The sequence below is a fragment of the Nuphar pumila genome, chromosome 8, assembly GCF_984573655.1.
Source record: "Nuphar pumila chromosome 8, dmNupPumi1.hap1.1, whole genome shotgun sequence".
NCBI classification, from domain to species: Eukaryota; Viridiplantae; Streptophyta; class Magnoliopsida; order Nymphaeales; family Nymphaeaceae; genus Nuphar; species Nuphar pumila.
Window position 1 is genome coordinate 33616657 of NC_143256.1, and position 72089 is coordinate 33688745.

Genomic DNA, 72089 nt, shown 5'->3' on the forward strand with positions numbered 1-72089 from the left:
TTCATGATTTTCCAAGATTTACATTTTCTAAATATTTCAATCATTCAAAGCAAACATCATGTTTTCAAATATGCATTTTCTGAAAATTCATAGCACATGCCTGATTCTATGTGCATTTAGAAATTAGAATATGATTTAGGCAAGTTGAATAGAGTAGAGCATAAGATTGATCATTGGTTCAATTACCCCTGTTAAAGGTGGCAGGAACGGTTGAACCTCGTACCGACAGGCGAGTCCCATTCTTCGGAATTTTCCCGCATTTTAAAAACGGAGGCGAGTTATTTTCAAAATCTTTTTCAAAGGTCAGTTTGATTTGCTAAAAGTAAAAATTTTGCGATGATAACAGGCCCTTCCCTGCAAGCTACTAAGGGGGAAGCAGGAGGTCTCACCTTGCCTTTCAAGAACGAACGGAGGCCCGCCTGATGCCAGGGAAAAGCGAGGCGAGGGGCTCGCCCCGGCCTGCCGAAAAACAACGAAGGCACCATGCCTAACGAGAAAAGAGGCACAGGGAGGGCCCGACCCCCTCCCCTACCGCAACAAGGAGCAGAGAGGGGCTCGACCCCCTTCCCTATCAAAACAAAGAGCAGGGAGGGGGCTCAGCCCCTCCCCTGTCAACACAAAGAGTAGGGAGGGGGCTCAGCCCCTCCCCTATCATAACACGAAGCAGGGAGAGGGATTAGCCCCTCCCCTGCCATAAGGGAATGCAGAGAGCAGGGAGGAGGAGCTCAGCCCCTCCCTTGCCGTGATAGAAGAACAGAGAGGAGGGGGGGGTGAGCCCCTCCTCTATCCTAGCAAGAGGCAGGGAGGAGGGTCTCAACCCCTCCCATGCCGTGGCAGGAGGAACAGAGAGGAGGGGGGGCGAGCCCCTCCTCTGCCGGAAGAACCATGAAAAGGCAGGAGCTCCGCCCCTACCAAGAAATCCACAAAAGGCAGGGGGGGCAGAAGCCTCTACCGAAAAGGTAGGCCGACACAGGGAGCTCCGCTCCCTGCCGGCGAAACAAGAGGGACAGAGGGAGCGGAGCCCCCTGTCGACACGACAAGTGACAAGGGGCGGAGCCCCCTTCCAACGTATGGCGACGACAGGGGGCTTTGCCCCCTGTCAGTCGACCCAACGAGAGAAACAGGGGGGGAGTCCCCATGTCGACGACAGGGGACTTAGCCCCCTGTCGGCAGATCATGAGAAAGGTAGGGGGTAACCCCCCTGCCGATGAGAGGCGACGGCAAGGGGCTCCGCCACCCTGTCAGTCAATCTCTCACGGAGAAGAAGAAGAGGAGGCGGAAGGAAGGGAAAAGAGGGGAAGCGTACCTGAAGAGTCGCCAGAGCAGAAGGCAGTGGCCGTGGGTCGCCGACACCTTCGCAGCAAAGAGGGAAGGAGATAGCCAGCACCTGAGGTTTTCGGCTCCCTGCAGCACGTGGGATGAGGGCGGTTGCCGACGGTGAGTCACCGGCGTCGGTGGCCGCAGGGACGAACGAGGGGGAAAGAGTCGGTCGGGGGAGAGAGACCTAGAGAGGAAGGAGGGTGGGGGTTATCTTTGAAACCCCTTCTCCTTGTGTTAAAAACACGGAAGGCGGTGCCTCCATTCGGGTCTGGGTTCGGATCCGACCCGAATCCAAACTTAAATTTTTTTCCCCAGTTTATTACAATGGGACTGGGAGAAATATCTCACCAGAATGAGGCAACTCTCTTTGAAAATGCACACAACAATAGGTCGCCTCAAAATAGATATTGAGCATTTATTTCATTTTTGGATAACAAAAAATTTTTGCCAATATGAGAAAATTGTAGTTGATTCAAATGCTTGAAAGATGTGCACGTATGTGCGAAAGATATTCCCTCTTTTTACCTAGAGTATTTCCTTCAAAATGAGGTTAACTTCTCGGATTCCATAGTCAGATTCAAATTTTTATGTTGTTGAGTTTCTTTAAGGAAGTTATCCATTTTCTTGGTATGAATAAAGAAGAAATTCTCTTAATTTCATAAAAGCAAGTAGTGAAAAGATATTGATGAAAGGATTTTGCATAAGAAAAGATGGTTTTTGGCAATTTTGGCAGTTTGATATTCTGGGCTTTTCCCATAATGATCTTTCTGGCACTCTTTTTGAGACATTGAGCTTTCTTGGGTTTTGGGAAGAGGTTTATTACATCATCCTTCATTTTGGAGGTGTCCTGACTTTTCTTTTTTTCTGGGAAGGGTACGTCACAAACTCATTCATCTTGGAGATGCTATGATCCTTCTTTATCTCTAGAATTATACTGATGATATTGGCTCATTGGTCAAAAATCTTTAAATGATAGCAGAAATCAAATATCTTTTAGGGTTTGTCGGGAGGTTCGTCGCATCCGCCTTCAACTTGGCGGTGATCTAAACTTTCCCTTGAAGGATCTGTCACAAACTTCTTCATCTCGGAGATGATCCAAATCTTCTTTGGTCTCGGGGGTCTATGTAAACACCCCAAATTTTCATTCACCTCCCTAATATCTCTACCAACCAGCTGAAGGGCAAAATGGTTATTTTCTGAGATTGAACCTTGTAGAAAGTCTAAAATTTCATTCCTGAGCCTTAAAATTTCTATATTTAGGTTCAGAAATATCTTCAAACTGCAAAATTTTAAAATCCTACTTCAGAAGGGCATTTCAGAAAACATGTCTTTGCATGGCATTGTATAAGCATTTCATATCACTGCACTGCACAACATGTCATTTCGAGATCCAGAACTCTCGGTTTCAAAATCTTCAATCCAGATTCGAATTTCAACTCTTTTCAAAATTAATTTCAAAACCCTAGGTCTTCAAAATTATCAATTCTTCCCATTTTACCCCCAGGACTCTGAATTTCAAAATATTTTCTCAGGAAAACAATCTGGATAATTTTCAATAAATTTCATCTCAGATTTTGCCCTTTTGTCAAACAATTTCAAATATCTTCCTTTTACAAAATCGCCCTACAAGGGCCAACTCTTTTCAAAAATTTTGTTTTGCCAATTAGTCCAGATTTTATGAAAATTCCAAAAAGAGGTTTTGTTGTCTTGTCTTTATTTCAATAAAGAAGCAATGTGGGGCCCACATTGAGGTGGTGTCACATAGGCTTTTCTTTTGAAAAACCTGAATTTTGAAAAAACCCAAAAATATAGGAGCCTTGTCCCTGGATTGAAGCCACTGGACCTTTTTCTCTCTCCTTCCATTGCTCTACCATGTGTCAGTGTGGGGTTCACCTAGGGGTGATGCCACATGTCATTTTCTATCCCTTTCTATTTCTTTGCCAAGTGTTAGTGTGGGGCCACCTTAAGATGCCGCCACATGTCATTAGACATCCTCTTCATTCCATGCCATGTGTCAGTGTCCACCATCTTCACCCTGTGCCATGTGTCATGTGCTGCATTGTAAAAAAAAAGTAGAGTTGTCTCCTTCTGAGGTGGCGCCATCTGAGGTATTTTCTTCTGCAGCAAACACGTGTCATTCTCTGTTCTTCTTAGAAAAAGCAAGTGACATGTGTCATTCCCTGCTTTTCTCAGAAAAAGCAAGTGACACATGTCACCCTCTACTCTTCTCAGAAAAAGCAAGGGACACGTGTCTCTCTCTGCTTTCTTCAGAAAAATCAAGTGACACATGTCACTTTCTGCCTCCTTCAGAAAAAGCAACAATTCAAATATTCAAACTCCAGGCTGAGGTGGCGCAAATCCTGAAGTCTCCTCCCTAAATTCATTTTTTGAGATGGTGCCACATGTCCCTTTCCCTCCTTTTCCTCCCTCTTGCCACATGTCATTGTAGGAGCCACCCTGAGGTGGCGCCACATGGCCAGATCTCCCTGCATCCAGAAAAAGTAGGAACAACTCCCCTCTGAGGTGGCATCTTCTGCTTCTTCAGCTCCTGCCTCCTGACACATGTCAATGTGGAGCCACCCTGAGGTGGCGCCACATGTCAGTCTCTCCTTTTCTCTAGAAAAAGCAGAAATTTAAATTTCAAACTCTCTTTGAGGTGGCACCATCTGAATCCTTTGCCTTTCCTTCTGACACATGTCAATGTGGATGCTCTGAGATGGCGCCACATGGCAGTCTCTCCTCCTTCCAGAATAAAGCAGAATTTGAATTTCAAACTCCAAGACAACACCCTCTGAGATGGCGCCACATGGAGGGCTCATATTAAGCCTCTTTGAGTTTCAAAATTTTCCAAAAATTTCTATAAATACAAGGCCCCACACCCAGCCTAAGAGCTCCTTTTGGATTTAGCATTTTCACTCTGAGTGCCCTACTACACGGTTTCAGAATTTTGGAATTCACGCCCCTTTTGGGCTCAGTTGAGAAGGTGCATTGAAGCCCTAACCTTGTTCGTATCAATTCCAACTCAACCTAGGTGTGTGGATCAAATTTTGTGACCCTTTGGAGGCTCGGATCGAAGGACGAAAGAAATCGTTGATAGTCGTTCATTTCAGGAGTTCCAAAGCTGCAGAAAAACACAAGGTGCACCTCTATTCTAATTGGTTTTGTCGAAATAATGACTTTGTCTTGATTTGCACTTTCGTTTTGAAGAAAGAGCTCATCTGAATGATGGATCGAGCTATTCTCATAAAGCGACATATATTAAAAGTAAAATTATGCTTTCTTGATGATTTTAACATTCATGCATTAATTAGATTTAGTTCATATTTCATTTCATTGATTTAGTATATTTTAGGAATTAATTAGATTTTTTTTAGCCTTTGTTTCAATTCTACTTCATTTCTGTAATTTTCTGTTTTTGTCAGTCAGTCCACTCGTCATTTCATGCATTTATTTTTCTTTAAAAATGCCAAAAAAATCACAGTATGCGTCCCTAGGTATCCCTAGTAATCTTCCAAAAACTCGGAATGATTTGAATTTATTTACTGCAGTAAATGTTCGAAATTATGTTTTTTTTTTGTTACCCGAGATACGTTTTGAAAATTTACTTCCGACTTGTAAAATCAAGATCTCTCTCATATGAGGTTTGATTTTCGATCTGAAAAATGTCTTGAACTTGGGATGATGGATAGTATTTAATATGATTTTTTAAAATTTTTGGGAATTTTATTGTTTTCTGACAAAAATCCGAGAATTCGGGACACGTGTTAGAGCCTGATTTGGGTCTTTGAGATTTTGGATTGAATTAAGTCGATGGGTTCTCTTAATGTATTGCTCAAAATCCAAATCTATCAAAAGTGAATGTCATGTTCGGGATGTCCTCTGTTTGCATCTGAAATTTTATGATTTTTAGAACAGTCTTACTATCAGTTTCGGATTTTGCTTGTCAGTCTCCTATTTTATGATATTTATTTGTTCTGTTGCTTTAGGCATGAAAAGTTGTATTTTTATCTATGTTTCTGTTGATCAAATGCCAAAGTCATAAACATAAAAGTTGTCCCTGTATGTGTAGTGAGTAGCTCAGTTAAATATCAGAAATTTCCATGGTTGTTTTCTATTTTTTTTAGCATTTTATATTAGATTAGGTCGATTTTACCTCCGTCAAAACCAAATGCCCATTACCGAACTCACCGTAGTTTAAATCCCGAGGCTGTAAAACCCAAAAGTGTTCAATTTCAAGTATTTTAGCAGTATGAAAAATATCAGAGGTTTTTATGGTGTAATTTTTGCATTATCATATTAAGCATTGTATTTGGTTCGTGTTCGTAGGCGAAATTCGTCCATTTTAGGATTTTCTTTAAATTTTAGTATCTAAATCATGTCATTTCGTGAGTTTTAGCATTCTAGGCTGTTTTTCAGGATAGGTAGATGCTCCATACCGAATTTGACAGCATTTGAGGCTCGGTTTAGCCATATCATCAAAACAGGGCCCCGCGGGACCCTGATCCAAGCGAAAATCAAGCGAAATTCGTTATTTTTGATGAATGATAGCTTGTCAAATTCTGATTTTACAGTCCTAATGTGTTTAGCAGCATGTTATCATACCTCATACTGCATTTCATCATCATTTGATTCAATTCGAATTTCAAAATCTCAATTTTACCAAAATTTCCTTCAAAAAACCCTGATTTTAAAGGTGTAACCTTAATATTAGGGGTATTTTGGTCATTTTGACCACAATTTCAAATTTCAAACTATTTCTTACTGAATTTCTTGCATTTACATCATTTTAAATATCAAGAAAGCATGAAAATAGGGTTTATATCCAATTAAGTCCAATAATTTCAGAATATTATTGGAAAATCTTGGAAAAACCCACATATTTGAACTAACTCCATTTCAAGCTTGGCAGGGACATTCAAAAGAAGGAACTGAAGTCTGCAATTTCCCTTTCTTTCATTTATTTAGTGATGTAATAATATAAATTTTGGAATAAGAGATTTAATTTTCTGCTTAGACTAGGATGCATATCATATAGTTTAAATTTCTGCAATATCCTATTTATGTGATTCATGCATTTTATTTCAAAAGCACTATGGATGTACACAAATGGCACGTGCACCAACTCTTAGGGAGTTAATGAACTCGGTGGAGTCCATATTTACGGCCCTAGTCGGAATATGGACGAGACCCAGATCCATCATCTCTCTACCAGTCACATTGAGCCTACACTCTTAGGCTATCTTAAAATGCACATCATATTTCCAATTTTGTAAAGTATTGTGCATTAAATCAATTAAGCTCTGAACATGTTCATGGCCACAGTCAGAATATGTGAAGGATTTATTTTGACTTAATACACATTTTTCCAACAAATTTCTCAAAAAATCTTTTCAAAGTGCATTCATTCACTCATATCATTTGCATCATGAAATCACTACTTTTCTCAGGATTTTCTCAAGAAAATTTCATTCTCAAGAAAGCAATTTCTCAAGAAACTTTGAAAATTTTCAAAGTTGGATTCTCCAAGTCAAGTTTTCCTGGGATTTTCCGTATAGAACATTCTTTCCTAAGATTTCAGAAGGAATTTCTCACCTTTCTCAAAATCAAAATCGATTTCCAGGTATTTCTAGGACAATATTCTCAGAATTTTAATTTCCTAAGTTTGGATTTTTCTTTTCCCTCAGAGTTTTCTAATGGATTTCAATCACTTCCCTGAGAAACTTTTCAAAGTTGGAATTTTCCCTGACAAGCATTTTTCTTTTCAAATCCTTTCCTAAGAATTACTTACATTTTCTCAGCATTTTCAAACTATTCATGATTTTCCCACATCTTTATGAACTTTCTAGAGATTTTCAATCCTTTCCATTTGAGTTTTCTTGAGAAATTGTTTTGCATCATTTGCCTTAGAACTATTTTCAACTTCAAAGCATTTTCCGAGCATACATCATGTTTTTTCAGCTTACATTTTCCAAAATCTCATAGCACATGCCTGAATTCTCTGTGCATTTAGGATATAACACAATTTCGATGATTTAACTATGTCAAGCACAATTTTGGTCCTTGGTTCGATTACCCCTGTTAAAGGTGGCAGGAATGGTCGAACCTCGTACCGACAGGTTGAGCCCCATCCCATGGATTTTCCCGCTATTTTCAAAAAAAAAAAATGGAGGCGAGAATTTCACAACAAATTTCCAAAATCCGGTCAAGTTTGACTCGCGAAAGCATTTCCCTCTCTCTTCCGCAAGGAAGGGAAGACGGGGAAAATTTTGTGACGATAACAGGTTTGGCGACCGAGATGGGAACTGTCCTTGTCTGGTCAAAATTATGCTTGACTTAGTTCAATTATCAAAATTATGTTCACAAAATGTCAGCTCTTTACTTTTTACTATCATGCGAACCTAGGAGCCTAGATTCTGACCTAGTTGACATTGACTGCATATAGACTAGGCATGGTTTGGTAGGACCAGATTGAGGAAATATTTTCATGCTCACATAGACTTAGGTCTAAATACAACTCTCCTCAATTTAGGATCTGAATGCAAACAATGTATGCTTCTTCAAAGTTTTCAAAATCTATCTCTCTAGGATTTAGATCCCTCTATTTCTTGCATGTGATCATTTTTCAAAATCTTCATTACCTATCATTACTCGGTCTTCACGTTGCTGGGCTCTCTTCCAGAACCCTAGTTCGGGACAGAGTCTCACAACTGGGCCAACTATTTGGGTTAACACCCCCCTATCACGTACCGCGGGCTACAGTCCGAAGTATATCGGTAGGCACTCAAGGATGTTGGAAAACCTTACCTTAGAACCGAAGTTGAAATTATATGCCACGTACCTCGGATTTCGATTCGGGTATATCGGCATAACTGGATTGGACAAAGATGATCTGAACCTAGAGTTAGGATTAGGGTCCTACAGTTGTTTTCAAAATGATGCATCTAGAGTCAGCCTTTTAGGGAGTGCTGAATGTGCATAAATGCTTGTGCAGGATGTGATTGTATGTGTGTTATTTCCTCAATTCTTTCGAACTTATCAGACCTTTTTCAAAATATCCTTATTTCCCACGAGATGTTTTTCTCAAACCCTGGATGATTTTCTCAAATATCCCATTTCTTTCAAAACTCCAGGTGGTTTTTCCATTCTACCTTTCTACTGGATCTCGAATTTCCAATCGCATTTTATATCCTGCCTGCAAAAATTTTCAAAATTTCTCACATTTTCCTAAGTCTCATTCTGAGTCTTTCTCTATTTTCAGTTTAATGGCATCCAGTCAAGTCGATCCTATCTTTCCCGAAGGTCACATCTCCTACGAGGTGCGACAAGGTCGTCCTAAACATCGATCCCTTAGCACCGGAACTTTCATTCCCCGGTGGTACTATTTTTGGCTCAAAAGCTTTTCCCGAATGTTCCTGGACCATTTGAGCGAGTGCGGATTAGAACTAGCGTCAGCAGTCAGAAAGCAAACCATCAACGACAACCTAATTCACGCAATGGCGGAGCGATGGAATCCACGGACGTGCACCTTCTGGTTCCCATGGGGAGAAATGACCGTTTTAATGGATGAATTTTCAAAAATCATGGGGTTACCAGAACCAGCCGGTCAACCAGGCGATCCATTAGAACATCAATTCCTTATCAATGTCAAGGGTTTGGACCCCCGAGATTAATTAGCTCGTATGACAGACCGCTAATCCTGGCCCCTGATCCAGTTGAAGGAAAATGAATATGTTGACCTACTCGAGTTGTACCGCCAGTACGGGACCTTCGTTGAAGTCACTTCGCTATCCAGGACAGCTAAAGAAAGGATTCAGAATGCAATGGTCCTGTTCACTGTAGGATTGACCCTCTTCCCAGACAGGCAAAACTACATGGACATCAGAATAATCCAACTTATGAGAAGATGGGGAAGTCGACAAACCAACCGTCTTTCCATAGCCATGGCAGCGCTTGCTTTCCTGTATCGGGGTCTGACCCGTTTCTCACTCGGAGAATCTATCTTAGTTGAAGGTTGCATCTACGCACTTCAATCATGGTTCTTCCAACATGTTCCAGCCCGAGCAAACTCTTTTAGATACAATGGTCAAGAACTCCTTCCAGTAGCGCAGTATCGGTCCATGATCAACAACATTCAAGAAGATGACATTGTCTAGGACTATTTCGATCGGCAACTATCTCCTCCCAGATATACATACGCTTATGGCAAGCAGTTCAAGTTGTTGGGACCATTCTTCTGCACTTACTACCAACCAGAGAGATGTGTTCGACAGTTCTCCCTGAGGCAGCAGTACATCGAAGCCCGATTGTTATCAGGAGCTATGGCAGAGTTTGATCTCACCTCCGCACAATGGTCTGGGGCATATCATTCTGCCTGCTACAGCTGGGATTCCTTTGTTTCTCTTAAAATCTTTCCAGGTCCTAGAGTGTCTACCGACTATCGTGAATGGTGGCAAATTGTTTGTCCTCCACCTCTTTGTCAAGATCAATAAAATCATATTTTTCTCATTTCAATAAAATTCTTTCTTTCTATTGTGGTTTGACGACCTCGCCTAGGTAACAAGGCATATTTTCGTTGTTTATTTCTCTTGCAAAAAGAATGACAACACAATTATCGTGATTCTCACAACGACTCGGTCCCTAGTAATGGGATATCTTTTTCAAATTGTCTACCATATTTTCAGCAAATATTTATTCCAAAAACCAATTCCTACAGAATCTAATCAGGTCTTTGCCCTGCAGAGAGCATCCATAACATTTGATGGTTCGGACAAGATCAGGCAAAAGAACAACAACATCTCAGTACTCGTCGGCTTCAGAAGAAGAGATGGGTTCCCCCCGGTCCGAGAGAAGTCAAGAGCAGCAACAAGAAGACGATGGCATAGACCCTCAAATGTATGCCATGTTTCGAAAAATGATGAATAAGATGATGAATGAGCAGTCCGGGGCCAACTCTGAAAGGAATCCCTTCAAAGAGAAGTTCCATGGTCATAGGGATAAGAAAGCTTCCAAAAAGCAAGTTCAGCCTGAAGAAATCTCAGACGGAACAGACTCAATTGAAGATACAGATGAAGAATATGAAGTGCCTCCGGTATTTCAGAAGCGGGGCCAAGAACAAAGAAAAGGGCGCAAATCAAAGAGTCAGGATACAGAAAAGCCCCTGCAAGCACAGTTCAAGGAAATGGTCCGAGTTGTTAAGGATCTCAAAGCCCGCGACAAGGGCAGGAAAGTCTTCACCAGCGAAGACTTCTATGACGGCTTAGAAGGGGATGATGATCTGGAGAATCTCCCCCGTAAATTCATCAAGTTCGATGGTTCAGGCGACCCAAAAGCTCATCTCGCCACATTCTTTGTTGAATGCTCGAGGTTCAAGAGGGACAATCAAGCACTATTTCTATGCTTCCCCCGCAGCTTGGAAGGAGTTGCAGCCAAGTGGTATGCTGAGCATATCAACCCTATCGAGCTCAAGGAGTTCGATAAAGTAGTAAACCTATTTATTGAATGCTTCTTGTTCAATACAGAGGCGCTCCCTACATTGAGCCATCTCTGCAATTTAAGGCAAAATGAGAATGAAAAGGCGCGAAACTTTATTCACAGATGGAGATCAGCCTGCAACAAAATGAGAGATCCTATCTCGGAAAGACACGCCCTGTCCCTAATCCTCAACAACTTTTCGCAGCCATTAAGAGGATTGATCTCCAAAGCACCATCCAGGACCTTCATTGAGCTGACTGAACGAGCCGAATGGCTCGAACTGAGTGTGGAAAATGGAGTCTACGAAGGCTTCACTTTTTCTAAGAACAACCCCCAAGGTGAGCAGAAGAAGAAAGCTCACTTCACCTATTCTGCCAACAACAACAACAACAGTCAGAATCAGTATAAAGGGCAGAAGAAAGATTACTGCTACGGCGCAGGCAGTTCAAACAATAAAGATCAGAAAGGGAAGCCTGCTCCCCAATACAACAAGCCTCCTCAGCAGGATCAAGGGTCGAAACTGCGTGAGAAGACCAAACATGAAGGATGGAGTTACGACAGAAAGTTTACTCCTTTAGACCAATCACTCGAAGATGTGCTCGAGTATGTGCTGTCAAGAGAGATGGTTAAGTTGCCCAGATTGGCTGATCCCCCTGTGCCTATGGGGAAGTGGAAGGATCAGTTTTGCAAGTTCCACAGGACAGTGGGACACAACACTGAGAACTGCTTTGTTCTCAAAAACATCGTGCAAGATCTTATTGATAAAAATCTATTGGTAGAAGGAGAAGAATGCAAAATTTGATCCGTCTCTTCAGGAGTTACCAGAGTTCGCCGCAATTCAGAAGCAGGACGAACCATCTCCTCTAGTACAAGATCCGACTGAAGATGTCAATATCGGTTTAGAAAAAGATCCCAAAATTCTCCAGATCAGAACCAGTCTGAGTCCGGAAGAAAAGAAAAGGCTTACAGATTTTCTCAAGCAACATGAAGAAGTGTTCGCATGGACATATGAAGATATGTCGGGCTTAGACCCAAAATTGGTCGAACACCGACTCGTTTTGAAGCCGGATGCTAAACCAGTTAAGCAGAAGCTGAGAAAAATGGATCTCAGAATAGAACAACAAGTCAAAAAAGGACTCGAAGATCTGCTCAAAGCAGGATTTATCCGAACTATTGACTACCCAGATTGGTTAGCCAATATCGTCGTTGTCCCAAAGAAAAGTGGCAAAGTAAGGATCTGCATAGACTTCCGAGACCTCAATAAGGCAACTCCGAAGGATGACTATCCACTTCCAAGAATCGATCTTCTAGTCGACAACACGACAGGACATGCCATGTTCTCGTTCATGGATGGATATTCCGGCTACAATTAGATTAAGTTGGCCACCCGCGACCAATCAAAAACTTCCTTCACTACGCCTTGGGGCAATTTCTGCTATACAGTTATGCCTTTTGGGCTCAAGAATGCCGGAACAACGTATCAATGGGCAATGACCGTTATCTTTCACGATCAGATGCGCAAAATCATGGATGCGTATGTCGATGATATCCTTGTAAAATCTAAAGAGGAAGAAGATCACCTCGAAGCTCTTGACCAAGTATTTAAGTGACTCATTCTTTACAAGTTAAGGCTTAACCCGCAAAAGTGTGTCTTTGGAGTCGAATCAGGCAAACTGTTGGGTTTTTTGGTCAGCAAAAGGGGAATTGAAGTTGACCCAGCCAAAGCAAAGGCTATCATTGACATGCCACCCCCGAAGAATCTCAAAGAATTGCGTAGCCTTCAAGGACGTATGCAATCAATCCAGCAATTTATTTCCAACTTGGCAATGAGATGCGAACCTTTCAACCACTTGCTCAGAAAAGGAGTGAAGTTCGAATGGGGACAGGAGTGTCAGCAATCGTTCGACCGAATCAAGAAATATCTTCTCAATCCTCCCATCCTGAACCGGCCAGAATTGGGAAAACCTCTCTTATTATACATCTCAGTCAATCAAGTCGCATGCGGCGGATTCTTGGCGCAGTACAAAGAAGGCAGTTTGATAGAGCACGCCATTTATTATGTGAGTAAGACTTTCATAGATTATGAAAAGAAATACTCTCAAATAGAGAAGACCTGCCTAGCTCTGGTATGGATGTGTCAGAAGCTAAGACAGTACTTGCTGGCATCTGAAGTCAAAATTTTGTTCAAACTCAATCCTCTCAAGTACATCTTAGAGCAACCTTTTCTCAGCGGACGAGTCGCAAAATGGCAAGTCTTATTGATGCAGTATGACCTAGAATATGTCTCGCAGCAATCAATCAAAGGCCAAGCAATCGCTGATCAATTGGCAGATTTTCCTCTGGCAGAAGAGGTGAAAGTCGAAGATGACTTCCCTGATGAACAAATTTGCAATATCCAACAATCTCCAGTCTGGAATTTATTTTTCGATGGTTCTAAGAACATGGCCGGAATAGGCATCGGAATTCTACTAATCACTCTAGAGAAAGAGATGATTCCATTTTCTCTCAAGTTAGACTTTCAATGCACTCAGAACATGGCTGAATATGAAGCCCTGATTCAAGGTCTAAAGATCCTACTAGACTTCAATGTTAAGAGAGTGCATGCTTATGGTGACTCATTACTCGTTGTCAATTAAGTTCGAGCCGAATGGCATGTCAAAGATCAAAAGTTATTTCCTTATCAGAAGATCGTTTCGGCTCTTGTTAGCAAGTTTGAAGAATTTCGGCTCTTCCATATCAAGAGAGATTTTAATCAAGTGGCCGATAGTCTAGCCAGTTTAGGCTCCATTATGGCATTTAGAAATGGAGAATCTTGTCGCTCTTTTGAAATTGGCAGACTTGACCAACCTGCTTTCCTTCCAACAGAACAAGTAAACCAAGCTGAGTAAAGGAAGAAGCCTTGGTATTACAATATCAAAACTTTTGTAGAAACTGGTGAATTTAGTCCAGAACTCTCAAAGAAAGAGCAGCGAGCAATCCAGCGTATATCCACTCGATATTTCATTTTGGCCAATGTCCTCTATCGCCGTGGATTCAGTTCAGAGTATTCCAGATGTTTAGATGAAGAAGAAGCCAAAGAAGTTGTGCGAGAAGCACACGAAGGCATTTGTGGCGGCCAAGTCGGCTACCAAACCCTTATCAAGCAAATCATCAGAGCAGGTTACTACTGAAAGACTATGCAGCAAGACTGTTATCATTATGTGAAGAAGTGTGTGTAATGTCAGATACACGCACCTTCTATCCATGCCCCGACAACTTATTTACAATATGTTGTCTCTCCATGGCCGTTCTCTATGTGGGCCTTCGATGTCGTAGGTCTCATCACTCCTTCTGCTTCAAATGGCCACAAATACTTCCTTGCCGCAATAGAATATTTCACCAAGTGGGTAGAAGCTATCACTCTTCGCACATTAGAAGGACGACACGTGGTCTCTTTTATTCACAAGAGCATCCTTTGTCGTTTCGGCATCCCACATGACATCGTGTCAGACAATGGCAGTCATTTCAAGAATGAAAAGATGAAGACATTCTGCTCAAAGTTTAAAATCTATCATCATTTTTCTGCTCCCTACTATCCTCAAGGGAATGGTCAGGCGGAGGCCACCAACAAAATTTTAATTCGTATCTTGGAGCGAACTGTAGAAACAGGTCGTGACTGGCATGAGAAAATCCACAATGCACTATGGGCCTATCGGACCACCATTCGCACTCCGACGAATGCTACCCCATCAGAACTGGTCTATGGAACGGAAGTAGTATTGCCGCTACATGTTCAGAAGCCCGCTTTGAAATTCGCATCGCTTCTAGAATTACCCCTTGATCGATACCAATAGCAGCGACTGGTACAATTAGACTTGCTCGACGAGAGAAGGCTAAAAGCAGCAGAGCATGCTCAATCCTATCGCCAGAGAGTAGTCAGGCAGTACGCAAAGTCTGTCATCGAAAGAAGATTCAAAGTCAATGATTTAGTGCTTCGATTCACAGCTTATCTCAAACATCATCCTGACGGTAAATGGTCGCCAAATTGGGAAGGCCCATATGTCGTCAAAGAAGCATTACTCCGCAACTTGTATCGGCTCATCAACGCCGATGGGGTAGAATTGTCATATCCCATTAATGCTCGACACTTGAAAAAGTTCTATACTTAAAGCATCTACTCTTCCTTTGTAATCTTCCTATTTTCTTTAAATAATGACCAAACTTTCTTTCCCAGTTACACTGGGGCATTTTTAAAATTTTGCTCTGTATGCAGGCAGGATAAACAGATTCCTCATTTCCCGCACTTGTGTATTCATGTGCATCAATTTGCATTCAACTGCATTAACAACAATCCGGTCTGTATTGGGATTTCAACAAACAGTCCCATCACAATTCTTAAATGATTCAAAATTGAAAGGTAATCACCAATACTGAACCAAAACCCAGCGCTCGAACTGATATTATTTCAAAATCCAGTGTTCAAACTGGAACATTTTCAAAATCCAACTGTTTGGAAAACCGAGTTCCGACTCGGGTTTTTATTCAAATTATCCTCCTTTGTTGATCCGGGTTCCGACTCGAGATCTCTTTATTCATTCGAGCTCCTATTCGAGCTCTTCATTTTCCTTTGTTGATCCGAGTTCCGACTCGTGATCTCTCAACCTCATTCGAGCTCTAATTCGAGCCCTTCATTTTTCTCTGTTGATCCGAGTTCTGACTCGAGATCTCTCTACCTTATTCGAGCTCCGATTCGAGCTCTTCATTTTTCTTTGTTGATCCGAGTTCCGACTCGAGATCCCTTTACCTTATCCAAGCTCCAATTCAAGCACTTCGTTTTCTTTTGTTGATCCAGGTTTCGACTCGAGATCTCTTTATTTACTCGAGTCCTGACTCGAGCTCTTCATTTTCTTTTTGTTGATCCGGGTTCCGACTCATGATCTCTGTATTTTATTCGAGCTCTAACTCAAACTCATTATTCTCCTTTGTTAATTCTAGTCATTTCGATCCTCAGGGTCTGTCAATTGCTCAAATTTGATATTTTGCCCTCCAAATTTCAATTTAAATCTTCAAATCAGGCAATTCTCCAATTCCGACTTCTGGGTCACCCAATTTCCCATTCTCAATTTCAATTACCAATTTTCGACCTTCGGGTCACTCAATTTCCAAATTTCAACCTTCGGGTCACTCAATTCTTAATTCCGACCTTTTGGTCAACCAATTCTCAATTTCGACCTTCAGGTCATTCAATTTCCAACACCCAATTGTCCAACTTCCAATTTCGACCTTTTGGGTCAATCAATCTCAATATCCAATTTCAATCATTTTATCTTGCGAGAGACCCTTTTTAGGGAGAGTTCGAGGGAGCTCGTTCTTTTCGCATGCTATCCAATTCGTTCACTTAGCCCCTTTTCAGGGAGAGTTTGAAGGGACTCGCGTCTTTGTGAACCGTTTGCAAAACAATTTCCAATTTCACACGAGGAAACCTTTTTAAGGGAGAGGCTCGACGGAGACTCGCTTTTCTTGTGACCCCCCAATTTCATACTAGGCCTTATTCGTCATGAAGGACCCTCTTTGCAGGGAGAGTGTGATGGACTCATTCCTGTCATGACCTAATTTTCAGACCTCACTATTATCGGCCCCCTTTCCATAAGAGAAGCCTAATATTAGAGAGCTTTGACAAAAGCTTAATTTCTCTTCGAAAGTTCGTTTTGCAAACACCTCTTCTTCAGGGAAGAGAGGAGTATTTCCCATTTCCCATTCAGGTAAGGGCTAAGCTTGAGTCTCTCTTTTTGGGGAAAAAAAGAGGAGAATTTTCGTCACGGATATGTTGAGCCGAACCTCAAGTGCTCTCTTTCACCAAGGATTTCAAGAAAATTTTATCAATTAATTGTTGATTTCAGAATCTTTATTATACAAATCCCTATCTCAATTTACCTTCAGCATTACTTCCAAAAGAGTGGAGCTTTTGCAAAAAGAGATTCAGAACTCAAATCCTTTCTATTGGCCAACCAAATGGATGAAGGATAAATCCTCGATATGGCCAGAAAAGAAGATTCAATGTTATTGAAAAGTCATAGATGATTGATATTGATTGCAGTCAATGGCAAATCTTTAAAGATTATTCTTGCAAAAATGAGGCAGTGGAAATCTCCTGAGCACTAGAAAAAGAGAGCATTCATCAAAGCCCTATCTCCTCAGAATCACCTAAGCTGCAATTAAATATTCGCAAAAGGGATCTCTCAATTGTTGCCAAGATGAAGGCGAATTAAGTGAGCAGACCCTCGGGGCCAAAGAAGATTTGGAAACATCTCCAAGATGACAGAGTTTGTAATGGATCCTTTCAGGGAAAGTCCAAAGCACTGTCGAGATGAAGGTAGATGCGATGAACCTCCCGACAATCCCCAAAAGATATTTAATTTCAGCTATCATCCAAAGATTTCTAACCCATGAGCCAATATCGTCAAAGAAGGATCGAAACATCTCCAAGTTGAAGGATTTTGTGACGTACCCTTCCCAAAAGAGAGAAAGAGAGGAAAAAGAAAGAGAGAAAAAGTCAGAACATCTCCAAAATGAAGGAGAATGTAGCCAAAACACCCGAGCGTCAAAAGAGTGCAGAAGGATTATCATGAGAGAAGCTCTCAGGATATCAAACGGCCACAAATCTATCAAGAATCCTCTTTAAATTTGTGAAATTCTATTATCAGTATTCTTTCATCAATTGCTTTCATAATATCAAATTCTCTTTCCTATTCATATCAAGGAAATTGATAACTTCCTTGAAGAAGGTCAATTGCAAGCGATTTGGGTTTCCAATTTCGATTCTACGAAGTGAACCTTATTTGGAGGTAATGCTTTGGGTAGAAAAGAAAGAATATCTTTGCAGACACGCCCAACATTTTCAAAAATTTTGAATCAACAACAAAATTTCCAACATTCTGATAATATTTTCTAGCTATCCTGACGTGAAGTGAAAGCTTGATGTTCATTTTCGATGCATCCTGACACCCATTTTAAATCCCTCTTAAGGACTTGATTTCTTCCCTTCTTTGAGAGCATGAACTCTCAGATTCGCACACTTTCCTGTGTCCCCACTGTCCCACCATAGACAGTGCCATTTCGGTTCGAGGTCGAACCACCAATTATTTCCCGCAAAAGGCAATTTCAAAAGCTATTTATTCTCAGCAATGAGACGCCCAAAATCAATCCCTTTTCAAGCTTTAGGGACCCCATTTTCCTTCCTTTTGCAAAAACCCTGTCAGATTTATCGTGCAAAATCCAAAGGTTCCATCATACTATTCCATTTTTCACCCGATCAGGATAAGGGTATAAACCTGAGCTTCATTCAAAGAGGTATTCCATTTTTCCGCTCGATCAGGATAAGGGTACAAAACTGAGCCTCATTCAAAGAGGTATTTCATTTTCCACCCGATCAGGATAAGGGTATAAACCTGAGCCTCATTCAAAAAGGTATTTCATTTTCCGCCCTATCAGGTTAAGGGTACAAACCTGAGTCTCATTTTATGAGATATTTCATTCCCCAATCAGGTTAAGGGTCAAAACCTGAGCTTTGTTCCATACGAAGCACTTGTTGTCCCATCTAGGTTAAGGGCATAAAACCTGAATTTCACTCTCACAGAGCGAAAGCATTTCCCTCTCTCTCCTGCAAGGAAGGGAAGACGGGAAAATTTTTGCGACGATAACAGTCTAGCTTGCATATTCGTCTTCAACTTGACGACAATTGAGAGATCCCTTTTGCAAATATTTGATTGCATCTTAAATCAATGAGGAGATATGAATTGAGTGAATTCTTTTTATCGCTCAGGATATTTCCGCTGCCTGATTGCCAGAAAATCGTCTTTAAACATGCGCCATAGCTATCATCTATATTGATTCGCCTATAGCTTTTCAACATCCTTGAATATCTCTTTCGTTAATCAAACCAAGGATATTTCTTACATCCTTTTGGTTGATCAACAGAGAAAAGATTTGAATTTTATCCTTTTTCGCAAAAAGCTTCACCCTTTTGAAAAGAATACTAGAGATAATTTGAGGTGATTCTTTTGTATAGTAAAATATTGGAATCAACACATATTTTTAGCACATTGGCAAAGTTTTCGAGAATCCTTTGTGAAATAATCACTCAATATAGATTTTGATAGGACCTTGGGTCGAAACTCGAAAGAAATAATGCAAGACTTTTAGACTTTAAAAAACTTGACTAGTAAAAACTGGATTTGGCAGAACCAACTAAATGGATTTGGGTAAAAAGGGTTTTGGTAAAGGATTTTGGGTAAAAGATTTTGGTAAAGAATTTTGGTAAAGCACCAGTGTTAAACTGGAGTTTCAAGAACCAATTTGAGCAATTGGAATTTTGAAGGACCAGTGTAAAACTGAAATTTGAAGGACCAATTTGAAAAATTGGAATTTTAAAGGACCAACGTAAAACTAGAATTTGAAGGACCAATTTGAGAAAATTAGAATTTTGAAGGACCAATGTAAACATTGGAATTTTGAAGGGCCAATTGGAATTTGAAGTACCAATTTTGAGAAAAATTGGAATTTGAAGGACCAGTGTACAACTGGAATTTGAAAGACCAATTTGAGAAAATTGGAATTTTGAAGGACCAATTTGTGAAAATTGGAATTTTGAAGGACCAATTTGTGAAAATTGGAATTTTGAAGGACCAATGTAAATGTTGGAATTTTGAAGGACCAGTGTAAAAACTGGAATTTGAAGGACTAGTGTAAAAATTGGAATTTTGAAGGACCAATTTGAGAAATTGGAATTTTGAAAGACCATTGTAAACACTGAATTTCGTAAAACCAACTAGAGATTGGATTTGAAAAGACCAATTTGAAAACTTGGATTTTGAAAGTCCAGTGTAAAAGTTGGATTTGGTAAGACCAATTCGAGAATTAGATTTGGAAAGACCAATTTGAAAAATTGGATTTTGAAAGACAAGTGTAAAAACTAGATTTGATAAGACCAAATCGAGATTTGGATTTGGAAAGACCAATTTAAAAAAAAAATGGATTTTGAAAGATGTGAACACCCCAAATTTTTCAAAGTTTTGTAAAAATGACCCTTTTGCCCCCGGTTCCATTTTTCTGAGAAAACCAAAGCTAAATTTCAGTAAATTCTTCAGATTTTCTGAATTAAATTCCATATGGCTATATTCAAAATTAATTCTGGATCCGAATCCAGTGTTTTAAATCTATATTTCTTCAAAATCTCGATCCAAACGCATTTTCTGAAGAAATTTCCCCAAAAATAGCCTTAAAATTCTCAGAAAAAATTTTCTTTGTAGATATTTTGCAAAAACACAAAAAAATTAGTTTTAATCTTTGTTTTCTCGCAAATCTTAGGATTTTTACCTGAAAATGCAAAAAATGGAAAAATAACACCAAAAACCAAAAAATTTGGAAAGATTTTGAGAAAAACAAAATGATTTCGAGCCTTTTTGAAAAATAATTTTCGCTAAAGACCTCCGAAGCCCTCTTTTGTAAAAATTTGAAAGTTGAAAAGGGGGGGGGGGTCTTTGGAAAACACTTTTAGGGTTTTTCTTTTACCCTTCGTAAGGAAGAAGAGGGGGAAGGAGGCGCACGCCTCTCGTCTCCCTCCATGGCCGGCCGTTCCCCCCCCCCCCCCCCCCCCCATGTGCGATCTCCACGTTCATCCTCCATCCACCCTCCATCACGAAACCGCATACCTTCATCTCCAACGAGTTTTCCACTCGAACCTTCCACTGCTCCTTTAAAAGAAGGCATCCATCGCTTCTCAAAAGGGGGCATCAATCATCTCCTGATCTTCGGAGGCATACATTTCTTCCCTGCAAGTCCAGTAAAGCCACCAGACTTCTCTCTGGTTTCCCCAGAAGGAGAATCAACTTATTCTTCCCTCCGATCGAACGAAGAAACTCCAGCTTCGCCCCACCAGAAGCAGGCCTTCTGAAGAACGAAAGGAAAAGCATCCTTTCTCTTCTTCCTCCAAAATCCTCTGCAAAAAGAAAATAAGCCTCCCCTTCGCATTGTTATTTTGCTTTGTTTCGTTTCTTCTCCACATACTTTTCTTTTAATGCACCTGTGGTAGACTCGACCTGCATATAGCAGGATCGGTCCATCAAGTGCTACAGCAACGGAGTTTCCTGATTCCTACATTTATTTTATTGCTGCATAATTTACTTTGTTCAAATTCTTCAGTTTACATAAGGATGGATGTTTGCTTATGTTATTTCAAGATAAATACTCCATTAGTAGTTTCTCACACCCGTGTTATGTTTGGTGTACCTCATAATTCAGCCATCGTTCCTTGTTATGTTCCTCACATCTTTGCAATTTACGACTCAATTCATTCTAACGATTCATGTTTCCTGAGATTGATTGCCTGAAAACTGCGATTCAAAGTTGTTAGTTTATCTCCAGCAATGTATCTTTCCTAAAGTCATAATTCCTTTTACAATGGGTGGTCTAGAGAAATATCCATACGATCTTCTAGAGGTATGTCTCTGTAATGGTGATTTACAGACGTTATACATTTTTTTTTTTTGTGTATCTTGATCATCCATTAATCGTCAAGTGCCATGCTCGTTTTGATCACCCACGGATCTAAATTCCTCGCGTTAATGATCTCCAATATCATATACAGCATTTGTGCATCATCTTCCCCTGCATGACCTGTTTCGATCCCACCAGGGATTGAGTCCAACTCATAATCAGGTCTAAAGACGGCTTTCTCCCATTTTCATTTTGCCCAGAAATTGGGTAAAACTAAGGTAGCATCTACTGAAGATCTATGTATTCTTTTCCTGAGAATCGTTTGTTGCATCACTAAGAATCAGATGGCCCACAACAGACTTGGTTGACGGTTTAAAACATCTGAGAAGGCTAAGCTGTGGATACATTGAATGGATATCATCTCCTGTCACGAATGTAATTTGGCTCATTACAGGAAGTTTTCTCAACAATCCATCATGCTTAATTCTCTCAAAAACTGAGCAGTCATGAAGATGGTGGCAAGCAGGTATACTACAATTAGGGGAATATTCACATAAGGACATGGCGGATAGGGCCAATTTGGGCATGGTTTCTCAGTTTCAGATGTAATGAACTGTGTGGTGAAATATCTAAAGGACAAAAAGGTTGTTGCAGAGTTTTTCAATAAAAGAAACGTGCAAATGGGCTAAGAGGTAATAGAGGGGTTTGCGCTTGGAGTAGCCGCCTGGCAATTCCGAGATGTATATCAATTTCGGAAAGTGTAGAGAAGAAGGGCCATCAAGCATCTCATCTGGACAATATTGAACTACAACTGTGGAAAACATTGGAAATGCCTACACAGGTTTTGAGATAGAGCTCCCATAATCCTTTGTTGGCAAGAGCATTAAGTATATCATATCAATCTTTTGCTGATAAAACACACTCATTGTTTATCCCTGCAATATCTTCTTCATGTTTCAGAATTAATGTTGTTGAAACATCTGCTGATAAAGCAATGGAAAAATTTGGTTTTGACTCATGGTATATTGCATATCTTTAAATGTTCTCTGTGTATATTCAGTACAATCATCATGGTCCACATTGTAACATTCCAGTTAATTTTCCTGTATGTACCATATTGTTTCTATATCTCACATGTTAACTTCCATTGTATCTTTTTTTTTTTTTACCAGTTATTTGTGGACTGATCTCCAAATCACAAAATGGAATTAAATTTTGATCATAATGAGGAGTTCGTTTGCTATGAACTGGGTAATAGGATAGTTAGTATACTGAAGGAAACAGTGGAACACCTAGTTCGGCCTCACCCAGTCATTCTTGTTTACTATGTGATATGTTGATCAGCTAACCCAAAAACCAGATTCTTGGTTTGTCGTGAAAAGCATCAAGATATCAATCTAGAATCAGGTTCTAATTCATTGAAAGACCTATGTTTTGCTGATATAAAATTTGGTTTTGGCTCATGGCCTGTTGCATATCTTTAAATATTCTCTGTGTATATTCAATACAATCATCATGGTCCACATTGTAACATTCCAGTTAATTTTCCTATATGTACCATATTGTTTCTATATCTCACATGTTAACCTCCATTGTATTTTTATTACCTGCATACTCAACTGGAGGTGATAATACTGGCACAGTCATAGCAGGAGGTTGGGTCAAAAATCAGGATATCAGTTCCCTGAGAGAATTTGATATGATCATAATCTAGGCCTACCAAGGCCAAATTGTCAGTTTATCCTGTATGCAATCCATATTTGTTTTATCTGTATTATATAATATGCGTAAATTCGTTTGTGTTATTATCTATCAGATCTCATCAGCATTGGTAGCTTCATGTTTTAGATTTGTAAAACATCATTCTCTGTTTTGGATAATTCCAGAAGTTTGTCAACACATTGATCTCGAGTTTTTGAGCAAACATATGGGGTCAGAGGTGGTGCAGCTATTAATATCCCAACACTCACCTGCATGTAACATCATCATCCCTTTGTAGCAGTAGTCACCGATTCAATGGGTCATAACATCTGCATAATACCTGGAAATTGCATTTTACTGCTGAAACAAAGTGATCCACTGCAGAAGGCTTTTTGATTCACTGATTCACATTGGGCCACTGTGACCTTTGCCTCCTACAGCAGCCGTGAATTGCTGCAATCCCTATACCAGTTACACTGTCATTTATATTGGCTGCATCTATATTATTTTCACCTACCATTTCATAACATTTCCCATCTATTTCCTTATTACATTTTTGTGGTGGCTTCATTGATATCACACCTCCCTATTGTATATACCCTCATATATATATGTACGTATATACCTATACACACTCATATACATGCGAATACACCCACATGTATATAAATATATATATATATATATGTCATCATTTTGTCCTACATATCTTTTCACTATTTGATTTTCACATGACATATGTGATTTTCCTTCTCTTTTTATTACTAATCTGTTTACCTTGCAGGAAATATGTGGATAAAATTGTCATTTGGAGTTGTAAAATTAAATTCACATATTGTAATAGCTAGATTTGAATAAGAATTTACATTTCTTGCTTTAGGTAGAATGAATGAGCATCCTAGAATACTATGAATTGTTTATTCCATGCATTTTTCCTTTATTTCTAAAAATCCCCACAATTGTGAAACACGAATGGCACGTACACCATTTCGTAAGAGGTAAGTTAATTCTAAGTTGACGATTTACATCAACGGCCATAGTCGGGGTGTGAACAAAACTTAGAATTCTTACCTTTTACGAAATAACATTGGATCCACTTTCAAAATCATCATATTTTCTTTAAATATTTTTCTTCTTCTTTTATTAGAATTTAACCTGAAATTAATTCAACATATATACCAATGGCCATAGTCAGGGTATATTGAGAACTAATTTCATTTTAAATTCTATAAAAGCACCAAAATGTATTACATTCTTCACTTGAATTTAAATGTGGTTATTATATAATATATCCAATGACCATAGTCAGGGATATATTATATCTTCAATCTCATTCTTAATTCATTTAAAGAATGAAATAGCTTTTCAAAAGCCAATTTCAAAGGTTTAAATTCATTCATCATATAGGATAGAATTGCATCATATTTTCAAAACTTCCTTTTTAAAATTCCAAGTGATTCTTCTTCTAAAATCAAATATTATCCAAATCCAATTCTATCTCATTTCAATATTCAAAAAAAAAAAAAAAAAATCAATTTCAAAGTCCAATTTAACTTTGAAATTTCCAAAATCATTTTATATTCAAACTTCAAATTTCCAACTCAAATCAAAATCCAAAGTTCAATTTAACTTTTATCTTTTGATTTCAAAATCAAGTTCATCCCCTTATCTTCAATCAAGGTTTAGATTTGAATCTCAAGTTTTTCCTATTTGGACTTTTCAAAACCCAAATCCAAAGTTCAATCCTAGTCTCAACTTGGATCCAGATTTCCAAGTATAAAACTCCATTCCACTTTGGATCTCCAATTACAGATCCAAATTCCATTTAGGATCCAAATCCTTATTCCATTTTTTTGGATCTCCAGTCACAGATCCAAATTCCATTTAGGATCTAGATCCTCATTCCATTTTTGGATCTCCAAATCCAAAATCCATTTAGGATCCAGATCTCATTCTACCATTAGATCTCAGGTTCAGATCCAAATTCCAACTCTTAGGGTCCAGAACCCAACTCTACTTTGGATCTCAGATTCAGATCCAACTCTTAGGGTCCAGAATCTAACTCTACTTTGGATCTCAGACTTTAGATCCAAATCCATCTTAGGGTCCAAAATTCCAATTTCACTCTGGATCTCGAATTACAGATCCAAATTCCCTTTAGGATCTAGAACCCAATACTACTTTGAATCTTAGACTTCAGATCTGAAATCCATTTCTTAGGATCCAGAATCCCATTCTATTTCAGATCTCAGATTTCAGATCCGGACACCATCTTAGATTCCAAATCTTGGATCCAATCCCAATTCCATCTCAGATCTCAAAATTCCAAAAAAACCAATTCCACTTTCATTTTCAGATTTCAGATCCGACCCCTATTCTCCAGGTTCTAAAATCCAGAATTCAATCTCCAACTCTATTTAGAATCCAGATTTTGGATTTAAATCCCATCTTGAATTCCACCTTTCAAATCACTTTTATTCTTCCCACATTTTTGACTTCAAATTTCAAAGATAGAATTCAATTTCATTCCAAAGACTTAAAATCCAAATTTCTAATTCAAAATCCATTTATGACTTTAAAATTTCCTTTCTTCTCCTTTCCTCTCAATTCCAAGATCATTTTTCCAAATCCAGACTCATATTCCAAGCTCTTGAATATTCTAAAACTTAGAACTTTAATCTTAAGTTCTAAGTTAGAAATCATTTCTTCGCTTTATCAGATTCATCTCAGAAACACTTGGAATTCTTCAAAATATTTTCAAAAAGAGCGTACATCTTTGCATTTGCACAAGCATGATTCATTGTGCATTTAGACTTAGGATAAATATTTAGATAATTTCTTTGCAAAGCAAAAGGCATGAAATTCGACCCTTGGTTCGATTACTCCTGGTAAAGGCGTCAGGAACGGTCAAACCTCGTACCGACGAGCGGATCCCGTCTCCCAATTTTCCCGCAAATATTTCAAAAACAAAGGCGAGTCATTTCAAAATTCTTCAAAATTAAGGTCAAGTGAGACCCGCAAAAGAGTTCCTCTTCTCTTCCCTTCTTTCTTTTCTCTTTCTTTCCGTTCTTTTATCTTTTCTTCCTTCAAAAAAGGAGGAAAATAAGAGGTTGGAAAGGATAAGAGAAGGAAGAGAGAGAGAATATTATGAGAGGAAAAATTTTGCGATGATCACAGGTTTGGCGACCGAGATGGGACCCGTCTCCGTCCGGTCGAATTATGCCTTTTCTTTTGCTTTGATATTATCTAAATCTTTATTCTACATATGTGAGCTACATTTTCATGCAAACCTTAGGAGCCTAGACTCTGTCCTAAAGCTGACATCATTGCATATAAGATTTAAGCATGGTTTGGTAGGACCATATTGAGGAGATTATTCCATGCTCACATTAGACTTAGGTCTGAAATACAACTCTCCTCAATTTTAGGGATTGAATGCAAAACAATGTATGCAAGTGTATGCTTCTCTTCATTTTAATCTATCTCTTTAGGACTTGCATTAGAGCCATCTGATTTCTTGCATGTTGCACATATTTTGAAAACCTCCTTACCTATGTTGTCCCGGTCTTCACGTTGCTGGGTTGTCTCACTGAACCATAGTTCGGGAGAGAGCCTCACAACTGGACCACTTATTTGGGTTCGCGCCCCCCTACCACGTACCTAAGGGCCATAGTCCGAGGTATATCGGTAGGTGCTCAAGGATGTTGGGAAGCCATTACCTTAGAACCGGAAGAATATTTCTATGCTACGTACTTCGAGCGTCAGCTTGAGTATATCGGCGTATCTTGATTGGAATCAGATGATCTGAACCCTAGAGTTAGGATTAAGGTCCTACAAAGCCATTTCAAATATTGCATTTAGAGTCAGCCTTTAGGGAGTGCTGTGTGCGCATCCTTGTTTATGCAGCTTTAGTTGTATGATAAATTCTCTTATTCTCTCATATATGTATCAAAACCTTTTTCAAAAACCCTGGGTGTATTATCCAAAACTTACCTTTATTTTCAAAAACCCCAGGTGTATATTTCTATCTACCTACATTTCTTTTCCTCGTTTAGATCAAATTTTCTTCAAAACCCTGGAAAATTCCTTTAAAATTTTATCAACCTTTTTCAAATTTTCCAGGTTTGATTCTTTAAAGAGTCTATCCGTAAGTCCTGCATTCTATCTGACTCTCTTCCTCTTTTTGCCTCAGTATCACTCCGATGGCATCCGAATCTCCCGATGCTATCTTTCCTTGGGATCATGTCTTCTATCAAATAAGGGATGGAACCCCAGATCATCGAGTCATTCAGTCTCGTACGTTCTTCCCTCGGTGGTACTATTCTTGGTTCACCGCCTTCTCGCGTATGTTTCCAGACCACTTGGATGACTGCGGGTTGGAGATGGCATCAGCGGTAGGCAAGCGAATCATCAACGGAGCTCTGATTCAGGCCATGGCAGAACGATGGAATCCACATACCTGCACATTCTGGTTTCCATGGGGAGAGATGACTCTGCTAATGGACGAGTTCAACGACATTATGGGATTGCCCGAACCAGCTGGTCAGCCAGATGATCCTGTCGAGCAGCAGTTTTTGATCAACATCAAAGGGGTGGATGTTCGAGAAGCCTTAGCAAGAGCAACATGGAGCAGATCTTGGCCTCTCACTGAGATTAGTGGGAATCAGTTCATCGACCTGTTCGAACTATATCAAAAGTACGGAGCCTACAAAGAGGTTGACACTTTGTCCCGAGCAGCGAAGGACAGAATTCAGCACGCCATGATCCTGTGTACAGTGGGGTTAGCCTTCTTTCAAGATGGTCAGAATTTTATAGACATCAGAGTTGCTCAGCTCTTTCGGAGATGGGGAAGCAAGCAGACCCGTCAACTTTCAGTCTCCATGGCCGCATTAGCCTTTCTTTTCAGAGGCTTGGCTCGATTTGCCCTCGGAGAGACCATTCTGGTAGAAGGATGCACTTACGCTCTGCAGTCGTGGTTTCTGCGACACGTTCCCTCGAAGGCCAGTTCTTTCAAGTTCAACAGTAAGCAGCCAAAAACAGTCATCCAATGCCGAGCTCTGATCGAGAAGCTGCATCAAGAGGAGATCACCTGGGATTTCTTTGACAGAAGAGAGACTGTTCCTCGATACACTTATGCCCGTAACAAGCGCTACAAGTTGATGGGCCCTTTCTTTTGTGTTGATTATCAGCCGAAACGATGCCTGAGGCAGTTTTCACAGCGGAAAGTTCGTGCCAACACCCGTTTCCCGACAGGCAACGTGTCAGAATTCAACCTGCAGTCGGATTAGTGGTCTGGGGCATATCATGTCGCTAAATATACCTGGAACGCCTTTATTTCTCTGTCTATTTTTCCTGGGCCAAATGTATCATCTGAATATCAAGAGTGGTGGCAAACTGTCTGCCCACCCTCTCTTTGTCTTTGAAAGTTAAAAATATCAATAAAAATTTACTTTTTGGCCAAAATATTGTTCTCTATATTTTGTTTATATCACAAATAAAAGTCACAAAAGTTGAGTGACGACCTCATCCCGGGTAGATGAGACATTCCTTCCACATTTTCTTCAAATATGTTTTTCTCATGGTTGACGACCTCGCCTAGGTAACAAGGCACATTTCCTTGTTATCGTCAAATGGTAACATCACAAATCGTGTGATGACCCAATCCCGGGTAATGGAATAATCTCTTGAAATTGTCTACCAAATCCCTTCATTTCTTGCTTTTTCCCAAAGAAATTATGCTTTTCAAAAAGCCTCTCCATACTCTAACCATTCCCATATTCTGCAGGAAAGCTTAGGCATCTGAAAATGGTTCAGACAAGGGCTGACAAAAGGGCTGCTCAATAGCACAGTGACAGCGAGTCAGAAGAGATGAATTCTCCTAGATTGTCTAAGAAGAATAACTCCGGAGATGAAAGCGATGTTGATCCGGCCATGTATCGGATCTTCCAAAAAATGATGACTAAGATGATGGCTGAGCAAGCCAAAGCTGCTCCCAAGAAGGAAGCTTCTAAGAGCAAAGCAAAGAAAAAACCCATGAAGAAGCCAGTCAAGATCAGCAAACAGAAGAAACAGCGTGACAGTACTTCTGAGGATTCCGGGTCAGCAGAAGAAGTCTCTGAGGAAGAAGAGCAGCTGATCTACATCCCGAAACATCTACGGCAGTCCAAGAGGCAGGTAGAAGAGCCATTGTCAGTGAACAAGCCCAAGCATGGGGCCCCCGCTGAGGACTCGATCCAGGCACTGACCAAAATTGTCAAAGACCTGCAAGTCCGGGATAAAGGGAAAAGGTCATACTCCAGGCAGGATTTCTACCTCGGCTTGGAAGGGGACATAAATCTGGAGAACCTCCCCCGAAAATTCATTAAATTCGATGGATCCGGAGACCCCAAGGCTCACCTTGCCATGTTCTTCGCGGAATGCGCCCGATTCAGCGAAGACAACCGTGCCCTTTTCCTCTGTTTCCCCCGCAGTTTGGAGGGAATAGCCGCCAAATGGTATGCCAAGCATATCAATCCCATCGAGTTAAGGGATTTTGACAAAGTCGTCAACATGTTTGTTGAACGCTTCATGTTCAACACAGAAGCTCTGCCCACCCTAAACCACCTGTGCAACCTGAAGCAGGAGCCCAATGAAAAGGCCAGGGACTTCATTCATAAGTGGAGAAGCCTTTGCAACAAAATGAGGAACCCTATTTCTGAGGAGCATGCCCTCCAAGTCATCCTCAATAATTTATCCCAACCCCTTAAAAGTCTCCTCTTCCCATATCCCTCCAAATCGTTTATTGAACTGACGGAGCGAGCAGAATGGCTCGAGATGGGGGTAGAGAACGGGATGTATGAAGGTGTCGCCTTAGCCAAAAATGTGCAAGACCCAAAGAAGAAGGCACACTTCACCTACTCCGCCGAGGTTCCAGGGGATGATCAGGGCAGTAGCAGTAAACAGGGCAGTGGCAGTGGCACAAAGCCCGAGCAGAGCAGAGGAAGGAAAGGAAAATTCTTCAAGAACAATGATAAGCCTCTTCCGGCCGGTCCTCAACAAAAGGGGGACCTTCAAGAAAAGCCCAAACATATAAACTGGAGTAGGGATCGGAAGTTCACCCCCCTCGACCAGCCTTTGGAGAAAATTCTGGAATACTTGCTGTCTCACGGGATGGTGAAACTTCCCAAGGTTGCAGATCCGCCAGTGCTCATGGGAAGATTCAAGGAACAATATTGCAAGTTCCACAGAGCAATGGGCCATGACACCGAATACTGCTTCGTTCTGAAGCATCTGGTCCAGGATTGCATCGACAAAAGCATCCTCATCGAGGATGAAGAAGACGGCAAAATGGACATCCTGTCCGCCCCATTTCCAAAGCATTCCACATCAACCATTTCTGAACATTCCTTCCTACCACAGAGTCACATACATCCTTGTTCCGAAGAGGATATAAGTATGCAACATCAGGTAATGGTTCTACATCAGAATCAGCCTGCATTTCAGAGAGGGGATATCCTCTCATTTTTAAACATCAGAAATACATCAGTAGAAAATAGAAAAATCCGAGTTTTTCCAAAGAGATTCGTGAAAAAGGAGACCTGTACAGAGGAAGCAGAAACCTCAGAAGCAGCAGAAGAGCGGGCCAGAAGCCTTCAGAAGCCAATTACAGCGCTCTCCAACATCTCCATTTTTTAGTTGACTCACGACTCTCCCCAGCATAAAGAAAAACTAGATGATCTACTAAGAAAGATCAAAGTAAAGCCGGGCACCACGCCCAAAGACATGGCACAGATTGTAAATCAAGCAATGACGAACGCGCCTATTACCTTTTCAGATGAGGATTTGCCTAAGCCTCATTCATTCCACAACAATGCATTGTATATCGTGGTCAGAACCAGGGGCATGACTGTCCCACATGTTCTTGTTGATGGGGGCAGCAGTTTGAACATTTGCCCAGAAATGACAGCAAAGGCCTTGAGATTAAAAGAAGAAGAGTACGTGCCCGATCCCATTACCATCTATGGCTTCGACAATCACGGGCAGACGGCCAAGGGCAAGATTTTCTTAGAGATTTTTATCAACTACTCAGTACACACAGTGCTATTCCATGTTGTCAATGTGCCACCAACTTACAATCTGTTGTTGGGGTGAACATGGATCCACAACGCCAATGCAGTTCCGTCGACCCTCCACCAATGCATAAAGTGGTCTAAGGGCGGAATGATTACCACTGTTTTGGGCGAAGACCCTGAAGAAAGGCTGCCACAGCCTATGATTCCTCGTCCCACATTTACAGCAGATATCCCCAACATCCGAGAGGCAGATGAGATCAATCTTAGTGACAGTCTAGAGATGCTGAAACTGAAAGATGTCATGGAAGAGGAGAACGTCGCGGCCACGGTCCAATGGCAAGGACCTTGTTTCTTCAAGCTAGGAGGACGCATCAATTACACCTCCTTCAAAGATCATCCCTTATTTCCTCAGTTTTCTAAAGCAAGAAAGGGATTCGATCTGTTGATAAAACATGGATACCAGCCATTCCGAGGCATGGGGAAAGACGAAGACGGCATGATAGAGCCCATCATTCCAGTTCGGCATGCAGACAGTTCAGGGTTGGGGTTCACTGGCCAGGATTCCAACAAAAAGACAGCTTTTGTAAAAGGAAACAAGTGAAGATGATGCCTTAGTTTTCCTGCTTTCTTTTATTCTCTTTTTATCTTGTAGGGACAATACAGTCCCATCTTTTGTTAAAGTCTTGTAAATACTTTACTTCAATCAATGAAAGATCAAAATTTTCTCTTCAAATATCCATCAATTCCTTCTTATACTTTGTCTATGTCTTTGCTCTTGCTTTATACAAAAATTTGATTTGGCTCATACTTTCTCTTAAATAAAAACCTTTCTTACATTTTCAGGACCATTAACTCCTGAATCAATGACAAGATTCGTTATCAATCCCAAATATCTGAAATTGGCAAGGTTCCCTGAGATAAAAGACAGAGCAGAGGTCAGTCAGGCAACAGAGCAGACTGAAGAGCCAGCCGAGTTTGATTCCACCATTCAGGAATTGCCAGAATTTGCTCACATTCAGAAGCAGGATGAACCATCATCTTTGGTGCAAGATCCAACTGAGGATATCAACATTGGGTCGGAAGATGATCCAAAAATTCTTAAAATCGGATCAAGTCTAAGCGAAATTGAAAAAGCTAGACTCATCCAATTCCTCGAAAAGCATCAGGAAGTATTTGCCTGGACTTACGAAGATATGCCAGGATTGGATATCAAGCTGGTTGAGCATCAACTCAAGTTGAAACCAGAAGCCAGACCAATCAAGCAGAAATTGAGGAAATTAGACCCTCGAATTGAGCAACAAGTCAAGGAAGGACTTGAAGATTTATTAAAAGCAGGCTTCATCCGGGCCATTGATTACCCAGATTGGTTGGCAAATATCGTAGCAGTCCCTAAAAAGAACGGAAAAGTTTGGATTTGCATTGATTTCAGGGATCTCAATAAGGCCACCCCAAAAGATGATTATCCACTTCCTAATATTGACCTCTTGATCGATAGCACAGCAGGTCATGCCATGTTTTCTTTCATGGACGGATATTCAGGTTATAATCAGATTAAGTTGGCAGTTCGTGATCAGTCAAAGACGTCATTTACTACCCCTTGGGGAACCTTTTGCTATACAGTCATGCCATTTGGACTCAAAAATGCCGGGGCAACCTATCAAAGGGCAATGGCCGTCATTTTCCACGATCAAATGCATAAGAATATGGATGCATATGTGGATGACATTCTGGTTAAGTCTAAAGAAGAAGAGGATCACCTTGATGCTCTTAATCAAGTTTTTGAAAGGCTTATTCTTTATAAATTAAGACTTAACCCTCAAAAATGTGTTTTCGGAGTAGAGTCCAGCAAACTGTTCGGCTTCATTATCAGCAAGAAAGGAATCGAAGTGGATCCGGCTAAAGCAAAAGCCATTATTGACATGCCGCCTCCAACTAATCTCAGAGAACTGCGAAGCCTTCAAGGGCGTATTCAGTCTATTCGCAGATTCATCTCCAATTTGGCCATGAGATGCGAGCCTTTCAACCATTTGCTTAGAAAAGGAGTTAAATTTGAATGGGGGTCAGAATGTCAGCTCTCGTTTGAGCGCATCAAGCAATATCTCCTCAATCCACCAGTATTGAAGCCACCAAAGCTGGGGAAACCTCTCTTGCTATATATTTCAGTCAATCAGAATGCCTGTGGTGGATTCCTTGCTCAGTATGAAGAAGGCAGCCTGATAGAGCATGCCATCTACTACGTGAGCAAAACATTCATTGATTATGAAAAGAAGTATTCTCAAATGGAAAAAACTTGTCTGGCTCTAGTTTGGATGTGCCAGAAGTTAAGACATTACTTGTTGGCTTCTGAAATCAAGTTCCTATCGAAGCTCAATCCTCTCAGATACATTTTGGAACAACCATTTCTCACTGGACGGATTGCAAAATGGCAAGTCCTGCTGATGCAATATGACTTAGAGTATGTCTCTCAAAAGTCGATTAAGGGTCAAGCGATCGCAGATCAGTTGGCAAATTTCCCTCTGACTGAAGAAATTAAAACAGAAGATGATTTTCCTGATGAGCACATCTGTAATATCCAACAGCCCCCAGTTTGGAACATGTTCTTCGATGGCTCTAAAAACATGTCTGGCATAGGGATTGGAGTCTTGTTAATCACCCCAGAAAAAGAAATGATCCCTTATTCTCTCAAGCTTGGTTTCCAATGCACTCATAATATGGCCGAGTATGAAGCTTTAATACAAGGCCTCAAAATTCTGCGAAGTTTCAATGTTAAAAGAGTACATGCCTTTGGTGATTCCCTACTTGTTGTCAGTCAAGTTAACACTGAATGGCAGGTGAAAGATTCCAAATTGATTTTGTATCAGAAGATCGTCCTCGCTCTTGTGGACGGCTTCGAAGAATTTCAGCTCAGTCATATCAAAAGAGAGCACAATCAGATAGTCGATGGCTTAGCCAGCTTGGGCTCCATTTTATCATTCAGAGGCAGTGAATCATGTCGTTCTTTCGAAGTTGGCAGACTTGAGCAACCTGCTTTCGATTCAATTATGCAAGTAAATCAGGTCGATCAGAAGGAGAAACCTTGGTATCAAAATATCAAAAATTTCATTGAGTTTGGTGAATTTCCACCAGAAATGCCTAAAAGGGAGCAACGTGCAATTCAGCGTATGTCTACCCGATATTTCATTCTCGCCAATGTCCTCTACCGCCGTGGGTTCAGTTCTGAATATGCCAGGTGTTTAGACAAAGAAGAAGCTATGGAAATCATCCAAGAGGCACATGAAAGGATTTGTGGTGGCCATGTCGGCTATCAAACTCTCGTCAAACAGATTGTTCGAGCAGGGTACTATTGGAATACCATGCAGCAGGACTGTCATAGATTTGTGAAGAAGTGCGTCAAGTGCCAATTGCACGCGCCTTACATTCATGCTCCGGCTGCATATCTCCAGTCAGTTGTCTCTTCTTGGCCATTTTCCATGTGGGCTTTTGATGTCGTCAGCCCAATTACTCCTTCTGCTTCCAACGGCCATAAATACTTCCTGGCCGCAACAGAGTATTTCACGAAATGGGTTGAAGCTGTTACTCTACGCACAGTAGAAGGCCGCCATGTGGTTTCTTTCATTCATAAGAACATCCTTTGCCGCTTCGGCATACCACATGATATTGTCTTAGACAATGGAACCCATTTCAAAAATGAGAGAATGAAAACCTTTTGTTCTAAATTCAGAATTTCCCATCATTTCTCAGCTCCTTATTATCCTCAAGGGAATGGCCAAGCAGAGGCCACCAATAAAATTTTGATCCGTATTTTGGAAAGGACTATGAAGACAGGTCGAGATTGGCATGAGAAAATTCATGACGCACTTTGGGCATATCGGACCACCATTCGGACTCCGACTAATGCCACTCCTTCAGAACTTTTTTACGGAACTGAAGTAGTATTGCCTCTCCATGTCCAAAAGCCCGCTCTCAAATTCGCTTCTCTCATAGAATTGCCACTTGATCAGTATCAGCAGCAGAGATTGGTGCAGCTGAATCTGCTAGATGAAAAAAGGCTCAAGGCAGCAGAGCATGCTCAAGCTTATCGACAGAGGATAGCTCGACACTATGCCAAGTCTGTCATTGAGAGAAAATTTCGAGTTAATGATTTGGTGCTCAGATCGACAGCTCATCTCAAGCATCAACCACGGGGCAAGTGGTCACCCAATTGGGAAGGCCCTTATATGGTTAAGGAAGCTTTGCCTCGCAATTCGTATCGCCTAATTAACGCAGATGGAGTGGAGATGCCAGATCCCATCAATGCTCTACATTTGAAGAAATTTTATACTTAGAATTTTCATTCAAAAATCTTTTATACTATTCAAAGAGCCATTTCAATAAAAACAATGATCTTCTATCAATTCTTACATTCTTCTCCATGATACTGGGGCATTTTATTTTAATTCATAAAAATCTTTCTCATCATATGCAGGCAGGATTAGACGAAAGTTCTTTTCCTCAAAATTTTGTTAATTCTTAATTGATCTTGTGATCTTTATTTTCATTTGATTCATTTTGCTTTGATCAGATTTACATCAAGCTAATGCTCGTTTATGTCAAGTTTTAACAAATTTTCCGATCTTATTAAAATTTCCTCCACTTTTATCTTCAAAATACCCTTTCAGGTTAAGGGATAAACCTGATGCCTCCTTTCAATGAGGTATTCTTTTTTTTTTTTATTTCCCCCATTCAGGATAAGGGGATAAATCCTGAATTATCTTCTAAAAACTCATTTTGAAAATCTAGCTCATCTTCAAAACCCAGCTCTCGCACTGGTTATTTCTCAAAATCGAGCTCATTTGGAAAATCCGGTTCTCACACCGGTAACCTTCTAAAATCAGCCTTCTGACCAAAGACCTTTCTCCTTCTAAATTCAAGTTCTGACTTAAATCTCCCAAAACTTCATGTATTTCCAAAAGATCCAGCATCTCGCTAGTCATGTATTTCCAAAAGATCCAGCATCTCGCTGGTCATGTATTTCCAAAGGATCCAGCATCTCGCTGGTCATATATTTCCAAAAGATCCAACATCTCGCTGGTCATATAATTCCAAAAGATCCAGCTCCAACTGGTCGTGTATTCCAAAAGATCAAACCCTTAGGGTGCGACTTCTCAATCCTATCATTTCCAAAACCTTCAAGTTTTCCAATCTCACAATTTTATCAGTCCCCCAACCTCTGGTTGGAATATCTTCAGAATCTCATCAACCCTCGGGTTATAATTTCTCAAGTTCAATCATTTTCAAACCATCAGGTTAAATCCATCATATTTTGGAATCCAGTTGTCATAACTGGTCGGGATTTGAAATCCAGTTTTCATAACTGGTCGGGATTTAAAATCCAGTTTTCATAACTGGTCGGGATTTGAAATCCAGTATTTTTCACTGGTCGGGATTTGAAATCCAGTATTTTTCACTAGTCGGAATTTGAAATCCAGTATTTTTCACTGGTCGGGATTTGAAATCCAGTTTTATAACTGGTCGGGATTTTTTTTAATCCAGTGTTTTCACTGGTCGGGATTTTGAAATCCAGTTTTCATAACTGGTCGGGATTTGAAATCCAGTATTTTTCACTGGTTGGGATTTGAAATCCAGTATTTTTCACTGGTCGGGATTTGAAATCCAGTATTTTTCACTGGTCGGGATTTGAAATCCAGTATTTTTCACTAGTCGGGATTTGAAATTCAGTTTTCATAACTGGTCGGGATTTGAAATCCAGTATTTTTCACTGGTCGGGATTTAAAATCCAGTTTTCATAACTGGTCGGGATTTGAAATCCAGTATTTTTCACTGGTCGGGATTTGAAATCCAGTATTTTCACTGGTTGGGATTATCAAAAATCCAGTTTCTCATAAACTGGTCGGGATTTCTAAAACCTAATGTATTTCATCAGTCTGATTCTTACACCATTTCTTTAAATTACAGTTAAGTGTCTCATCAAAATCTATATTGAGTGATTATTTCACAAAGAATTCGTGAAAACTTTGCCAATTTGCTAAAAGCATTAGTTGATTCTAAAAGTCTGACTACACAAAAAGAATTTCCTCAGATTACCTCTACTATTTCCTTCCAAAAGGTGAAACTTCTTGCAAAAAAAGGGATAAAATTCAAATCTTTTTCCTGTTGATCAACCAAAAGGATGTAAGAAATGTCCTCGATATGATCAGCAAAAGAAATCTTCAATGATGTTGAAAAGCCAGAAACAAATTGATATTGATCTTGGCTATGGCGCATGTTTTGACTTTCTGGCAATCAGGTAGTGGAAATATCTTGAGCTATAAAAAGAATCCGCTCGACCCATATCTTCTCATTCATTTAAAGTTGCAAATCAAATATCCGCAAAAGAGACCTCTCAATTGTCGTCAAGATGAAGGCGAATTAAGCGAGTAGATCCCCGGGGCCAAAGAAGATTTGAAACATCTCCAAGATGACGGAGCTTGTGACGGATCCTTCCAGGAAAAGTTCGGATCACTGTCGAGATGAAGGCAGATGCGATGAACCTACCGACAAACCCTAAAAGATATTTGATTTCAGCTACATCTAAAGACTTTTTTGAGCCAATATCATATAGAATCCCTGAGATAAAAGAAGGATCGGAACATCTCCAAGATGAAGGAGTTTGTGACGTACCCTTCCCTGAAAAAGAGAGAAAAGTCAGGACATCCAAATGAAGGATGATGTGAAAAACCGAGAAAGCCCAATGACTCAAAAGAGTGCGAAAAGATCATCGTGGGAAAACACCCAGATATCAAACTGCCGAAGTTGCCAGAAGTCATCTTTTCTCATATAAAATTCTTTTATCAATATCTCTTCATTTTCTGCTTTTATGAAATTAAGAATATTTCTTTTATTCTCATATCAGAGAAATGGATAGCTTCCTTGAAGAAAATCATCAGTGCTAAAATTTTGAATTTGACTCTTAGAACTAAGGAGTTAACCTCATTTGGGGGAAATACTCTAGGTAAAAGAGAGAATATCTTTTGCACATACGTGCACATTTCCAAGTGTTTGAACCTACTATGATTTTATCTTATTGGCAAAAAATTTCTAGCTATTCCAAAAATAAAATAAACATTCAATATCCATTTTGATGCAACTTAGCATTGTCTATATCTTCCAGAAGAGTTGCCTCTGAAGGAAACATCTCTTCCTGTCCCATCACGGTTTTCTCATTAAAAGAATTCCGTAGGGACGACCCACTCAGGATAAGGGTAAAACCTGAACCATTTGCGAAAGATTCTTTGATTTCAAAAGCTATTTCAGTCTCAGCAATAAGACGCCCAATTCCTTCCCCTTTTTAAAGCTTTAGGGATTCTATATTTCCTCCTTTCGCAAAAATCCCTCTCGGATTTGTTCGTCCAAATTCCGAAGGTCCCATTATGGCTTTCTCCATTTTGAGAAAACCGGTATGGTAGATTTTCCCCCACTCAGGATAAGGGTAAAACCTGAACCATTTGCGAAAGATTCTTTGATTTCAAAAGCTATTTCAATCTCAGCAATAAGACGCCCAATTCCTTCCCCTTTTCAAAGCTTTAGGGATTCTATATTTCCTCCTTTCGCAAAAATCCCTCTCGGATTTGTTCGTCCAAATTCCGAAGGTCCCATTATGGCTTTCTCCATTTTGAGAAAACCGGTATGGTAGATTTTCCCCCACTCAGGATAAGGGTAAAACCTGAACCATTTGCGAAAGATTCTTTGATTTCAAAAGCTATTTCAGTCTCAGCAATAAGACGCCCAATTCCTTCCCCTTTTCAAAGCTTTAGGGATTCTATATTTCCTCCTTTCGCAAAAATCCCTCTCGGATTTGTTCGTCCAAATTCCGAAGGTCCCATTATGGTTTTCTCCATTTTGAGAAAACCGGTATGGTAGATTTTCCCCCACTCAGGATAAGGGTAAAACCTCAACCATTTGCGAAAGATTCTTTGATTTCAAAAGCTATTTCAGTCTCAGCGATGAGACACCCAATTTCTTCCCCCTTTCAAAGCTTTAGGGACTCTATATTTCCTCTTTTTGCAAAAACCCCTCTCGGATTTGTTCATCCAAATTCCGAAGGTCCCATCATGCTTTCTCCATTTTTGAGAAACTCGTATGGGAGATTTCCTATTCGGACTAAGAGTTAACCCCAAACCTCGCTTCACGAGGTATCTTCCTTTCAGGTTTGGGTTAAACCTGAGTCTCGTTCCAACGAGATCCCTCGTTTGGATGAGATGATTTCTTCCAGTCCCATCATGGCTCCTCCCATCAAGGAACCCATACTTCATACATTCATCCAAGAAAGGATCATACTCGGGCTTCATTTCACAAGGCCTTTCCCAAAATGTCCCATCAAGGTACTCATGTATCCCTTTCCGCAATTCAAATTCATCTTGATATATTTTTGTCCCATCCAGGTTAAGGGCTAAACCTGAATCATTCCAATAAGAGTACCTGGTCTCACCCATGAGACTTGATCAAAATTCTTATTTCCCACCATTTCGGAATTTCCATCTAAAGTCCCATCATGATTTCCTCATTTCTATTGTTTGATTACATTGTCTTCGAGGATTTCGTCCCCCAAAAACCATTCAGGATAAGGTTGAAACCTGAAAAGCCATATTTTCAAAATAATTCTTCCACACCCAGTTCAGATCTGCTAACTGGGGCATTTTCAAAATTTGGAGTGTTGTCTTTGCCACTAAGCTCGGCTCCCAACCGGCTTAGTAACAAAGAGGGGCATCTGTGAACACCCCAAATTTTTCAAAGTTTTGTAAAAATGACCCTTTTGCCCCCGGTTCCATTTTTCTGAGAAAACCAAAGCTAAATTTCAGTAAATTGTTCAGATTTTCTGAATTAAATTCCATATGGCTATATTCAAAATTAATTCCGGATCTGAATCCAGTGTTTTAAATCTATATTTCTTCAAAATCTCGATCCAAACGCATTTTCTGAAGAAATTTCCCCAAAAATAGCCTTAAAATTCTCATAAAAAAATTTTCTTTGTAGATATTTTGCAAAAACACAAAAAAATTAGTTTTAATCTTTGTTTTCTCGCAAATCTTAGGATTTTTACCTGAAAATGCAAAAAATGGAAAAATAACACCAAAAACCAAAAAATTTGGAAAGATTTTGAGAAAAACAAAATGATTTCGAGCCTTTTTGAAAAATAATTTTCGCTAAAGACCTCTGAAGCCCTCTTTTGTAAAAATTTGAAAGTTGAAAAGGGGGGGGTCTTTGGAAAACACTTTTAGGGTTTTTCTTTTACCCTTCGTAAGGAAGAAGAGGGGGAAGGAGGCGCAGCCGCCCCTCCCGAAACTGTCTCCAGCCGCACGCCTCTCGTCTCCCTCCATGGCCGGCCGTTCCCCCCCCATGTGCGATCTCCACGCTCATCCTCCATCCACCCTCCATCACAAAACCGCATACCTTCATCTCCACCTTCCATCTCCAACGAGTTTTCCACTCAAACCTTCCACTGCTCCTTTAAAAGAAGGCATCCATCGCTTCTCAAAAGGGGGCATCAATCATCTCCTGATCTTCGGAGGCATACATTTCTTCCCTGCAAGTCCAGTAAAGCCACCAGACTTCTCTCTGGTTTCCCCAGAAGGAGAATCAACTTCTTCTTCCCTCCGATCGAACGAAGAAACTCCAGCTTCGCCCCACCAGAAGCAGGCCTTCTGAAGAACGAAAGGAAAAGCATCCTTTCTCTTCTTCCTCCAAAATCCTCTGCAAAAAGAAAGTAAGCCTCCCCTTCGCATTGTTATTTTGCTTTGTTTTGTTTCTTCTCCACATACTTTTCTTTTAATGCACCTGTGGTAGACTCGACCTGCATATAGCAGGATCGGTCTATCAAGTGCTACAGCAACGGAGTTTCCTGATTCCTACATTTATTTTATTGCTGCATAATTTACTTTGTTCAAATTCTTCAGTTTACATAAGGATGGATGTTTGCTTATGTTATTTCAAGATAAATACTCCGTTAGTAGTTTCTCACACCCGTGTTCTGTTTGGTGTACCTCATAATTCAGCCATCGTTCCTTGTTATGTTCCTCACATCTTTGCAATTTACGACTCAATTCATTCTAACGATTCATGTTTCCTGAGATTGATTGCCTGAAAATTGCGATTCAAAGTTGTTAGTTTATCTCCAGCAATGTATCTTTCCTAAAGTCATAATTCCTTTTACAACGGGTGGTCTAGAGAAATATCCATACGATCTTCTAGAGGTATGTCTCTGTAATGGTGATTTACAGACATTATACATTTTTTTTTTTGTGTGTATCTTGATCATCCATTAATCGTCAAGTGCCATGCTCATTTTGATCACCCACGGATCTAAATTCCTCGCGTTAATGATCTCCAATATCATATACAGCATTTGTGCATCATCTTCCCCTGCATGACCTGTTTCGATCCCACCAGGGATTGAGTCCAACTCATAATCAGGTCTAAAGACGGCTTTCTCCCATTTTCATTTTGCCCAGAAATTGGGCAAAACTAAGGTAGCATCTACTGAAGATCTATGTATTATTTTCCTGAGAATCGTTTGTTGCATCACTAAGAATCAGATGGCCCACAACAGACTTGGTTGACAGTTTAAAACATCTGAGAAGGCTAAGCTGTGGATACATTGAATGGATATCATCTCCTGTCACGAATGTAATTTGGCTCATTACAGGAAGTTTTCTCAACAATCCATCATGCTTAATTCTCTCAAAAACTGAGCAGTCATGAAGATGGTGGCAAGCAGGTATACTACAATTAGGGGAATATTCACATAAGGACATGGCGGATAGGGCCAATTTGGGCATGGTTTCTCAGTTTCAGATGTAATGAACTGTGTGGTGAAATATCTAAAGGACAAAAAGGTTGTTGCAGAGTTTTTCAATAAAAGAAACGTGCAAATGGGCTAAGAGGTAATAGAGGGGTTTGCGCTTGGAGTAGCCGCCTGGCAATTCCGAGATGTATATCAATTTCGGAAAGTGTAGAGAAGAAGGGCCATCAAGCATCTCATCTGGACAATATTGAACTACAACTGTGGAAAACATTGGAAATGCCTACACAGGTTTTGAGATAGAGCTCCCATAATCCTTTGTTGGCAAGAGCATTAAGTATATCATATCAATCTTTTGCTGATAAAACACACTCATTGTTTATCCCTGCAATATATTCTTCATGTTTCAGAATTAATGTTGTTGAAACATCTGCTGATAAAGCAATGGAAAAATTTGGTTTTGACTCATGGTATATTGCATATCTTTAAATGCTCTCTGTGTATATTCAGTACAATCATCATGGTCCACATTGTAACATTCCAGTTAATTTTCCTGTATGTACCATATTGTTTCTATATCTCACATGTTAACTTCCATTGTATCTTTTTTTTTTTTTACCAGTTATTTGTGGACTGATCTCCAAATCACAAAATGGAATTAAATTTTGATCATAATGAGGAGTTCGTTTGCTATGAACTGGGTAATAGGATAGTTAGTATACTGAAGGAAACAGTGGAACACCTAGTTCGGCCTCACCCAGTCATTCTTGTTTACTATGTGATATGTTGATCAGCTAACCCAAAAACCAGATTCTTGGTTTGTCGTGAAAAGCATCAAGATATCAATCTAGAATCAGGTTCTAATTCATTGAAAGACCTATGTTTTGCTGATATAAAATTTGGTTTTGGCTCATGGCCTGTTGCATATCTTTAAATATTCTCTGTGTATATTCAATACAATCATCATGGTCCACATTGTAACATTCCAGTTAATTTTCCTATATGTACCATATTGTTTCTATATCTCACATGTTAACCTCCATTGTATTTTTATTACCTGCATACTCAACTGGAGGTGATAATGCTGGCACAGTCATAGCAGGAGGTTCGGTGGCAAAAGGCCACTACCATTCACATTAGGGTCAAAAATCAGGATATCAGTTCCCTGAGAGAATTTGATATGATCATAATCTAGGCCTACCAAGGCCAAACTGTCAGTTTATCCTGTATGCAATCCATATTTGTTTTATCTGTATTATATAATATGCGTAAATTCCTTTGTGTTATTATCTATCAGATCTCATCAGCATTGGTAGCTTCATGTCTTAGATTTGTAAAACATCATTCTCTGTTTTGGGTAATTCCAGAAGTTTGTCAACACATTGATCTCGAGTTTTTGAGCAAACATATGGGGTCAGAGGTGGTGCAGCTATTAATATCCCAACACTCACCTGCATGTAACATCATCATCCCTTTGTAGCAGTAGTCACCGATTGAATGGGTCATAACATCTGCATAATACCTGGAAATTGCATTTTACTGCTGAAACAAAGTGATCCACTGCAGAAGGCTTTTTGATTCACTGATTCACATTGGGCCACTGTGACCTTTGCCTCCTACAGCATCCGTGAATTGCTGCAATCCCTATACCAGTTACACTGTCGTTTGTATTGGCTGCATCTATATTATTTTCACCTACCATTTTCCATCTATTTCCTTATTACATTTTTGTGGTGGGTTCATTGATATCACACCTCCCTATTGTATATACCCTCATATATATATGTACGTATATACCTATACACACTCATATACATGCGAATACACCCACATGTGTATAAATATATATATATATATATATATATATGTATATAGGTATATATATGTCATCATTTTGTCCAACATATCTTTTCACTATTTGATTTTCACATGACATATGTGATTTTCCTTCTCTTTTTATTACTAATCTGTTTACCTTGCAGGAAATATGTGGATAAAATTGTCATTTGGAGTTGTAAAATTAAATTCACATCTTGTAATAGCTAGATTTGAATAAGAATTTACATTTCTTGCTTTAGGTAGAATGAATGAGCATCCTAGAATACTATGAATTGTTTATTCCATGCATTTTTCCTTTATTTCTCAAAATCCCCACAATGGTGAAACACGAATGGCACGCACACCATTTCGTAAGAGGTAAGTTAATTCTAAGTTGACGATTTACATCAACGACCATAGTCGGGGTGTGAACAAAACTTAGAATTTTTACCTTTTACGAAATAACATTGGATCCACTTTCAAAATCATCATATTTTCTTTAAATATTTTTCTTCTTCTTTTATTAGAATTTAACTTGAAATTAATTCAACATATATACCAATGGTCATAGTCAGGGTATATTGAGAACTAATTTCATTTTAAATTCTATAAAAGCACCAAAATGTATTACATTCTTCACTTGAATTTAAATGTGGTTATTATATAATATATCCAATGACCATAGTCAGGGATATATTATATCTTCAATCTCATTCTTAATTCATTTAAAGAATGAAATAGCTTTTCAAAAGCCAATTTCAAAGGTTTAAATTCATTCATCATATAGGATAGAATTGCATCATATTTTCAAAACTTCCTTTTTAAAATTCCAAGTGATTCTTCTTCTAAAATCAAATATTATCCAAATCCAATTCTATCTCATTTCAATATTCAAAAAAAAAAAAAATCAATTTCAATGTCCAATTTAACTTTGAAATTTCCAAAATCATTTTATATTCAAACTTCAAATTTCCAACTCAAATCAAAATCCAAAGTTCAATTTAACTTTTATCTTTTTATTTCAAAATCAAGTTCATCCCCTTATCTTCAATCAAGGTTTAGATTTGAATCTCAAGTTTTTCCTATTTGGACTTTTCAAAACCCAAATCCAAAGTTCAATCCTAGTCTCAACTTGGATCCAGATTTCCAAGTATAAAACTCCATTCCACTTTGGATCTCCAATTACAGATCCAAATTCCATTTAGGATCCAAATCCTTATTCCATTTTTTTAGATCTCCAGTCACAGATCCAAATTCCATTTAAGATCTAGATCCTCATTCCATTTTTGGATCTCTAAATCCAAAATCCATTTAGGATCCAGATCCCATTCTACCATTGGATCTCAGGTTCAGATCCAAATTCCAACTCTTAGGGTCCAGAACCCAACTCTACTTTGGATCTCAGATTCAGATCCAACTCTTAGGGTCCAGAATCCAACTCTACTTTGGATCTCAGACTTCAGATCCAAATCCATCTTAGGGTCCAAAATTCCAATTTCACTCTGGATCTTGAATTACAGATCCAAATTCCCTTTAGGATCTAGAACCCAATACTACTTTGAATCTTAGACTTCATATCCGAAATCCATTTCTTAGGATCCAGAATCCCATTCTATTTCAGATCTCAGATTTCAGATCCGGACACCATCTTAGATTCCAAATCTTGGATCCAATCCCAATTCCATCTCAGATCTCAAAATTCCAAAAAAACCAATTCCACTTTCATTTTCAGATTTCAGATTCGACCCCTATTCTCCAGGTTCTAAAATCTAGAATTCAATCTCCAACTCTATTTAGAATCCAGATTTTGGATTTAAATCCCATCTTGAATTCCACCTTTCAAATCACTTTTATTCTTCCCACATTTTTGACTTCAAATTTCAAAGATAGAATTCAATTCCATTCCAAAGACTTAAAATCCAAATTTCTAATTCAAAATCCATTTATGACTTTAAAATTTCCTTTCTTCTCCTTTCCTCTCAATTCCAAGATCATTTTTCCAAATCCAGACTCATATTCCAAGCTCTTGAATATTCTAAAACTTAGAACTTTAATCTTAAGTTCTAAGTTAGAAATCATTTCTTTGCTTTATCAAATTCATCTTAGAAACACTTGGAATTCTTCAAAATATTTTCAAAAAGAGCGTACATCTTTGCATTTTGCACAAGCATGATTCATTGTGCATTTAGACTTAGGATAAATATTTAGATAATTTCTTTGCAAAGCAAAAGGCATGAAATTCGACCCTTGGTTCGATTACCCCTGGTAAAGGTGCCAGGAACGGTCGAACCTCGTACCGACGAGCGGATCCCGTCTCCCGATTTTCCCGCAAATATTTCAAAAACGGAGGCGAGTCATTTCAAAATTCTTCAAAATTAAGGTCAAGTGAGACCCGCAAAAGAGTTCATCTTCTCTTCCCTTCTTTCTTTTCTCTTTCTTTCCGTTCTTTTATCTTTTCTCCCTTCAAAAAAGGAAGAAAATAAGAGGTTGGAAAGGATAAGAGAAGGAAGAGAGAGAGAATATTACGAGAGGAAAAATTTTGCGATGATCACAAAAGACCAGTGTAAAAACTGGATTTGGTAAGACCAACTCGAGAATTGGATTTGGAAAGACTGTGATCATCGCAAAATTTTTCCTCTCGTAATATTCTTTTTCTCTTCCTTCTCTTTTCCATTTCTAGCCTCTATTTTCCTCCTTTTTGAAGGGAGAAAAATAAAAGATGGAAAGAGAAAAGAAAAGAAAGAAGAGAAGAGGAGAGGATTTCTTTTGCGGGTCTCACTTGGCCTTAATTTTGAAAATATTTTGAAATAACTCACCTCCGTTTTGAAATATGTGCGGGAAAAGTGGGAGACGGGATCCGCTCGTCGGTACGAGGTTCGACCGTTCCTGGCGCCTTTACCAGGGGTAATCGAACCAAGGGTCGAATTTTATGCCTTTTGCTTTGCAAAGAATTTATCTAAGCATTTATCCTAAGTCTAAATGCACAATGAATCATGCTTGTGCAATATGCAAAGATGTATGCTCTTTTTGAAAATATTTTGAAGAATTTCCAAGTGAATCTGATAAAGTGAAGAAATGATTCCTAACTTAGAACTTAAGATTAAAGTTCTAAGTTTTTAGAACAATCAAGAGCTTGGGAAAATAAATCTGGAATTTGGAAATTGAGTTTGAAGTTTTGAGATAAAAAGAGAAGGAAATTTTCAAAGTCATAAATGAACTTTAAATTTAGAAGTTTGAACTTGGATGAATATTTGGAATGGAATTGAATTCCAATTTTGAAGTTTTGAATTTAGAAGGAAATGTGGGAAATCTAAAGGAATTGAGAAATGGGATTTGCAAAAGTTGGAATTTCAAGATGAAATCTGAATCCAAGTTCTGGATTCTGAATAGAGTTTTGAGTTGATTTTTGGATTTAGGATCCAAAATAGGAACTTGATTTGAAATCTGGAATGAAGAGGAATTGGTTTTAAGAATTGGAATTAAAGTGAATTTGGATCTGGAATTTTGAATGGAATTGGATTCAAGATTTAGAATCCAAGATGGTATTTGGATCTGAAATCTGAGATCCGAGATAGGGTTGGACTCTGGATCCTAAGATGGAATTGGATCTGAAGTCTGAGATCCAAAGTAGAATTGGATTTTGGATCCTAGAATGAATTTGGATCGGAAATCTGAGATCCAAAATAGAGTTGGATTCTGGATCCTAAGAACTGGAATTTGGACCCGAATCTGAGATCCAAAGTAGAATTGGATTCTGGATCCTAGAATGGAACTAGAGTTGAAGTCCTAGATCCAAAATAGAGTTGGATTCTAGATCCTAAGAACTGGAATTTGGACCCGAATCTGAGATCCAAAGTAGAATTGGATTCTGGATCCTAGAATGGAACTGGATCTGAAGTCTGAGATCCAAAGTAGAATGAGTATCTAGATCCTAAGTGGAATTTGGATCTGTAATCTGAGATCCAAAGTAGAGTGGAATTCTGGATCCTAGAATGGATTGGATCCAAGACTTGGAATCCAAGATGAAAGATGGATCTGAAGTCTAAGATCCGAATTGGAATTGAATTTATACTTGGAAATCTGGATCCAAGTTGAGATTTAACTTTGGATTTGGGCTTTTGAAAGTCCAACTGGGACTTTTGAATTATGGATCTGGGTTTTGAAAACCCAGATTGAATTTAGGAATGTGTGATCATCGCAAAATTTTTCCGCTCTTGTGGTTTCTCTCTCTTCCTTCTCTTTCCCTTTTCTAACCTTTATTTTCCTCCTTTTTTTTTGAAGGGAAGAAAATAAAAGAAAGAAAAGAGAAAGAGAAGAGAAAAGAAAGAAAGAAAGAGAGAAGCGGAACTATTTCGCGCGGTCTCACTTGACCTTAATTTGAAAGTATTTAGAAATTTAACTCGCCTCCGTTTTTTAAAATATTGCGGGAAAATGGAGAGACGGGATTCACTCGTCGGTACGAGGTTCGACCGTTCCTGGCGCTTTTACCAGGGGTAATCGAACCAAGGATCGAATCTATGCCTTTTGCTTTGCCTAAATATAATCTAAGAATTTATTCTAAAAGATCTAAATGCACAAAGAATCATGCTTGTGCAATGCCATAATGTATGCTCTTTTTGAAAGATATTTTGAAAATCTCCAAGTTATTCTGAGATGAACTTGATAAGGGAGTGAAGAAATGATTGAATGTAACTTTAGAACTTGAGATAGATCAGAGGAGTTCTAAGTTTTTTAAGTAAATCAGGATTGGAAGAATAAATGAGAAGGAATGACTTAAAGCTTTAAAATGAAGTTTCAAAGTCAGAAATGGACTTTGAATTTGAACTTTGAATTTAGGAAAGAAAATGAATACTTGAGATGAAATTTGAATTTAGATTTTGAAGTTTTGAAATTTAGAATGGATCTGAGAAAATCAAATGGTATTTAAAAATGAATTTAAGAAATTCAGATGTGATCTGTAGATGGAATTGGATTTGAAATCTAGAATTTGAAATGGAATTGTATTCTGGATCCTAAGATGGATTTTGGATCTGAAGACTGAGATCCAAAGTGTGATTAAATTCTGGATCCTAAAATGGATTTGGATCTGAAGTCTGAGATCCAAGAAGTGGAATTAGATCTGAAGTCTGAGATCCAATGTAGAGTGAGACTCTGGATCCTAAGATGGATTTGGACCTGGAGTCTGAGATCCAATGTGGAAGTTGGGTTCTGGATCCTAGAATGAATTTGGATCTGAAATCTGAGATCCAAATGTAGAATTGATTTCTGGATCCTAAAATAAATTTAAATCTGAAATCTAAAATCCAATGTAGAGTTGGACTCTGGATCCTAAAATGGATTTGGAGTTAAATTCAGGAGATGAATCAAGAACTTCCAAGTTTAAGTTGAACTTGGAAAACGAATTTTAGAATTTGAATCTTGAACATACAAATGAATTTCAAAGTTAAATTGGATTTAGAATTTGGAATTTGGAATTTGAAATACAAGATGATTCTGAAGTTTCAAAGTCAAATGAGACCTTGAAATTGGATTCTTGAATTCTTTTGAGAAATAGAGTTGAATTTGAATTTATGAATGGGGTTTGATCTGAGAAATGAAGGAAAGAATTACTTGGATTTATGAAAAAGAATTTAAAAATATGATGCAATTCCATTTAAATGATGAATGAATTTAAATTTTTGAAATTGGATTTTGAAAAGCTATTCCATTCTTTAAATGAATTAAAACAAGATTGAAGATATAATACATCCTTGACTATGGTCATTGAATGTATTATATAATAATCTATATTTAAATTCAGGTGAAGAATGAAACATATTTGGTACTTTTATAGAATTTAAAATGAAATTAACTCTCAATATACCCTGACTATGGTCATTGGTATATATTTTGAATTAATTTTAAGTTAAATTCTAATAAAAGAATAAGATATTTAAGGAAAATATGATGAATTTTGAAAACGGATCTAGTGTGGATCCAGTGTTATTTTGTAAAAGATAAAAATACTAAGTTTTGTCCACACCCTGACTATGGCCATTGATATGGATCATCAACTTAGGATTAATTTACCTCTTACAAAATGGTGCACGTGCCATTCGTGTTGCCATTTGTGAGAATTTGAAAAATAAAACAAAAGATGCATGAAAATAAGCAAGTTATGATATTTACAATGCTCATTCGTCCTATCTAAGACCGAAAATGTAAATTCTCATTTAAGATCTAACTATTATAACACATAAAGTTGAATCCCGAGCTCCAAGTAATGAGATTTTCCACATATTCCCTGCAAAATACTTGATTAGTATGAACATAGAGAAGAATGACACATATCACATGGAGGTCAATGGAAAAATACTCTTATGCCAAGATATACATGACGAAAAAAAAATGGAGAATAACATACACGCCTATATACAAATATGCATGCATGCCTATATATATACACACATATACATGAGCATATACATATACATATATATATATATATACATATATATATATATATATATATACTCATATATGTATATATATATCACATGCACTCAATGTAGGTGGATGAGAATGAAGCTAATGAAGGGATTATTGTGCAAATGAAGGGATCAGAGCAACTCATTAATTTGCTGTAAAAGAAAATTTGCAGCAGTTCTATGAACTCCTGTATAACCGTCATGGTCATAGGTGAGGTTGTGAGGTGATTCACAGCAATAAGGGGGTTGTGGGTGTTGAGAGGGGTATAACATGGGCTGCTACAATGTTATGAATTCTAGGAGGGTGAGACACAACAGTGCATTGGCACTGCTGTGAGTATATGCAAAGACTACAACAGTGTCAAGCACTGCTGTAAGTATATGGATAGCCGAATGATAGATGGTAAAGGTATGGAGTGATGAAATGCTGGTTGTGAATAGGAAGAGGATGACATTCATGCTGCTGTAAGTGCTGCAATACTATAAAGAATGTAAATGAGATGCTGGGAAATAGGGGTAGATGGTAAGTATTTAGAGAGGTGTTGAAGCTGGAGGTAAATGTGTACAGAGTGTAGCAATTATGGCAACAACTAATAAAGGGTGTGCTGCTGGAAGTGAATGTGAACATGGAGTGGGGAACAATGTGATTTGCAGAAAAGATATTAGCAGCCAATGTGCTATATGATGATGGTGTGGAAATGATGGCTGGAGGGAGCTACCAAATAGCAAATGGGTACAACTGTTAGTATCCTGGCAGCATGGTGAGGATATACAATAAGGTTGGGATAGGCAGTAGGGTTGATACAATGCTATAGATATTTATGAAAGAGATGCAGGAACAGGTTTTGTAGTTTGTAAGCTGGAGGCGTAGGGTTTTTGATTGACTAGAAAATGGCAGACCACTAGCTATAACTTCCGCAGGCAACATAGAAATATCTGCACTCTTGTATCAGTGACAGATATAGAACCGGTACCCAGGCCACTCCCTACTGCCTTATTGCTGATGATAACAGCAACAGTAATTGCTGGAGTAACATCCTCCAGCTGATCATAAGGATTTTCAAAACACTTTGCTTTATCAAATGAGATCATGCAATCATTCTATGTTGCAGTCACTTTCTGCTCATATCCTAATTGAGGCGGATCCTTTCCATAACTGAGCTATTGTAGTCAACTGGAGGAAGAACCAGAGCATCAAAACTCGCAAGTTGTGTATATGTTGTAGTGTGCTCTTCCAAAGCTAATAAACCACATCCCTCATTGTCATTTCCAGGAGAGTCCTGGGATGACTCCTTTTGATGTTTTCTACTAATGCCACGACCATACAGCCTGCATCCTCAGCTTCCCAGTTTCTTTTTTTTTTTTTTAAGCTTATCACCTTGCAACATACTGCCATTCGCTCTATCCTCCTTAAGCAAATCAGCTCCAACGTTAGAACCCAAAAAGAACGTTTTATTGGGGCCTCTTTTAGCCATATTTGCCTTTAAACCAGTGATAGACAAGGCAATATCGACTTGGGCATTTGTGCAATTGATCTTGCTAATGTTCTGTTCCATTTGTGGCATCAACACGATCATCTAAAATTACAGACGCATGTATCTTATTATGATTACAGGTAATGTAAACAAATGAGAATTACTATAATGTAGGTAGGATGTTAAAGGAGATATAGGTGTTACAGTGATGTGTTGTGAAGTACAGGTGATTGATACATGTGGGAGTGTAGGGGGATGGAAGCGCAGCTAATGTGTAGGTGCAGCAGACACTCTGGAGCATCAACGCAGGAAGCAATGGGAGAGTGTATGGGAGATAACATGGTGTTGGATATTAATTTACAGAGGCTACGTCAATGGTGTAAGATAAACAGAGGAAATTCCTGAAAATGCTTACAGGATGGAAAAATATGATAGGCTCAGATGAAAAATAAAAATAAAAAGAAAAAACGAAAAATGTGAATCGACCTAAAACATAATTTGCATGATATGATGTAAAATTCTAAAATGTAAATGATGTGTGATGCTTAAAAGAAGTTAAATGTGATAAGGGGGGGGGGGGTTATGAGAGTAAATTACCTTGAAAGAGGGCCTTACGGTGATGGCTACCTGTATCTTACCTACTTTGCAACAGAAGTCTTGAGGAGAAACCTGATAGAAGTTCAAGTCTTCCTTTCACTATCGATCATATGAAGCACATACCAGATTCGTACCTGTATTTTCTGAATTGCTGGACCCTTACTGTGAGAAACTTCAAAAAATCTTGCCATTTGATGGTGTTCTCTATGATCAAACTGCTCTATGGATGTCTTTTGGGATCATTAAAACCCGTTTACACTTACTTCAAATCAACGGTGGGGTACCTTCAAAACTCATAGAGATAAGGGGGCGTTCCCTTATGAGATGCACCTGAATAGTTAGAGAGTGACGTCCTGTCCATTGGAAGCATTACTTCTCTTCCTTTTCACGGCTAAGCCATCTTCCAGGAGATAGAAGGAATTTCTTCAATCGGATGATCAACAGGTGGCCTCCAACGTCGAATGATTCAACCGAGCGCCTCAATTGCCTTCGAAGGATGCTTATGGGATGTACCAGATATAGCAAGCGAGAGGTGAGGAGAAATGAAAGATGAAGATCATAAAAGTAAAGAGAAAGAAAAAAAAAAACCTCAACTGCAATGGACAATTATATGTAACACAATACAAAAAAAATGAATAAATCAAATGTCGTCCAAAACAGAAGATCAAATGTAAATGAGAAATTGAACTGTGATAAGCGACTGATATGATCAATGACCTGTAAATAAAAAAAAATGCCAAAGACAAGAACGCAACTAAAATGAAAGTGGATGGGTGACGATGCTAAAATTGAAACTCAAACGATCGTTCCACAACTGAAGCAGAGGATGATGCTATATAACGATCAACGTGGAACAAGAGAGGAAAACATGAAATCAAGATGTGATAAATGGTAAAGATTAATCAGAAGAAAAATAAGGGAACATCAGTATAAAGAAAATGCAAAATAGAGAGACAAACATCAAAACGTAGGCCTATTGTTAAAAGAAACGGAAGAAATGGAGCGAAACTCTGATGCAAACAAGGAGTTGAAATAATGAAAGGAAATCGGAAATAAAATCAACCATACATTCGAATGTAACAAAATCGAGGAATACAGAAGAAAATGAAAAAAAAAATTTGTTGGAATATATGATTCCATTAATATCGCTCTGTATGGGCCGAAACTGCTATATGCAGTTTGGCTCCATATGTGAGACCTGCTATTTAAACTATGTGAAGAAACCCCAAAAATAAAGAAAATGAAGAAAGAGGAGAGATTCTTACCTTGTTCAACTGTCGTATGATTTCAAAACTTTGAAGAAGGAGAGAAGTTGTAGTTCTATCGGAGAATGATCGACTTTCAGTTGCTTGGGGGAAAGCAAAAGGGAGAGGAAGAAGGAATGGAGAAGACAAAGAGAATGCAATGGTGAAAACCGATCAACCAGCGGGAGATGGGGTGAAGATGGATGGCAGTGGAGAGGTAGGAGACGGATCGTGAAGGAGAAGAGGGGTGCTGGGGTGATAACGGATCGTGAGTGAAGAAAAGAGGAGGCTATGTACAGGAAAGGGGAGGGGTGAAGGTGGTCCCGAATCCTTCCCCTTCGTGCTTCTTTTAAAGAGGAGAAGGAGGGATTCGGTTGAAGATGAAGGGTGGAGCTGCAGTTGCTGGTGATGGGTGACGAAGGTTTGAAGATGGGAAGGCCGTTCCGCGAGAGGGTAGAGCGCCATGGAGAGGGAAGGAGAGCGGCGACTGAGGGAGGAGAAGGGCGAGAGTTAGGGTTTCCAAAACCCTAACTCGACTCTTTAACATCAAATATAAGCTTTTTCCACAAAAGGGCTTCTTTAAAAAGTTTTTTCTAAAATGGGTTTTCAAAAACCATTTTTTTGCAATTTCCTTCATTTATTTGTGAAATTTTTCGTTCTTTTCTCAATATTTTTATTTTTTGTATTTTCGGAATGAAAATCTAAGACTTTACGAGAAAACAAAGATTAGACACTAATTTTTTGTATTGTTCTGAGAAATATTTACAAAAGTATTTTTCTGAGAATTTCGGTCCATTTCGGGGAAATTTCTTCAGAAAAAGGGGTTTTGACCCAGATTTTGAGAAAATGTTCGAGTTTTGACACTCGAATCGAGAAATTCAATGTGATGGATCCAAACGGATGTCGAATGGACTATCCGAGTTATTTAAAGGCTATTTTTGGTATTTTCTATAATTTTAATTTAAAATTTGAACAAGGAGATTCAGATTTGGATCTGGGCAATGGATCCAGATCCAAAATCAATTTAAGCATATGAAAATGAATTTAATTTCAATAAAACTTGAGAAATGAACTGGAATTTAGATTTAAAATGACTCATTTACTCAAAAAATGAATTTAGGGGCAAAAGGGGAATATTTAAAAGATTTTGAAAAATTTGGGGTGTTCACAGATGCCCCTCTTTGCTACTAAGCCGGTTGAAAGCCAAGCTTAGTGTAAAGAAAACACTCCAAATTTTGAAAAAAATGCCCCAGTCAGCAGATCTGAACTGGGTGTGGAAGAATTTGATTTAAAAGACATGGTTTTTCAAATTTAAAACTTTATCCTTGAATGGCTTTTGGAAGACAAAATCCTCGAAAGTGATATGACTGAGTAGAAAATGAGGAAATCATGATGGGACTTTGGGTGATGATCCTGAAATGATAGGAGTTTCGATCTAGTCTCATGGGTGAGACAAGATCAGCTTTTTGAGTGACTCAGGTTTATCCCTTAACCTGGATGGGACAGAGATATATCAAGATAATCTGAATGGAAAAAGGAATATGTGAGGACGTTGATGGGACATTTTGGCAAATGTTTCACGAGATGAAGCTCAAGTAGGATTTTATGATGGATGGATATACAAAGCATGGATTTCTTGATGGGAAGAGTCATGATGGGACTTGGAAGGAAACACCTCATCAAAACGAGAAACCTCTTTAGAACGAGACTCAGGTTTAACCCAAACCTGAAAAAAAGGAAGATACCAAGATGCACGAGGTTCAGGCTTAACCCTTAACCTGAAGGGGACGACCATACGGAATCCTCGAGTGAAGAGACCATGATGAGACCTTCGGAGTTTGGACGAACAAATCCGAAAGGGGTTTGCGAAAGGAGGAAGGAAATGGGGTTCCCTAAAGCTTGAAAAAGGGATGAACTTGGGCGTCTCATTGCTGAGACTAAAACCAACTTTTGAATTTAATGACCTCTCGCAGGAAGTATAGGTTTTGACCCTTGACCTGAGTGGGAATGACCATACGGGATCCTCGAAACCGTGATGGGACAGGAGAGATACTTCAGCTGAATGAGGCAACTCTTCTGGAAGATATAAACAACGCTAGGTTGCATCAAAAATGGATATTGAATATTTATTTCATTCTTTAGAATATCTAGAAAATTTTGCCAATAAGATAAATTTATAGTTGACTTCAACGCTTGAAAATGTGCATATGTGTGCAAAAGATATTCCCTCTTTTACCTAGAGTATTTCTCCAACGAGGTTAACTCCTCGGTTTTAAGAGTCAAATTTAAAATTTTAGCGCTGATGATTTTCTTCAAGGAAGTTATCCATTTTCCTGATATGAGAAGAGAAGAAATATTCTCAATTTCATAAAAGCAAGTAGTGAAAAGATATTGATAACAGATATTTTGCATAAGAAAGGATGAATTCTGACAATTTAGGCAGTTTGATATCTGAGTGTTTTCTCATGATAATCTTTTTGCGCTCTTTTTGAGTCATTGAACTTTTTCAGGCTTTTTATATCATCCTTCATTTGGATGTGCCTGACTTTTCTATCTTTTTCAGGGAAGGGTACGTTACAAACTCTTTCATCTCGGAGATGCTCTGATCCTTCTTTTTCTCAGGGATTATATATGATATTGGCTCAAAAGGTCTTTAGATGATAGCTGAAATCAAATATCATTTAGGGTTTGTCGGTAGGTCCATCACATCCACCTTCATCTCGACGGTGATCGGAACTTTCCCTGGAAGGATCCGTCACAAACTCCGTCATCTTGGAGATGTTTCAAATCTTCTTTGGCCCCGGGGGTCTACTCGCTTAATTCGCGTTCATCTTGACGACAATTGAGAGATCCCTTTTGCCGATATTTGATTGCAGCTTTAAACTGGATAAGGTGATATGGATTAAGTGGATTCTTTTATGGCTCAGGATATTTCCACTGTCTAATTGCCAGAAAATCGTCTTTAAACATGCATCATAGCTATGATCAATATCAATTCGCTTTCGGCTTTTCAATGTCATCGAATATTTATTTCACTAATCATACCGAGGATATTTCTTTCATCCTTTTGGTTGATCAACAGGAAAAAGTTTTGAATTTTACCTCTTTTCCGCAAAGAGTTTCACCTTTTACGAAGAAAATACTAGAGGTAATCCGAGGTAATTCTTTTGTGCGGTAAGATTTATTTGGAATCAACAAATATTTTTAGCAGATTGGCAAAGTTTTCATGACTTCTTTGTGAAATATTTATTCAATATAGATTTTGATGCGACCTTTAGTTGCAATTTATGATTTTGGACATTCTGATCAGTAAAATTGGAACCTTTCGTTTAACGACCAGCAAAGGAGCTGGAACTTTTCATTTAACGACCAGTAAAAACTGGGACCTTTTATTTAACGACCAGCGAAGGAGCTGGAACATTTCATTTAGCGACCAACGAAGTAGCTGGGACATTTCATTTAACGACCAGCGAAGTAGCTGGGACATTTCATTTAGCGACCAACGAAGTAGTTGGGACATTTCATTTAACGACCAGCGAAGTAGCTGGGACATTTCATTTAGCGACCAACGAAGTAGTTGGGACATTTCATTTAACGACCAGCGAAGTAGCTGGGACATTTCATTTAGCGACCAACGACGTAGTTGGGACACTTCATTTAGCGACCAACGAAGTAGTTGGGACATTTCATTTAACGACCAGCGAAGTAGCTGGGACATTTCATTTAATCATTTAACGACCAGCGAAGTAGCTGGGACATTTCATTTAATCATTTAACGACGAGCGAAGTAGCTGGGACATTTCATTTAATCATTTAACGACCAGCGAAGTAGCTGGGACATTTCATTTAATCATTTACCGACCAGCGAAGTAGCTGGGACATTTCATTTAATCATTTAACGACCAGCGAAGTAACTGGGACATTTCATTTAATCATTTAACGACCAGCGAAGTAGCTGGGACATTTCATTTAATCATTTAACGACCAGCGAAGTAGCTGGGACATTTCATTTAATCATTTACCGACCAGCAAAGTAGCTGGGACATTTCATTTAATCATTTACCGACCAGCGAAGTAGCTGGGACATTTCATTTAATCATTTAACGACCAGCGAAGTAGCTGGGACCTTTTATTTAATCATTTAACGACCAGCGAAGTAGCTGGGACCTTTTATTTAATCATTTAACGACCAGCGAAGTAGCGGGGACCTTTCATTTAATCATTTAACGACCAGCGAAGTAGCTGGGACATTTCATTTAATGACTTGATTTAAGATTGAGACTTTCTGAGAGACAAACAGCACGAGGACTGATGAACTTGATCTTTAGATTTGAAAACTTAGCAAAATAACTAGGTTTTTCAACTAAGAGTTGGGAAGGAGATCGGCCTATTTAAGATATTTAGAGATCGAAGCAAGAAGAATGGCCGGGTTTTCAGGATTATCCCTTATCCTGAAGGGGAAATGGAATATACATTTGATGAGAATTTAGGAAAAGAATGATTCAGGTTTATCCCTTAACCTGAAGGGAAAATAGAAGATTTTGTGAAGAAATAACTTGAATTTAGAAAGGATATGGCAAGATTTAGAATTTTATGATCTATGATTTAGATGGACCAGGTATGTGACGGAGGATATAAAAAGAATAAACTTTGAGAAGACAAAAGGATATAGAACTTTGAAAAAAATGTAGAACATTTGAGGAAAAATTTGATTTTATTTTTGTAAAAGAATTCTCACAGGTAGCATGGTTGCCCCTATGAGTGATCTCAAGCTTATCCCTTATCCTGAATGAGGAAAAGAATAGAATTTAAAGAGATTTAATGTAGGGAAATTGATATAAATCTAGAAAATCAACAAAAAATGACAAAACTTGTATTTACAAAAGAATCCTCATAGGTAGCGTTATCGCTCCTATGAGGGGTTTCAGGATTATCCCTTATCCTGAATGGGAACAACAATAGAATTTAAAGATATTTAATGAAGGAAAATTGATATAAATCTAGAAAATCAACAAAGATTAACAAAACTTGTATTTACAAAAGAATCCTCATAGGTAGCGTTGTTGCTCCTACAAGGGGTTTCAGGATTATCCCTTATCCTGAATGGGAAATGGAATAGAATTTAAGAAAATTTAATGAAGGAAAATCGATATAAATCTAGAAACTCAATAAAGATTGATAAAACTTGTATTTACAAAAGAATCCTCATAGGTAGCGTCATTGCTCCTACAAGGGGTCTCAGGATTTTCCCTTATCCTGAATGGGAGCACCTCGGACAACGAGGGTCAGGTTTATCCCTTAACCTGAGTGGGAACACCTCGGACAACGAGGGTCAGGTTTATCCCTTAACCTGAAAGGGGCTACAAAGAATATTTAGAAAATACCTCATGGGAAAGAGGCATCAGGTTTATCCCTTAACCTGAAAGGGTGTAAGAATTGATAAAATTTAATGGAATTTGAGGAAATATTTGATAAACCTGATAAAACTTGATGAAATTGATGTAAACTTGATAAAATATGAATAAAATGAATGAAACAGATAAAAAATACCAAAAATTAACTGAAAAATTTATAAGATTTGAGAAAAGGAGTTTTTCTGATCCTGCCTGCATATGGGATTTTGAAAGGAAAATGTTTATTTAGAAGAATAAATGAGAAATCATTTTGGGTGAAGAAAATCCACCACAAGAAGAATGATCAGCGCGAGATCTGATCCTTTAAATCAAACATGAGAGATCATCATGAGGGTTAATTTTCGAAGGCAATGGTTTTGAAATCTAATTTTGAAGAAGAAGATCAACAATAGATCTGATTTCTAAAAATAACAGTTCGAAATTTGATAATAAGATCGATACAAGGGTTGATCTTTGAATATAATGTTTTAAAAATCAATCTTGGAAGATAAGACCAACACAGAGGTTGATCTTTGAATATAATGTTTTAAAATCAATATAAGGATTGATTTTTGAATGATTCAAAACCCATTTTGAAAGATTAGACCAACACAAGGGTTGATCTTTGAATATAAAGATTTGAAATTCACTTTGGAAGATAAGACCAACACAAGGATTGACCTTTGAATATGATGATTTATAACCCATTTTGGAAGATAAGATCAACGCAAGGTTTGATCGTTGAATATGACGGTTTTGACAAATCACCTTTGGAAAATATGATCAACACAAGATTTTAGGCCTATTTTTGGAAGATAAGACCAACACAAGGGTTGATTCTTAAATGCAATGGTTCAAAAAATCTATTTTGGAAAACATGATCAACACGAGGGTTGATTTGCCAATGCAATGGTTCGAAAACCTATTTTTGAAGATATGATCAACACGAGGGTTGATTTTTGACAAAGGTTGGACCAAAGAACATTTGAACTCTTTGGTCATAATGAAGATTTTCAAAATTTCATGATTTTTGAAAAGCCCTCATAGGTAATATCATTTTTCTCATGAATGATGTTAGGATTGTCTCGCATTCTGAAAAGAACATGAATTTAAATGCCCCAATATAGCAAAGGAAAAAAAGAAGCATTATAAAAGATATAAAGGAAATTGACATTTCATTTGATAAGCAAAAGTTTGATAACAACCGAATATTTACAAGAACTTTAAAAAGGAAAAGACTCTTAGAAGACTGGGCTGACTAGCCCCTACAAGACAACTGACAAAAAGAGACGAAAGCAAACAAAAACTTTGGCTTTATCAATTCTTCGAGTGGTCCGGGAATGGTTCTGTCAGGACTGCTGGCTGCTTTTCTTCCTCGTCCTCTATCAGCTCACTTCTGTCGATGCAGTCTTGTATCATGTGCTTGAGGACAAAACAGTGCTCTGTGTCGTGCCCCATTGCCCTGTGGTACTTGTAGAATTGGTCCTTGAATTTTCCCAACATTACGGGAGGATCCGCGATCTTAGGGAGTTTGATCATCCCGTGCTTCAAAAGGTAATTCATAATCACTTCTAAACTCTCAGATAACGGAGTGAAGACTCGATCTTTCTCCCACTTGATGTACTTGGGCTTCTCTTGAAGATCACCCTTTTGCTGAAGGCCAATTGGAAGCGGCTTATTATTGTTTTTAAAGGATCCCTCCTTCTGCCCCTTGCCTTGATCTAATCTTGGACCACTGCCATTGTTGTTCTTGTTTCCTTTGCTGCTACTACCAAGATTATTGCAGGAGGCATCAACTGAATGAGCGAACTGCGCCTTCTTTTTCTGGTCTTGGATATTCTTGACTAGAGGCGTGCCCTCGTAAAGTCCATTTTCTATTCCTGCTTCGAGCCATTCAGCTCGCTCAATCAACTTGATGAAGGATTTCGCCGGGGAAGTGGCGATGAGGCTTCTTATGGGCTAAGAGAAATTGTTGAGGATCACCTGCAATGCGTGCTCCTCCAGAATGGGAACCTTCATCTTATTACAGGTGCTTCTCCACCTGTGAATGAAATCACCTGCTCTTTCATTCTCTCCTTGCTTCAGGTTGTAAAGATGATTTAATGTAGGTGAGGCTTCAGTGTTGAATAAGAAGCGCTCGATAAACAAATTTACTACCTTATCGAACTCTCGTAGTTCGATAGGATTGATGTGATCGGCATACCATCTGGCTGCTACACCCTCCAGACTGCGGGGGAAGCAAATAAACAACACTCTATTGTCTTTTCTGAAACGACTGCACTCTGCATAAAATGTGGCCAAGTGGGCTTTAGGGTTGCCAGTCCCGTCAAACTTGAGAAATTTACGCGGAAGGTTCTCCAGGTTATCATCCCCATCTAGACCATCATAAAAATCTTCACCGGTGTAGGTCTGCTTGCCCTTACCCTTGGCTTGAATGTCCTTAATAGCTCGATTCATCTCCTTCATCTGCTTGCTCATCAGGTCCTCTGCTGGAGCCCCAGACTTGGGCTTGTTGACAGATTCGGGCTCTGCTGCAGCTATCTTTGTAGACTGTCTTGGAGGATTCTGCTTGTAGACAATTTGCTCTTCCTCTTCCGATTCTTCTTCGACTGACTCTGATTCCTCAGAAGTAGTGTCTGGCTGTACCTTCTTCCTGATGATTCTGACTTGGTTTTTCACAGGCTTCTTCTTCAGCTTGCTTTTAGGAACTGCCTCTTTCAGCTTGGCCTCGGCTTGCTCTAACATCATCCTTGCCATCATCTTTTGGAACATGTCATACATAGCGGGGTCGATGTCATCTTTCTTGTTCTGACCCTGTCCCCTGACTGATTTAGGAGAGCTCATCTCTTCCACCTCACTGTCGCTGAGTTGAGGATCTGTTTCTTTTCCCGCTCTTGTCGTGACCATTTTCGGATATCAGTGATCTCTCTGTAGAGGAAAGAGGAGGTTTTTAGACCAGAGAAACTTTTTTGGAAAAATTTTGACAAGAGGAAGGATTTAGGTATGAAATCTAAACAATTGTGTCTCATTACTAGGGATTGAGTCGCCACAAAATTTGTGACAATTGCGCTGTTTACTCTACGAGGGAGAGTAACCAACTAAAAATATAAAGAAAATATTATTTTGAAAAGGATATCTCTTGACGGAAAGAGATTTTTATGAAAATATAAACAAGAATATAAAATCAGAAGAAAATAAAAGAATAAATGAAATTTCAGAACAAATGGTAAAGATTTAAAATTTTAAGAACTTGCAGGCAGGATCAGAAGAATTTAGAAGAATTTTAAAGGAAGAAGAAGAAGAGAAAGAATAATACACCTGGGTTTTAAAAGGAGGAAATTTTGAAATATATACCCAGGGTTTTGGAAAATATAAGGAGGATATATATATGTAACATTATTCAATCACAGACACACAAGCAAGGATGCACAAACAACACTCCCTAAAGCTGACTCTATATGCAATATTTGAAATAGCTGATAGGACCTTAATCCTAACTCTAAGATTTAGATCATCTGATTCCAATCAAGGTACGCTGATATACTCAAGCCGAAGCTCGAAGTACGAGGCATATAAAGTATTTACTCTGGTTTTAAGGTAAAAGCTTTCCAACATCCTTGAGCACCTACCGATATACCTCGGACTATGGCCCTTAGGTACGTGGTAGGGGGGGCGCGAACCCAAATAAGTGGTCCAGTTGTGAGGCTCTCTCCCGAACTATGGTTCAGTGAGACAGCCCAGCAACGTGAAGACCGGGACAATTTAGGTAGGGATGTTTTCAAAATGCAATAAAATCAGAAGGCTCTAATGCAAGTCCTAAAGAGATAGATTTAAATAAAGAGAAGCATACACTTGCATACATTGTTTTGCATTCAATCCCTAGATTTGAGGAGAGTTGTATTTTAAGACCTAAGTCTAATGTGAACATGGAATATTCTCCTCAATATGGTCCTACCAAACCATACTTAGATCCTATATGCAATGATGTCAGCTTGAGGACAGAGTCTAGGCTCCTAAGGTTTGCATGAAAAATGTAGCTGACATATGTTAGAATAAAGACTTAGATTATATAAAAGCAAAGCAAAGGCATCAATTCGACCAGACGAAGACGTTGTCCCATCACGGTCGCCAAAACTGTTATCATCGCAAAATTTTTCCTCTCTTGTGGTTTCTCTCTCTTCCTTCTCTTTCCCTTTTCTAACCTTTATTTTCCTCCTTTTTTTTTGAAGGGAAGAAAAAAAAAGAAAGAAAAGAGAAAGAGAAGAGAAAAGAAAGAAAGAAAGAGAGAAGAGGAACTATTTCGCGCGGTCTCACTTGACCTTAATTTGAAAGTATTTAGAAATTTAACTTGCCTCCGTTTTTGAAAATATTGCGGGAAAATGGAGAGACGGGATTCACTCGTCGGTACGAGGTTCAACCGTTCCTGGCGCTTTTACCAGGGGTAATCGAACCAATGATCGAATCTATGCCTTTTGCTTTGCCTAAATATAATCTAAGAATTTATTCTAAAAGATCTAAATGCACAAAGAATCATGCTTGTGCAATGCCATAATGTATGCTCTTTTTGAAAGATATTTTGAAAATCTCCAAGTTATTCTGAGATGAACTTGATAAGGGAGTGAAGAAATGATTGAATCTAACTTTAGAACTTGAGATAGATCAGATGAGTTCTAAGTTTTTGAAGTAAATCAGGATTGGAAGAATAAATGAGAAGGAATGACTTAAAGCTTTAAAATGAAGTTTCAAAGTCAGAAATGGACTTTGAATTTGAACTTTGAATTTAGGAAAGGAAATGAATACTTGAGATGAAATTTGAATTTAGATTTTGAAGTTTTGAAATTTAGAATGGATCTGAGAAAATCAAATGGTATTTAAAAATGAATTTAAGAAATTCAGATGTGATCTGTAGATGGAATTGGATTTGAAATCTAGAATTTGAAATGGAATTGAATTCTGGATCCTAAGATGGATTTTGGATCTGAAGACTGAGATCCAAAGTGTGATTAAATTCTGGATCCAAAAATGGATTTGGATCTGAAGTCTGAGATCCAAGAAGTGGAATTAGATCTGAAGTCTGAGATCCAATGTAGAGTGGGACTCTGGATCCTAAGATGGATTTGGACCTGGAGTCTGAGATCCAATGTGGAAGTTGGGTTCTGGATCCTAGAATGAATTTGGATCTGAAATTTGAGATCCAAATGTAGAATTGATTTCTGGATCCTAAAATGAATTTAAATCTGAAATCTAAAATCCAATGTAGAGTTGGACTCTGGATCCTAAAATGGATTTGGAGTTAAATTCAGGAGATGAATCAAGAACTTCCAAGTTTAAGTTGAACTTGGAAAACGAATTTTAGAATTTGAATCTTGAACATACAAATGAATTTCAAAGTTAAATTGGATTTAAAATTTGGAATTTGAAATACAAGATGATTCTGAAGTTTCAAAGTCAAATGAGACCTTGAAATTGGATTCTTGAATTCTTTTGAGAAATAGAGTTGAATTTGAATTTATGAATGGGGTTTGATCTGAGAAATGAAGGAAAGAATTACTTGGATTTATGAAAAAGAATTTAAAAATATGATGCAATTCTATCTAAATGATGAATGAATTTAAATTTTTGAAATTGGATTTTGAAAAGCTATTCCATTCTTTAAATGAATTAAAACAAGATTGAAGATATAATACATCCTTGACTATGGTCATTGAATGTATTATATAATAATCTATATTTAAATTCAGGTGAAGAATGAAACACATTTGGTGCTTTTATAGAATTTAAAATGAAATTAACTCTCAATATACCCTGACTATGGTCATTGGTATATATTTTGAATTAATTTTAAGTTAAATTCTAATAAAAGAAGAAGATATTTAAGGAAAATATGATGAATTTTGAAAACGGATCTAGTGTGGATCCAGTGTTATTTTGTAAAAGATAAAAATACTAAGTTTTGTCCACACACTGACTATGGCCATTGATATGGATCATCAACTTAGGATTAATTTACCTCTTACAAAATGGTGCATGTGTCATTCGTGTTGCCATTTGTGAGAATTTGAAAAATAAAACAAAAGATGCATGAAAATAAGCAAGTTATGATATTTACAATGCTCATTCGTCCTATCTAAGACCGGAAATGTAAATTCTCATTTAAGATCTAACTATTACAACACATAAAGTTGAATCCCGAGCTCCAAGTAATGAGATTTTCCACATATTCCCTGCAAAATACTTGATTAGTATTAACATAGAGAAGAATGACACATATCACATGGAGGTCAATGAAAAAATACTCTTATGCCAAGATATACATGACGAAAAAAAAAAATGGAGAATAACATACACGCCTATATACAAATATGCATGCATGCCTATATATATACACACATATACATGAGCATATACATATACATATATATATATATACATATATATATATATATACTCATATATGTATATATATATCACATGCACTCAATGTAGGTGGATGAGAATGAAGCTAATGAAGGGATTATTGTGCAAATGAAGGGATCAGAGCAACTCATTAATTTGCTGTAAAAGAAAATTTGCAGCAGTTCTATGAACTCCTGTATAACCGTCATGGTCATAGGTGAGGTTGTGAGGTGATTCACAGCAATAAGGGGGTTGTGGGTGTTGAGAGGGGTATAACATGGGCTGCTACAATGTTATGAATTCTAGGAGGGTGAGACACAGCAGTGCATTGGCACTGCTGTGAGTATATGCAAAGACTACAACAGTGTTAAGCACTGCTGTAGGTATATGGATAGCCGAATGATAGATGGTAAAGGTATGGAGTGATGAAATGGTGGTTGTGAATAGGAAGAGGATGACATTCATGCTGCTGTAAGTGCTGCAATACTGTAAAGAATGTAAATGAGATGCTGGGAAATAGGGGTAGATGGTAAGTATTTAGGGAGGTGTTGAAGCTGGAGGTAAATGTGTACAGAGTGTAGCAATTATGGCAACAACTAACAAAGGGCGTGCTGCTGGAAGTGAATGTGAACATGGAGTGGGGAACAATGTGATTTGCAGAAAAGATATTAGCAGCCAATGTGCTATATGATGATGGTGTGGAAATGATGGCTGGAGGGAGCTACCAAATAGCAAATGGGTACAACTGTTAGTATCTTGGCAGCATGGTGAGGATATACAATAAGGTTGGGATAGGCAGTAGGGTTGATACAATGCTATAGATATTTATGAAAGAGATGCAGGAACAGGTTTTGTAGTTTGTAAGCTGGAGGCGTAGGGTTTTTGATTGACTAGAAAATGGCAGACCACTAGCTATAACTTCCGCAGGCAACATAGAAATATTTGCACTCTTGTATCAGTGACAGATATAGAACCGGTACCCAGGCCATTCCCTACTGCCTTATTGCTGATGATAACAGCAACAGTAATTGCTGGAGTAACATCCTCCAGCTGATCATAAGGCTTTTCAAAACACTTTGCTTTATCAAATGAGATCATGCAATCATTCTATGTTGCAGTCACTTTCTACTCATATCCTAATTGAGGTGGATCCTTTCCATAACTGAGCTATTGTAGTCAACTGGAGGAAAAACCAGAGCATCAAAACTCCCAAGTTGTGTATATGTTGTAGTGTGCTCTTCCAAAGCTAATAAACCACATCCCTCATTGTCATTTCCAGGAGAGTCCTAGGATGACTCCTTTTGATGTTTTCTACTAATGCCACGACCACACAGCCTGCATCCTCAGCTTCCCAGTTTTTTTTTTTTTTAAGCTTATCACCTTTTAACATACTGCCATTCGCTCTATCCTCCTTAAGCAAATCAGCTCCAACGTTAGAACCCAAAAAGAACGTTTTATTGGGGCCTCTTTTAGCCATATCTGCCTTTGAACCAGTGACAGACAAGGCAATATCGACTTGGGCATTTGTGCAATTGATCCTGCTAATGTTTTGTTCCATTTGTGGCATCAGCACGATCATCTAAAATTACAGACGCATGTATCTTATTGTGATTACAGGTAATGTAAACAAATGAGAATTACTATAATGTAGGTAGGATGTTAAAGGAGATATAGGTGTTACAGTGATGTGTTGTGAAGTACAGGTGATTGATACATGTGGGAGTGTAGGGGGATGGAAGCGCAGCTAATGTGTAGCTGCAGCAGACACTCTGGAGCATCAACGCAGGAAGCAATGGGAGAGTGTATGGGAGATAACATGGTGTTGGATATTAATTTACAGAGGCTACGTCAATGGTGTAAGATAAACAGAGGAAATTCTTGAAAATGCTTACAGGATGGAAAAATATGATAGGCTCAGATGAAAAAAAAAAAATGAAAAATTTGTTACAGAATGTGAATCAACCTAAAACATAATTTGCATGATATGATGTAAAATTCTTAAATGTAAATGATGTGTGATGCTTAAAAGAAGTTAAATGTGATACAGGGGGGGGGTTATGAGAGTAAATTACCTTGAAAGAGGGCCTTACGGTGATGGCTAGCTGTATCTTACCTACTTTGCAACAGAAGTCTTGAGGAGAAACCTGATAGAAGTTCAAGTCTTCCTTTCACTATCGATCATATGAAGCACATAACAGATTCGTACCTATATTTTCTGAATTACTGGACCCTTACTGTGAGAAACTTCAAAAAATCTTGCCATTTGATGGTGGTCTCTATGATCAAACTGCTCTATGGATGTCTTTTGGGATCATTAAAACCCGTTTACACTTACTTCAAATCAACGGTGGGGTACCTTCAGAACTCATAGAGATAAGGGGGCGTTCCCTTATGAGATGCACCTGAATAGTTAGAGAGTGACGTCCTGTCCATTGGAATCATTGCTTCTCTTCCTTTTCACGGCTAAGCCATCTTCCAGGAGAAAGAAGGAATTTCTTCAATCGGATGATCAACAGGTGGCCTCCAACGTCGAATGATTCAACCGAGCGCCTCAATTGCCTTCGAAGGATGCTTATGGGATGTACCAGATATAGCAAGCGAGAGGTGAGGAGAAATGAAAGATGAAGATCATAAAAGTAAAGAGAAAGAAAAAAAAAAACCTCAACTGCAATGGACAATTATATGTAACACAATACAAAAAAAATGAATAAATCAAATGCCGTCCAAAACAGAAGATCAAATGTAAATGAGAAATTGAACTGTGATAAGCGACTGATATGATCAATGACCTGTAAATAAAAAAAAATGCCAAAGACAAGAATGCAACTAAAATGAAAGTGGATGGGTGACGATGCTAAAATTGAAACTCAAACGATCGTTCCACAACTGAAGCAGAGGATGATGCTATATAACGATCAACGTGGAACAAGAGAGGAAAACATGAAATCAAGATGTGATAAATGGTAAAGATTAATCAGAAGAAAAATAAGGGAACATCAGTATAAAGAAAATGCAAAATAGAGAGACAAACATCAAAACATAGGCCGATTGTTAAAAGAAACGGAAGAAATGGAGCGAAACGCTGATGCAAACAAGGAGTTGAAATAATGAAAGGAAATCGGAAATAAAATCAACCATACATTCGAATGTAACAAAATCGAGGAATATAGAAGAAAATGAAAAAAAAAATTTGTTGGAATATATGATTCCATTAATATCGCTCTGTATGGGCCGAAACTGCTATATGCAGTTTGGCTCCATATGTGAGACCTGCTATTTAAACTATGTGAAGAAACCCCAAAAATAAAGAAAATGAGGAAAGAGGAGAGATTCTTACCTTGTTCAACTGGCGTATGATTTCAAAACTTTGAAGAAGGAGAGAAACTGTAGTTCTATCGGAGAATGATCGACTTTCAGTTGCTTGGGGGAAAGCAAAAAGGAGAGGAAGAAGGAATGGAGAAGACAAAGAGAATGCAATGGTGAAAACCGATCAACCAGCGGGAGATGGGGTGAAGATGGATGGCAGTGGAGAGGTAGGAGACAGATCGTGAAGGAGAAGAGGGGTGCTGGGGTGATAACGGATCGTGAGTGAAGAAAAGAGGAGGCTATGTACAGGAAAGGGGAGGGGTGAAGGCGGTCCTGAATCCTTCCTTTTCGTGCTTCTTTTAAAGAAGAGAAGGAGGGATTCGGTTGAAGATGAAGGGTGGAGCTGCAGTTGCTGGTGATGGGTGACGAAGGTTTGAAGATGGGAAGGCCGTTCCGCGAGAGGGGAGAGCGCCATGGAGAGGGAAGGAGAGCGGCGGCTGAGGGAGGAGAAGGGCGAAAGTTAGGGTTTTCAAAACCCTAACTCGACTCTTTAACATCAAATATAAGCTTTTTCCACAAAAGGGCTTCTTTAAAAAGTTTTTTCTAAAATGGGTTTTCAAAAACCATTTTTTTGCAATTTCCTTCATTTATTTCTGAAATTTTTCGTTCTTTTCTCAATATTTTTATTTTTTGTATTTTCGGAATGAAAATCTAAGACTTTACGAGAAAACAAAGATTAGACACTAATTTTTTGTATTTTTCTGAGAAATATTTACAAAAGTATTTTTCTGAGAATTTCGGACCATTTCGGGGAAATTTCTTCAGAAAAAGGGGTTTTGACCCAGCTTTTGAAAAAATGTTCGAGTTTTGACACTCGAATCGAGAAATTCAATGTGATGGATCCAAACGGATGTCGAATGGACTATCTGAGTTATTTAAAGGCTATTTTTGGTATTTTCTATAATTTTAATTTAAAAATTGAACAAGGAGATTCAGATTTGGATCTGGGCAATGGATCCAGATCCAAAATCAATTTAAGCATATGAAAATGAATTTAATTTCAATAAAACTTGAGAAATGAACTGGAATTTAGATTTAAAATGACTCATTTACTCAAAAAATGAATTTAGGGGCAAAAGGGGAATATTTAAAAGTTTTTGAAAAATTTGGGGTGTTCACAGAATGTTTGGATTTTGAGATTCAGAATCAATCTCAACTTTGATTTAAAACTTGAAGAAAACTTGATTTTGAATCAGAAGATGGATCAAAAACTTCAAAGTTAAATTGAACTTTGAAATTGGATGTTAAATTGAGTTGGAATTTTGGAATTTCAAAATTGATTTGAGAATTTGAATTTATAAATGAACTTCAAAGTCAATTTGGACTTTGAATTTGAAACTTGAATTTGGAATGAATCAAGAATATAAAGATTGAATTTTGATATTTCAAAGTCAAATTGGACTTTGAATTTGGAATTTAAATCTTTGAAATAAGATAGAAGAAATGAATTACACTATAGACTGAAGATATTTGAGATCACTTGGGGTTTTGAAAGAGAATTTTGAAAATATGATGCAATTCTACCCTAAATGATGAATGAATTTGAATAAGTTTGAAATTGGATTTTGAAAATCATATTTCATTCTTCAAACGAATTGAAATAAGATTGAAAATATAATACATCCTTGACTATGGTCATTGAATGTATTATATAATAATCTATGTTTAAATTCAGGTAAAGAATAAAACATATTTTTGTGCTTTTATAGAGTTTAAAATGAAATTAACTCTCAATATACCCTGACTATGGCCATTGGTATATATTTTGAGCCAATTTTGAAGTTAAACTCTAATAAAAGAAAGAAATATTTGAAAATATGATGATTTTTTAAAAGAAATCCAGTGTAGATCCAGTGTTATTTTATAAAAGATAAAAACCTTAAATCTTGTTTACATCCTGACTATGGCCATTGATGTAAATCATCAACTTAGGATTAATTACCTCTTATCAAATGGTGCACGTGCCATTCGTGTTGCTATTTGTGAGAATTTGAGAAATAAAGGCAAAAATGCATGAAAACAAGCAATTCATGGTATTTACAATGCTCATTCATTCTACTTAGAAGCTGGAAATATAAAATTTCTATTAATGTTAATTTACTACAATCTTTGAACTGGGACCTCTTAATCTAGGAATGAATATTTCCCTAAAAAAAAAACAGAATAAATTAGCATGAAGTAACATATTATCATGGAAGAAATTTAACAATTTTACCTCTTTCCTGCGAAAAAGATAGATCATTACCTGATGTATATATAGGAAATCACTTAGTCTTGAGATATGATGAATGAAATACTTATGCCTACTAAAAACAATGCAACATGAATAATGTACTGGAATTATGTTTGTGAACTAATAAAGGATAAAGATTGCAATGAGATCATTGATATAAAATGGAAGAGGTTGCAGATGGCTGCATGATCAGAAAATTTGATGGCTAAAATATCCCAGCTTACCTTTGACAATCAAACCGAATAACTCTGACTTACCTTAAGCCAATACATGGTTCTCGATGGATTAGTATAATGACAGGCCCCTGGCGCTGTTTGATAAACGAATTCATGAATTGGTTCCGGGCAATTGGTCTCATATCATAGGTATAGCAGAACTTCTTCAGCATGAACAGTGTTTCCCAGACATTAGTGTATTACCTGTTTGCTGGACTGAGGCCATTTCAAATCCATAACTTCCCTCAGTCAGAAGCAATGCAATATCGGCAAAATTTACAGTAACAATCGTGCCATTAATGTCATTTGGGTGCTCCATAAACTGCCCCTTTTGATTGCTGCCATGTCAGGATGCGTCATCTGATGAAACCTCTGAATCCACTGCCCTTATTAAGCAAAAGGATGATTGGTCCTTTCAAGAGATGGCTGTCGGGCTCTGCTGGGCTCTCAACAGAACAGAGGGGAAACAGCTGCAAGTTATAATTGACTTTTCAAGTAGATAGCTTTGAATCTCCCACCTGCTGAGCTCTCAATAGAAGAATGAGGAACCAGTTACATGCCAATATATATATCACCACTCTCAATGATATGCTGATAAACATGCCCCAGAGATGGAGCAACATTTGTTAGTCGTCAAATAGCCAACTCCTGTTTCTTAATGACACAGATTGAGCATTTTATAATGTACTTGATCTTCCAATTCCCATCCTAAAATATTATCCTATATGTATTAATGTGAGCAACACAAGGTAGAAATTATTTTATGCACAGTGAAGGTGATCAACTTAATTATGAAGACAAACAGGGGACTATTACAAGTACTTTTGTAGGGAGCCTTGCTGTAGGGAAGGTGATAAAAGTGACGCTGGAAATGAGAAGGCAAGTATGCATGAAAAGTGAGCGAGTGTTATAACAGGTGGTGAAGTGATTGTGGCAGAGATGTGTATGTGAAAACAGTGAAGCCACAAAAGCATGGGAAGTTATAGTGGCTTTAGGACTGCTATGCTATTGAAGCACCGAGAGCCACAGTGGGTGCAATAGGAATAGAGTGGGTGCAAACTATCATGGCTGCTGTAGGGCGTATATACATGG